The 72089-nt window shown below is 48.2% G+C and overlaps 2 protein-coding genes across 2 annotated transcripts in view; both read left to right on the top strand.

Annotated features, from left to right (window-relative positions):
* Positions 1 to 7488, top strand: part of CXCL14 (C-X-C motif chemokine ligand 14) — an 8137-nt gene extending 649 nt beyond the window's left edge. The window contains exons 3-4 of the mRNA XM_060091957.1: positions 3642 to 3755; positions 6311 to 7488. Coding sequence (XP_059947940.1) covers positions 3642 to 3755; positions 6311 to 6326 — 130 coding nt within the window. The 3' untranslated portion in view covers positions 6327 to 7488. The remainder of the gene's footprint in view (positions 1 to 3641; positions 3756 to 6310) is intronic.
* Positions 7489 to 41483: 33995 nt separating this feature from the next.
* NEUROG1 (neurogenin 1) lies at positions 41484 to 42218 on the top strand. The gene has a single exon (XM_060091956.1). The coding sequence runs from the start codon at positions 41484 to 41486 to the stop codon at positions 42216 to 42218; it is 735 nt and encodes a 244-aa protein (XP_059947939.1).
* Positions 42219 to 72089: the final 29871 nt, after the last annotated feature.

The following is a 72089-nucleotide window of genomic DNA, read 5'->3' as shown; positions in this document are numbered from 1 at the left end:
AGGCCTTGGCGGAGCCTTTGTAAGTGCCTAGCGAGTCCTTAGGACGCTGGCACGGCAGTCTGGAAGAGAGTTTGAAAAAAGGGTCACGGTACTGTGCTCCGGAAACAGCCTCTCCGAGGAGTTCACCCTTGCTAGGATTCGAATGGGTAGCCTAGGGGTTGCACTGCCCCCCTTTCTAGGGTGATCAAGGGTTAAATGGCTTCCGTGTGCCAACTTAGAACACCCAGATTGAAATCACTCAGAATACACCCAGAACTATTAAACTGGAACCCAAACTGTGAGGCGTGCTGCCTTCCTGTTACTGGAGAGAGAATTAAAGCAAACATTGTCTGACGTCCTCAGAACCTCCTTTCAGGGCCTTTTTCTGATCAGGGGACCACGGCCGTCTGGTTTTTGGCTTCTAGCGATTCCATTTTGAGAACGATCCTCACTCTTCCAACACCAGCTGGACTCCTGTGGGTTCCTGAGCAGTCTTGTGGAAAGGGCTCTGTTGCAGTTAACGTGCCATGAGGGTGAAGCCCTGCTTGGTGGGGATGCAGGGAATATTTTAAAAAGTGGGGCAGAGCTTGAGAACACTGCGTTTCCTTGCTTCTCTGCCTTCCCAATTAACCACTTGAGGCCAGCACCACTGTTTCCCCATCAATACGCTCTTGGCCAGGAAGGGAGCCCTTGGCAAAGCAGCTACCAAATATCTGCCACGGACCATTGGCCCCTCTTCCCCTCCCCCAGAAACAGGACACACTTTATTCTCAGTCTGGGCAAGTGCCTTCCATTCACTGGCCCCGCTGGCCCAAAGGCCTCCACACAGTGTCTGCAAAGGCAGCTCCCACCGCCCCCCGCCCCCCACTGCCACCTGGGGTCTGCGCAGTCACGCTGAAGTTAGGGAAATTCAGAAAATCACTGGGCCTGAGCTAAACCCCTCTGCCTTCCTTCCTGGGCGCCTAAATTAGCCTCCTGTCCCTGCCCCTTTGCCCTGCCCCTTGCCTTGCAGACCCAGGTCCAGAAAAACTGCTAGAAAATCCTTTTGGGTGGGAGCTAGAGGTCACACAGCTGAGGGAGGAGCTACAAGCCCCTCAGGGTTCTCAGCTCTCTTGGGGTGAAAATAACAGGAACGTTAACTTTGCACTCCTCTCAGTGCTGAAAAATGCTCCACACACCAAGCTGAGCTGTTGAGTCCTGGCAGGAAAGGAGGAGCAGGGTATGAGGTGCAGTGACATCTCAAAAGGACAGAACCCTCAGTAAACAGGCTTGCCCTTTTTCGTGGCTATACTTTTCAGAATAGAGAGGAAACTGACAGCCAGGCAAGTGCATGAGAAGGCTTTATGTAGCCTTGTGAAAACTTGCAGGGGTCTCATGAGATCCGCACACAGCCACCCTCTTCTAAACCTCCACCCCATACCCAGGACCCTACCCCCATCCCTGAAGGGCTGGAGGTCTTCTCCCCTCTTAAGCTCCTAAGACTCTCCAGATCACACGAGGGACCAGTGCTTTTTCCCAAAGCCGGTTTTTAGCCCCAAAGCTGAACTAAAGGAAGTTTTCCAGTTCACCCTGAGTCACCTAGAAATCTCTGATGAGGCTTGGAGCGCAGCTTGCTTTGCAAGTGGGAGTGCTTGCACTCAGAAGGATCCAGTAGAGCCAAGACTCTAGAAGGGGCAATTTGTTTCATATACCCCGAGTTATTGCTGAAACCCTCGGTATCCCAGAACCACTGAGGACAGGCACACAGGACCCAGAATTTGTGCACAATTGCTGGAGGCAGAAATCCTCATGTCTTCACCCCACAACCAAGTTTCAAAGTCCCCGTGTTATGACTGAGCAGTTGAGCACCGTGGTGGGAGGGCTGAGCGTCCTCCCCTGCTGCCCCAACCTTCAGGATTTAGGATCCTCAGCCTGTATGCTGACCTTACGGAGGAGGGTATTTTTATCTGGCTTGGCCACAGCCTTTTATTCCAAGTGCAAAGGCAGCACTGTAGGCAGAGAGCAAAGCATGGGCTAAATTCCTGCAGAGCGACTAGGTACTATGGGGGAGGGGACCTGGACTCTACTCTGAAGCCCGGCCCCATGCTTGAGACCTAGCAGAAGGGACCCAGGGAGCCACAGGTCTCATAGAGAGGGCCAGCGAAGGCAGAGCCCAGTCACCTGGCATTACCACCTGCCCTGGGAGGCTTAGGCCATGGTGAGGGCCCTGGAAACTCAGAGCACAGGGGAGCAAAGAGAACAGGTTGCCGAGAAATACTCTGCCCCCATTCGGGTAGCAAGATTCGATTTCCTCTCCCCATCAACTGGGAGACTCAGAGTTCATGGCGACCCTGCTCCTTTCCAGAACTTGGCCCAGGCACCCTGACACTTCACTGTTAGGAGCCTATGGGGTGTGGTTGACCTCTCTCCCTCCCTTCCCACTCTTCCCACCCCAACCTCCAACCACCCCTTTTTGCCCCCTCAGCCCACACCCCAGCAGCCAGTCCACCACCATACCTCGCTCCTGTGTGTCACCTCCCAAGGAGTGACATCCTCATCTCTCACCTTCCACTTCTCCATGTTCGCTAGGTGGGCCCTCATTCTTGAACACCGTCATTCCTCCCCCACCCAGAAGCTTCCTCTGAACTCCTGCCACCCTGGCCCAGCCCTGGCTGAGAGGGGCATAGCAGTTCTGGGCAGCAGCCTCTCCCTTCCTCCTCCCTCCCAGGCTGGACCTCACACACTAAGGCTTCTTCTTGGCCATCCCATCTTCCATGACAATTGCTAATAACAGTAACTATTCATTGTGCTAGGCACTTTGTATAGATTATATCTTTAATCATCCCAGTAACCCTAAGGGGTAGGTCCTATTATTATACCCATTTTATGGATGGGCAAACTAGGTTCAGAGAGGCTACCCAAGGTCCCACAGACAGACCTGGGATTCAAACCCAGGCCCTACGCTCTGTACAAAGCCACCTGCCTCTCTACCACATGGCTAGACCTCCAATGGTGTTGGAACACTAGCTGATAGAGACTTGAAGAGCAGTCTTATTTTCCTGCCCAAGGGTGAGATAACTGGGACTTCATGCTCAGGAATCAAAATGGGCTTCAAGGCCAACAAGACTTAGCTTCAGGGTCAACGAATGCCCAGCCCCAGAACAATCTGCAGAGGGTCAGGGGAACTAGGGTTTGAAAGATCAGACAGAGACCACAGCACATCCAAGTCCTGCCATGGAGCTCCTCACATCCAAGGATGAGGTCTTGGCATGCACGCTTCGCTGGCATTAGCTCTCTCCACCTCTCAATCCCAGGTTCAGAGGAGCTGGAAGAGTCCCCTGACCTTCGTTCCCCAAGGGAGCCATCAGGGCTGTGGGCAACACCCTGCATGGGGGTAGGCTTGGGGGTGGGGGACTATCCCAGACTTTGAAGGCTCCAGGGGAAAAAGTGAGAGCCCGTCACTCTGCACAGGGTTAGACCCGAACATGGAGTCAGATTAAGGGGACAACCAGAACCTTCCAAAGAGCCAGGGAGCGAGCATATGGGTAGGCTTCCTTGAAAGGAGGGAGGAGGCCACAGTCTCTCAGTGCTCTGATTGGGACAGACCAGGGCCACCCACAGGCCACACTGAGGGGCTGTCATTCAGGCTTCTCAATCCTCCATCCCGTCCTGCTCCATTTCAGCATCACCACCAAGAGCGTGTCCAGGTACCGGGGTCAGGAGCACTGCCTGCACCCCAAGCTGCAGAGCACCAAGCGGTTCATCAAGTGGTACAACGCCTGGAATGAGAAGCGCAGGTATGCCCCACTGCCCCTCACCTTCCTCCCCACCATCCTACCAGATCCAGAGTCTAGACCCCTTCTAGGTCATCTAGCCCCGTCTAAGGCATGAACACCCACTACAGTTGCCACAGCAAGCAGATACCCAGACATGGCTTACATACTCCCAGGGATGAGGAACTCACCACTTAACTTACTGCTACACTTATTGCTCTCTTGGACAATTGTAAGCATCGAAAATTGATCCTTTTGCGAACTAAAGTTTGTCTCATTCTAACTTTTATGAAGTTAGGATAGTCCTAATTCCTCACCTTATTTAAGTAACTTAAGTTTTCTGAACCCCAATTTCCCTCTGTCAAATGGCTGGGCGAATGCCCAGCATGGCTCTCTCCGTGATTTGTGTGGTTTGGTGAAACACAGCTGCTTAAGTGACTGGGTTTATTAACTATAAAACTGTGGGTACAACCATAAGATGATGAGGACAACTCCTTGCCAACAGCATAGTCTCCCCTCAGGCTGTCCCATGCCCCCTGCTACCCAGAAGCCTGATAAACTCCTTCCTGTGCAGGTGCAGGGAGGGACCTTGGGTTTGACCCTCTAAAATCAGAGCTGCTCTTACCCTCAGGGGGCAGCAGTGGCCAGATGACCAGAGTCCTGAACTAGACCCCTAACCCCAACTCGGTCTGGGCTGTTCCCCCATTATCAGAAAATGGCTTCCCATCTCTGATCTCCTGGGGTCCCATGTGTGGCCTCAGAGCGGGAGGCAAGTTCCTGGCTCCCCTATGCTATATAAAGGTGAGACCCACTCCTCACACACTCAGAGCCTGTTTACACCTGAATCTGCAGAGCATGACCAGGGAAGCGTGCACACACACGTACACACACACACAGGTGAGCTTCTCAGGAGCTGGTGCCTGCACCTCATCCCACAGAGTGGGGAATGGAGGCTAAGTTGTGGGGAGTGACTTGTCTGGGAGCACAAGTCAGGAAGCTAGGTCTCCTGGCGTCACCTTCCCCTCCCTTCAGCGGGTACCCACGCCACCCTCCCATCGCCCCTCCTCCCCGCCACCCCCAGCACTTCCCTAAGCTCAGCCCATGACCAGCTCTCCCACAGCCGACACTTGGGCCCAACCCCAGTACCTGAGCCTTTTGTGCGGCCTCCAAAACTGCCTCATCCACAATTGCTTGAAATAGAAAGTGATGAGAGCAAGAGATTATTTTCCATAAATCTACTGGAAATGAAGCCCTCTTTCTGGTCAGGGCAGGCAGCTCACATGACAAACATGGGACACCTCCTGTCCAGTCACCCTCCGGGCCCTGCATCATCAAAAGTAGAATGAGGCTGAATGCAGGGCCGGTTCACAGAGGCGCTGGCAAGTCTTCATCAGGTTGCTGGGAGATCCAGCCTTTGTCCCGACCCCTCCACCTGGGGCCACAGCTTTGATGAAAAGGAGGCAAGCCTGGGTCCATGCAGCCCCGCTCTTTTTGTTCTTGCAAAATCCATAGATGAGAGCAGTAAGGGCACCTCTGCTACCAGGCCTCCCATCACTTCCTTACAAAATGAGTCATCCCTCCTTCTTGGAATGCTGAGGTGTCCTGGGAGAGGATGTGGGCATTCCCTTGTCCTCCTCGCCTCCCCTCCCTCTGTACAGGTTGAAAATGTCTTTGTGGAGATAAAGGAATCCTCCTGAAGTCCTCTTTGCTGAGACAGAGAGAGAGAGAGAGAATGCTGAACCTAGAGTAGAGACAAGAGAAGGCAGCGGCCGGCCCAGGCTGTGGGACGAGACTAGAGGGCTTCCAGGAGCTCAGAGCCAGAGCTTCCGGCTGCCACCAGAAGCAGCAGCAGCAGGCATTTGACTTCAGTGCATAATTACTCAGAAATCAGGAACGAGGCGGAAGGAGCAGTGGACGACCTGGATGTGACATGTGGTCCCACAGCAGCCATGTGGCAGAAAGGAAGGGATTTAAGTATCTAAACAGAAATGGTTGCGGAGGTGAGGGGGAAGTCAGCTTGTGAGTGCTCACAGGCCTCGAAGCTACTAGAGGAAGTGACCTTGAGCCACGGGCCTCTGTGGCAGCCCCAGCCCCACTGACCGCCCTTCAGTCTTCAGGCAGCGGCTTCTGGAACTGGCATTTTGTTCTGGAGAACATGTATTCTTGGGCTAAATACAAAGAGAGACACAAGCCTAAATGGAGGGAAGGGATGCCTCTGCCCCTCCCCCCATCCTCGCCGGAGACAGAGGTCATTCCCACCACTGACATTCAGTGTTCGTTGGGCAGACTTTCAATCTCTTGTTTCTGAGTTTCCTCGTATACCAAGAAGGTTTGCTTCCTCGAGCTTTGAGGATAAAAAGAAACTGCAGAGGTGGAGGCTGTGTAGAAAGGACAGAGCCAGGTTCAGGTGAGCTTTTATGCCCACGTGCTAGCGTCTCTGAAGTGTCCCCTTGCTTCTCCTGGGCTCCTGCGGTCCTGGGAGAGGCACTCCCCAGGCCAGGTGCAGAGAAGCTCAGACACCGGCCTGTGCGTTTCCTGCCTCATCCTGAGCCACTGAAATGGGTGTTTTCTCTTCCCAGGGTCTACGAAGAATAGGGTGAAAAACCCCTGATGGGAAAGCTTCACACCGGTTGGGACACAAGCAAAGGACTTTGCAGATTAAAAAAACAAACCCTTTCTTTCTCACAGGCATAAGACACAAATTAAATATTGTTACAAAGCACTTTTTACCGGGGGTCAGTTTTTACATTTTATAGCTGTGTGCAAAAGGCTTCCAGATGTGAGACCCTTCTCTCTTGTGTTCCAGATTTCGTCACAAGCTGCTTTTTACCGAAGAGGGGAGAAACTCATGCCTTTCCTTTATTAAAAAAAAAAAAAAAAATGCTTTTTTGTATTTGTCCAGACATCACTATACATCTGAGCTTTATAAGCACCGAGGAGGAACAGGGAACTTGTTGAGACGTTTCATAGCAGCGTTGCTCCCTTCCTAGCACGGGAAGCTTCTGCTCAGAGGTCCTGGCGCCTCGGTACAGCTGCCACAAGCTCTCCTGGGCTCGTGGTCGGTCACAGCCTCAGGGGGACTCAGCAGCGGCCCCAGTGACCCCAATTGTCGGGCAAGCAGGAGCAGATCTCTCTGCATCTGTTCTTTGAGGAACTCAAGTTTGGCTGCCACAGAAATGTGCTTCATCCCCGGGGTTAATTTTTACACATTCTAGGAAACATTTCCAAGATCCTGGGATGGCGAGGCAAATAAATGGTCCTTAAGGAAGGTCCTTAAGGAATGGTCCTTGGGTCTTCTCTCCAACCTGAGCGTTTGTGAAAGTTTCACTGCTTCAAAACCATGTGGAGTTACTGATGCTGTAGCGAAAATCTTAGAAGAAAGCTTAAAAATATACAAATACACGTACAATATACAGCTACAGATACACATGCTGTTGACGAGGGAAAACCTTCAAAGCATGCTTCTTTTCCTCATGACAATGGAACATGCAGTACTAAAGCAATCTGTGATTCCCCACGTAATTCTTCAGTGTTAAACAGTGCAGTCCTCCTTCGGTGCAGCCCTCTTTAAGATGACCACACGCCTTTCCCTTTGTAAATATACTCTTAGGAAGGTCCCCTCTACACATGTCCCTTCAGTATATGCCGTGTTGCACTATTGTGTCATACGCTATGTAAATGTCAGAAACCGTTAGCATTGCATGCAGGTTTGATATTCTTTCTAAGGCAAAAAGAAAAGTAATAAAACATATTTGAAATGTACCAAAATTCTAGAGTACTGACTTTTTTTTCTACTTAATTAAGCCAGGATGACAACCAAATGTTTACCACATCCTGAATAAACAGGGACAGATGCACTGGGGAGGAAAACTTGTGTTTCCCAATACCTGTCAACACCATCACCTCTATAGAATATCCTGAAGACAGAAAGCCAGGCTTCGAGGCTGATGCTTCTTCCCTGCCTGGCTCCCACACCTGGGGCAGGTTCATCAGAACAGCCAGGTCGGCGCATATAGGACCACAGGGTCACGCTGCCATCCCCATTTAGGGAAGGCAGTAGATGCAGGACCCGTCAAGACCTCTGTGGTCCAGGGCCCCAGGATTCTAGTGGGGCTCAGGCAAGGGCAGGAAGTGCCAACCTACAGGGCTCTGCAGCCAGGCTGTGTGGGAGCCACAGCCAGGGTGACATTAAAGGTCCACTTCTCCTGCAGGATGGAGATGATGAGTGCACACACCTCATGGCACTTCTAGGGACTGAAGGAGGCAATCCACGTAAAGCGCTCAGGATACCGGGGCATGGCGAGCACTCGGTAAATGTGAGCTCCTTCAATATCCACAAGACCAAGCCACTTTGCACTCTGCACAAACTGCCCACAGCCCCACACCTCAGGTACCCCAGTCAGCCACACCCTGAAACAGGCCCCTCTGTGCCCGCCTGGCTCCCACACGCTCCACAGGACTGCCCAAGGGGACATGCCTCCACCCTATCTGCACTTCTTGTCTGCTTCACCAGGAACCAGCAGCCAGGCACCCATGTCCCTTCACCTCCGAGGATGGCTTCCTGGCTCTGCCAGCACTTACAGGGACACACAGCAAGTACCCTGCCCTGGCACCTCCTCAGCAAGATGCTACTGCGTCCTTTCCATCGTCTCCTGGCACTGCCAAGTCCCACCAAGTGTACGCCTGAGGAAACTGAGGACCAGAGAAGTTAGGAAAGTTGCCCAGGGTCACTCTTCACACAGCTCCAATGGCTGAGCCTGGCAGCCTCTTTGCTGAGAGGAGCAGGACAGGGTGGGCCGAGGCCACGCTGAGCCGAGCGACTGTGAATGCCTGGTGTGGTCCCACTTTCCCTTCATTATGGAGGAAGAAGGGAGACCGGACAGGAAAGCCCGGACACCAGCAGACAGAAAGGAGAGGCCCAGTGTGAGGGCACATTCCAGGGCAGGGGAGGGCAGAGGCTGGGCCCCTCTCCGCTGGGAACCCTGACCCCTGCTGGGCCCCAGATCAGCATACCTTTCTGGGGCCTCACCAGGGCGAGCCACCATAAGGAACTCGGCTGAAGGATCCCCCCTGCCCCCCCAGCCCCCTCACCCTCCCCACACCTGGCCCTGACAACGCAAAGGCCTCCCCATCTGCCGGCACCACGGCATGGGGCACAGGATTCTCTGTGCTGCTCCCTGAGTTGCAGTCTTCACCCTCCACTCACTCTGGACACGCTACACGCCCTCGCTCAGGGCTCTCCTCTATCCCAGCTGTGGTTCTAGAAGCAGCACCTCCTCCTCCAGCCCTGCTGGCCTGTGAGTCCCCTCCCTCTCTGACCTCCCAAGACACAGATTGGATTCTTAGTAACAGTAACAATGTCCCCCTACAGTGTGCCAGGCACTGACCCGGGCACTTGCCCTGCTGCTCATTCTCCACCCTCCCGGCAGTGCTGCGTTGTAAACGCCCAGACAAAGGACCCAATTTGCACGAGAGACGCAGATGGTAAGTAGAAGGAGAGCTGGACTTCGAGCCCCGGTGTGTCAGAGAGCAGGAGTGGAGGTCTTGTGTGTAAACGTCTCATCCCCTACAGAGGCTGTGTGCCCCGGGAGAACAAAGGTTGGCTATGCTTCCTGGATGACCTGGACCCTGTCCTCCAATAGACAGGCACTAGCCGGACCACTAAGAATGGGTTCTCAGCCCCAACACTTCACCAGAAGAGGGCCCTGCAATGCCAGGAACTATGCTTGGCTCCAGGGAAGATGCCCTTTTTCCCGCTTACAGAACTGCTTCCCGTTGTTTTTCTCCTCTGGGCTTCCCAGCAGCCCTATGAGTGTCCACTCACCACATTCCAGAAAGGAGAGTAACTCTAGTGTAGCAAACAAGGCCAGGCCGCTTTTCCAAGTAGCTCTTCCAGGCCTCCCTGGGAAGGGGTGAACACACTCCTTTGGGCACAGGCAGACCAGGCCCCATGTGGGCCCTGTCTTCAGAGCCACCACTTCCTCACAGACAGGCATGCTTTGGGATCCAAAAGCCAGTAGGTCCCTGACCCCCGACTCTTTCCACAGGCAGGTCCTGAGCAGGTACGCAGTGCTGCCTCAGACTCAACACCGGGACGGCCACATCCTCAGAGAGTTCCAGCCCAGCTCTGCTATTCATCTTCACCCAGCCAAACCTCCACCATGGAGCTTTTCCTGGTCACCTTGGACCTGCAGCCAGGACCACCTACATAACTGGGGTCAGGACCAGCTACATAATTGCAAGGTGTGGTACAAATTAAAGATGCAGGGCCCTCTTTTCAAATTTTAAGAATTTCAAGATGGCAACAGCAGAGCATGAAGCCCCAGCACAGGGCTCTATGCAACTCTCACGTCACAAGCCCATGGCACCGGACCTATAGCTTGGGTATCAACTCTAACACCCATCTGGATGGCCCATTTGAGCCCTGAGTTATTACATGACTTGTACTATAATTTAACACCTTTATTTTAACCTGAACAGCTAATAAGATATGTTCTAAGAAGCCAGGGACTATGTCTTACACTTCTTTGCAAAAGCCTCCTGGAACCTATGATAGCGCTTAGGACATACTCAAACACCATGAATTAATCTTCGTCTTAAGGAGCTCCCAGAGAATGTGCTTTCTGCACTCACTCACTGAGCCACCACTACATGCAAAGCCCTGTGCTGGGCCCCACAGGGAATGAAGGCTTGGTGAGGTGCCGTCCCTCATCGTCAAGGGCAGAGTTCATCATTCATGACCCAGCCACTGTTCCATCATGAAGCATTTGCTATATGTGGCACACTGCTGGATGCTGGGGACGACCCCTCCAGAAACTCCCAGTCCAAAGGGAGATGAAGACACTGCCTGAAATTGCCTGTCGGTCTAACACTAAGCGAGAGGGCCACACATCAGGCTCTGGGGACACCCCAAAGAGGCATCTCACCCAGTCTCGGAGGAGGCGACCCCTGACCAAGACCTATCAGTCTGGAGAGAACTCATGGCAAATTGTAAGTTGTTCTTAGGCAATGACAGGAAGTCCTGATTCCATCCTGTCCCTGATGTGGCCCGTGGCTCCCTGTGTCCATATGCGATGCGACAGGCCAGCAGAAACAGAGCGCCAGGGCCGGAAGTGGAGAATGTGAGGGAATTCAGAGGGGCCTCAGAAATACCAGCCATGCCCCAGCTGAATATCCAGGGAAACCAGGCACAGCTCCAACCTCCGCTCCCAGCTCATCCATCTCCCTTCCTCTCCTTCTTCGCCTCCCGCCCAGCCTGCCAGGGAACCATGGCTGGGGCCTCCACAGCCTCACAGGCTAGGAAGCCCACCACAGCTTTTCTGCTCACCCTCCCACCGAGGAAGACACCATACTGCTTTTAGAGGCCTCCCTTGTCCTCCCCTTTTGAAAAGTTGAATAGATAATCTTGGAGGTCGTTAAGGAAGCAATAAAACCTAAAGCAATTTTCTTTCTCTGGAGGTAACATCTCGCAGCTTCCTCCACGCCAGGCCATGCTGAGCCACACCACCAGAGGGCAGCAAAGAGCCAACGGACCTCAGCCAAGGGTCCTCCGAGTTCCCCGAGGCTATGTGAGAACAGTGACAACAGGGACTGGTATAGTCCTTACTTACTGTGAGCCAGACCCTGTGCTGAGACCCTTGCATGCCTTATCCCATGCAATCCTGGTAACAACCACAGCAGGGGCCGGGGGTGGGAAGTGGGGGGGGGGGGAATCTGCCCTTTAGCTCCACTTTACAGATGAGGAAACCGAGGCTTAGCAAGGTGAATACACATTGCCCATATTCACGAAGCTAGCAGGTAGTAGACACAGAATTTGAACCCTCACATCTGGAGGGTTCTGAGCAGGGCTTCTGCCCCCAAAGGATGCACTGTCTTAGAGGTCCTGCCGACCCCAGCCCACAGGAGAGTGCTGTGCCCTCACCCAGGCCTCACTTACTGTTATTGAGTAGATATTGATCATCTAGTGAACTTGGGCCACATGGCCCACCAGTGTGGCCAGGTTTGTTTTGGGTGTGCCTCATTTTTTCTTCCAGAAACAGAAAACTACAGCCACACGTGCTCCCCGACGCCTTCTCCCACTCACCCGACAAAGCAAAGCCGTCCCCACAACTGTGGAATCACTGCTCTGCCCCACGTCTGATAGACACAAATTCGGCGTAAGTAGAAGCAGCCAGAGATTCTTCCAGCTACCACCAAATACGCTGAACAAGCAAAATGACTACAATACCAAATGCAATTCAAGGTTTTGGTTAGAAACAAGTTGAAACCATCAAGAGGTTGGTTTAAAAAAATTAATTCAAAGCTGGATTTTAAATAATCAGCCTGTTTCACAATGAAGAGAGTTGATATTCTGGGAACAGTAATAAGATGTCTAATTAGATGCAGATGAGACGCTCATCTAATATTCAAGGTTATTTCCCCGGGAACAAAACGGAAGGTAAAGCAACAGGCTCTTTCTTCCAACCCATTGTTTCTTTGAAAGCAGCCCTCACACAGGTATCATCTCTACATTACAAAGCCTTTTGTCCCCCTGAAATAATGGCCTGCAAAGACAGACTGGAGTTAAGTATTTGCATTAGTAAAGCCACAAAGTATTATAAACCAAGAAAATTATGACAGAAAGAACATCTTTCAATTCCTTTACAGCTGCTAAGATACCAACCCTGCTGATTCCCCATACTTTGAGGGGCAATAAAGTTTAATAAAAATAATAACCACCACCACAACCAATATTTATTGAGTGCTTTCTCAACAAACTCTGTGGTGAGTCCCATTTTACAGATGAAGAACCTCAGGCTTATTGAAGCTGAATAACTTGTCCAAGGTCACAGAGTGGCCAAGTGGTCTCGGGCAGGGTTAAGTCTTGGTTTGGACACTCCTAGGTAGGGTGACCATATGTCCTGGTTTCCTGGGATAATCCAGGTCTAGGATGGTTGTCCCAGGGTAATTATGAAGAGGGTTCCCTTCCATGCTCTTAAAAGAGTTCTAGTGTGGTTAATAAATTATATGATCACCCCACTTACAGGCCTAGCAGGAGAGTGCTAGGGTGCAGGACTGTGTGGTGTCTAAGAAATGATTAGTCAACTTCTCCCCTTGGACAATCTGAGTATGGGCCTTTTGGAAGTAATGGTGACCCTTGAAGTCCACAGAGCACTGTATAGAATCTTCCTGGGCCATTTCCTGGTTTCCCTGTTCCACCCTGGCCTCCCTCCCCTGCTAGACAAAGGTTGGAGCTTATGCCCATGGATTGTTTACTGGGGGGCACATGGCACTTTGGAGTCCCATCTGTTGAATAAAGACCCAAATAAAAATCCTTGTCCCCCTCTCTGTGTGTCTATCCACATGGTATTCCCCAGACAATTAAAGTATCAGATTCTGGTTTCAGGAGAACAAAAGTCAACCAAGCAGCTGTACTTCCCAGAGGACTGAGCAATACCTTTCCTTGGCAATTTGGTTGGCATGTGCTGTAAGGTGGGGGGGATTAGCTACATCAGAGGAGTAGTAATGGGATATGGACCTTTGACATCTTACTCTCCTGGGAACCTGGGGAGGGCCAAAGCACATCAGGAAGCTTGGGGAAAGCCATGGAGACCCAAAGGTGCAACTCCCTCTCCCCCACGTCAGTCCCAAACACATGACCCCTTTGAATGCCGGCTTTGGGCAAGTCTGGAATGCTTTCCCACCATAATGTTGCTGACTTGCTCCCTTCCCTGAACCTGGGAGGAGCTAGGGTGAGAGAGAGGGCAGAGTCCCAAAACGCAGGACATGCTAAAGCCTCAGCCTCACTGAGCCACCTGGAGCCTGGGCAGCTCTGGGGGGGCACCTGAGCTCTTTAGGCTCACTGACTGTTGTCCTCTCCATGTTCAGCCCTTGGGCTGGCTTCCTGCTCTGAGGTTTCAGGATATGTCCAGCTGCCACTCTATCTGAGCTGACTCACCTCAGCTACTAAGGGATTTTCTGCACTTCCCCCAAGTGTATTCAAAGAGCTCTTCCTGGGACAGATACACAGAAGAGGCCCAGGTCTCAGCCCAGTGTTCCACCCCCAATATCTGCAGAGCTGAGAATGCAGGCTGTGAGCCAGACAGGCTCTTTCCAACCCTGGCTCCTCTCCTTAAAAGCTGAGTGACCATACTTCATTTCTCCCAACCCCTTAATTTCTCTTAGTCCTAACTTTATAGGGCTACTGTGAGCATTAAATGAGATAAATGTCTCAACACGGAAAGTAAGCAGTTGATACATGGTATCAATGGTTGCTTACTATTATCATCCCGCCTTTAAAATATCCAAGGGAAAACTGTAGTTTTGTACCCTGTGTGGACCTACTTGGAGTAACATCACATCTATGAGGAATAAAAGGGCCAAACTTGGGGTACATATCTAACCAGGGAAGTTGGAACCTTCTGTGAACCTGGGCAAATTTCCATGACTCAGTTTCGTCACTTGTAAAATAGATATAATAACAGTGCTTAATCTCAAAGAATTAAAAAAATAAATACTAGATGAGAGGGCTTCCCTGGTGGCGCAGCGGTTGGGGGTCCGCCTGCCGAGGCAGGGGACACAGGTTCATGCCCCGGTCTGGGAGGGTCCCACATGCCGCGGAGCAGCTGGGCCTGTGAGCCATGGCCGCTGAGCCTGCACATCCGGAGCCTGTGCTCCACAATGGGAGAGGCCACAACAGTGGGAGGCCCGCGTACCAAAAAAAAACTAGATGAGATAATTCAAGTAGAATATGTAAAACTTCGTGTGGCACATACCAAGCGCATAATAAATGATAGCTAATAATAATAACAACAATTTCATGTTACGAGAACATATTTAACAATCCAAAGACTCTCAAATCCCAGAGGGAAAACTCCTTAGAATCTATTCTAACCTTGTATCCAAACTTCTTTGAATTTGTGAATTTTTAAAGCGCTTTTGGACACTGGGTCCCCTTAAAAAGCTGATGAATGCTCTATCGCCTTTTCCCTGAAAGAAATGCACAGACTATCTTGCAAACAATTTCAGGAGATTCTTGTATTCCTCTGAAGTAATCCTTATGGTTCCTTGGACCTGTGTGAGTAATTCCTGCCTTAGATCACCCCAGATAGGGCCTCCAGAGGCTGCTTGAATGTTTTTAGTAACAAGAGCCTCACAACTCATAAAGCAGCTCACTCTATGGTTGGAAAAGTCCAAGTGCTAAAAAGTTTTAAAATTCATCCTTAAATCAGGACCCTAAAAGAGGCTTCCTGAGGTCCGTCTCTGGAGCAACACAGAGGAAGCACAAGACCTTTTTCAGATGCCAACACTTGATGTTTTTGGAAAGCAGGGCCCACGCTGTGACACAGCGTTGTCTGTCTACTCAGTCATTCCAGGTGATGGCTTTTGGGTCCTTTGCCATCCAGGGCACCCACCCTCCCCAAACCACTTCCTGCATGGCTGTGGCTCATTTCCTTTGTCAGGACGTCGTATTTGTGCTACTGTTCTTAGCCACGTCATCACATCCATTAGGCAGGCATTTAAATGATCCCCAAGGCCTCATCATACAAGAGCAGAGTGTCAAGCCACACAGAACCGCATTCCATCCTCGGGTTTGGGCAACTGATCTTTTGAACCCGAGCCCACCACTTTACATCTGTCCCAATTAATTATTTAGTCTCACCGATTTCTTCCCTAGCACTCCAAACCTCCGGGGAGAGTCTGGCTCACATTTTACCACCCAGTGCATTAATTCTGCCTCTCAACTTTGAAACATTTGCACATCCCATTCAAGATAAGAAAATCAACGAGATCTGCGCATCTCCCTGTCTGAAGCTCAGGGCAAGGTGCCTTACACGTGTTCTCACTCACTCTTCACACCAACTCTATGAAACAGGCATTGCTGTCTATACAATCATCCCTGCTTTACAGACAAGAAAAGCCTGGTGGAAACTCTATCACCTGCCTAACATTATCCACTTACCAAACAGCCAAGCCAGGATTTCAACCTAGGCCTCTCTGAGCCACACTATCTCACTACACCCTCCGCATTTCCACACTGAACGGCGGTCTCTCCAACTAGGCTGTGGGATCTGTGACAATAGTGAATAGGTTTTGTCTCTGAATCCCCAGCCCCCAGCAAGTACCTGGCACTGAGTAGGTGTTTTATGACTAATGGGGGAGGGAAAACAAGGGAAAGGGTCACTGTGGTTCCTGGGGGGCTAGCGTGCCAGAGAATGCTTCTTGGAGCCGAGCCCTCAGGTTCAGGTTCTTCTTTATTCTACCCTGTGTACCATTAGGATATAATGTCCACACGTGACAAGAAAGTTCTGGGTCCCTAGCCCCCAGGACCATGCTGGCCCTAAGATCGGGACATTCACTCACCCAAGTCATGGGAAAGCAGACTGGTAGGAACGGCCCTGCGTCTCCCCATGCCCCTGTCCACCCTGTCCACCCCTGAGCCCAGCAGTGGGCCCTCCCAGTGTGCCCCCACTCTCCCACTGCACAGCTGGCCTCCTCAATGCAGGGGGCTGCGTGTTGGGACGGAGAAGGTTCAGGAAGCCTCTGGCTTGAGATTTCTCACGTGCTCTTGAGAGGATAGCCAAATTCCTAACTAACTCGGTCTTTTTCATAAAACAGATTCTCAAGCGAACTCACAGAACTTTTGTACTGAGGAGTCTGGTTAAAGACAAGAAGCTTTAATAGAAAATAACCAAACACCACCACTGGAGCCAAACCCCCACCTGGGTGTTGAATCAGTTCCGTCCACACCGCACCACTTTTCCCCCCACCTCATGGCATACCACCCCTACTAGGCCCGTTCCTTTTCCTACGGGCGGCAACGCCTCAATTCTTCTGAAAACCATCAAGCAGGAGTTCCACTGTGGAACCCATATCTCTGTGGGTTAAGCGACAGAAAGAAAGACCCAGGGAAGGCCCGTCTGGGCCCAGCGGCCACGTGAAGGCGAAAGATCGAAAGCGCCATCTTGTGGTTACTTCACACCTTACATGCTGCTTAAGGTAACCACTTCCTCAGTAACAGCATCCCAGCGTCCCGCTCTTTCCCTTCGGAAGCCCCTTCCCCAACCTGTAAAGTCTGAGGGGCTGAAGATCATGATACCCACCCCCACCTGACCCCAGGAGTACGGAATGGGTGTAAATGACCCAGAATGGCCAATCAGAGCCCAGCATTCTCCCCGCCAGCACACTGATTGGCTGAGATGTGAACACAAGACCCAAGAAAGCCAATCGAGGCCTTAACAAGATTTACTAGGTGGAAGCTGAAGAAACAGGCTTCTCTTCTCTTTGATCACAAGTCATAAGGATGTGGTCTCACGGCATCAGAGGTCATCTCTGGGATCCTTCGAAGAAAACCTGCCTGAGAATACAGCCAACACACAGAAGGAATCAAAGCAGAGAAACAGAGGAACAGGACTACGACCACGTGGGTTAGACCCTGTGATCAGCTTTGCCTGAAATTGTACCAGCCCTCCCTTCCCAGTTACGGGAGCCAACTTATTCTGGTTTTGCTTAATCTAGTTAGAGTCAAGTCTCTGTCACTTGTATCAAGAGACATAACACATTAAGAAGGGCAAAAAAGGAAAAAAAAAAAAAACAAGATGCAGTTGCATAAAATAAATAATGCTTACATTAATTTTGTACGTGATAAGTCTTAAAAACAAATAACTATGAATAACAGCTCTATTGAATTAAAAACTGAAATAATTACATACTATAATAAATTTTAAAGCCATGGATTTTTCAACCTAGCTAAAATGAAAAGATAACATGGAAGAAATATGCCCACCAAAAGATCAAAAAGACGTGACTGCTGAGTATAATATACATTTTCTGAGCATTTTGTATTGTTAAATGTCTCTTTGCAGCCTGTATGGCAAAAGGAAAATATCCTCTGGAACTGCTGAATAAACCCTTTAAGCCAATAATCCCATTTCTAGGACTCTGCCCTAAGAGAAGAATTCCGGTCAAGGAAATTAATATTTGCATGGAGATGTTCACTGCAGCTTTATTTACTACAGGTGAAAGTAAAGAAGTAAAAGTGAAAGCATACTCAAAAGGTTAAGATACAATTGAGTATGTTATGGTACATTGATTTCACTGAATATACATAGCTAGACAAGCTATTCATATGCCAACTCTAGAAATATTTATTCAAACATTCATTGAAGACCAACAATAATTTACTCGGTTCTTATTATGGGCTATGTATTATACATACTTCATGTAATTTAATCCTAAAACAATTTAAATGTTAGGTACTTTTTTGCAAACCCTTTTAAAGGTGAGTTATCGAAAGCTTGGAGGAATGTGTAACTTTTTAGTAAAAGTGACAGACGAAGGATTTGAACCCTGGAGTCCAAGTCCAAAGTCCACACACATACCCACTATGTTACACTCCATGAACAGATGAGGCACTGAGAAGTTCACCTGAGTTACATGTATGGGCAGCACATAGCCTGTGTCGGAGCTGCTCTGTACAGTTAACTGTCCTTTCCAGCTCGTGTTCCAGGTGGTGGCAAAGGAAAGAGCCTTTATTCGGCACCTACCAGGGATCAGGCACTGTGTTAGGTACTGTTTCCATTGTCTACATTAGCCCTTACAGTGATTCCCAGGGGCAGATGTTACAATCCTTTATTTCTATGAAGGCTGGGCTCTGAGAGATTAAGAGGTGTACTTCCAGTCAGGGACATGGCCCCTTATCCGCACAGGTAACAGGAAGATGAACAGGAGAAATCATGGAAACCTGCTCAGTCAAAGCAGAGGATACAGAGCTGGGAATGGTCTGGGGGGCTTTGAAAGTCGGGCAGAGGGTATCTGTGCCATAAAGCCTGGAATGGGGAGAACAACAGTACTGCATAAATAACTACCATGATTGCACCCTTACTCCATGCCAACACTATCTATGATTATCTCACCTTATCCTAATAGCAGGTCTTCAATCCAGGAAGTATTATCCCATTTTACATATTAGGACCTCTAGCAAGTAAAAGTGGCTACAAAACTAAATAACAATCCATTCTCTCCACTCCACAGCACATGGTCTCTCTGGAGCCCAGCACTCTCCACACCTGGATGGCTACATCTGTGGCACATTTCCAAACCCTGGAGATGGAGAGGGGCTGGGGTGTACCCCACATGGCTCTGGGATGGGGGGCCCAAGGTTCCAAATGGCAGCAGCACAGCCGGTGGGAGATAGTAGCCCAGCTCCCCACTAATTGTCCCCCTTTGTGGTATTCAGTTAAGGACTCAGAAGAAACCAATCTTTGTGTCTTTTCATGGTTAAAATTCTACATGGAACAGGAACCTCAAAGCAGCCACCAAGCCAGTCTTTGTTGGGTTTCTAGGCAGTAAGGACGCTGCATCTCAACACTTAGCGCTCAGAGAGAAAGCAGCTCGGTTATTCAAAGGGAAACTCAACAAGAGCCTTTTTCTCCTAAGTTCTTGCAATTTTGGACTCACTTTTAATCCCCGGAAGAAACGTTGGATCCCTTTTCTCCTCCACATCGCAACACTGTTCCTGCAAGTTCAGAAACGGTCGGTGGAAGATTTTGATGAGTTGGGCGGTCCCCGTTTTCTACCCCATTCTGGTAGAATCAGCTTGGTTTTCAGAACCTTGAAACCTTCATTTTTGAAAAAGCTCAATACACTCAGGGGAAAAAGTGATAGATATAGATATAGATGCATAGATTGTTAAATTCGGGTTTCTAAATACAAAGAAATACATGCATTGTAGTTTCACAAACAAGCCTTAACTGCATTCCTCCACAGTAAGGTGCCAGGCATGTTTCTGAAGAAGTCACTCAGTGGAAGCTTTGGCTTAATGTATTGTACTTGTCCTAGAATAGCATATTTATCCTGAAAGAAAAGCCAAAAGCAGGTTTAGGTGCCTGGTGCTCCAAATACCCGCTCCCAGGTAGGAAAGGAGCTGTTTGCAACTCCATGAAGAATAAACAGTTTCTAAGAGCAAAGACCTCATGCCTTTTCTGGGTCCCGAATTCCTCTCTGGGCCAATCATCATCATCAAAACAATCACTTCCAGAGCAGCTAAAATGTGCGGGGTCCCACCTAAGGATTCCAGCAAATCCTCAAGCTTCCTGGAGAAGAGGAAAGGTTATCCCCACTCTGCAGATGTGAACCTGGAGCTCGGAGACTGTAAAGAACCGTGCAGCCAGCAAGTGGCAAAGTCAGAGCTGAGCCAACACCGTCAGACTACAGTCTGAGTTCCTTCTGCCCCAGCGTCCTGTACCCCTGCCCCTCTCCAAACCCTGTGCTCACTAGAGGAAAAGATCTGCAGGCGCATAGGTTAGACTGTGGTGCTGACGTGGGAGATTTTGCTCCTTCTCTTCAAGAGGCTTTCTTTCCATTGAGCCACCCAAACAAGCTGTTCCCAAACAAATGTCCTATGACCTCTCTCCCCAGAGTGGTCCTCCAGACTCTCTCTTCTTTATCACTCCCATCAGCCAACCAATTGCATACAAAAGCCCTGCTCAAGGATCCTGGGATCCAAAGATGGCAGTGGTTCAGCCATTTGGGAGAAGAGTCGACAGAACAGTTTCATCAAAAATGCCCATTTCGGGGGGCTTCCCTGGTGGCGCAGTGGTTGAGAATCTGCCTGCTAATGCAGGGGACACGGGTTCGAGCCCTGGTCTGGGAGGATCCCACATGCCGCGGAGCAACTAGGCCCGTGAGCCACAACTACTGAGCCTGTGCGTCTGGAGCCGGTGCTCCCCAAAAAGAGAGGCCGCAATAGTGAGAGGCCCGTGCACCGTGATGAAGAGTGGCCCCCACTCGCCGCAACTAAAGAAAGCCCTCACACAGAAACGAAGACCCAACACAGCAAAAATAAATTAATTAATAAACTCCTACCCCCAACATCTTCTTTAAAAAAAAAAATGTCCATTTTGGGACTTCCCTGGTGGTCCAGTGGTAAAGAATCCGCCTTCCAACGCAGGGGATGCAGGTTCAATCCCTCGTTGGGGAACTAAGATCCCACAAGCCACGGGGCAACTAAGCCTGCGTACCACAACTACCGCGCCCACTCGCCCTGGAGCCCGCGTGCCACAACTAGAGAGAAGCCTGCACACCACAACGAAAGATCCTGCATGACTCAACGAAGATCCCATGTGCCACAGCTAAGACCCAATGCAGCCAATTAATTAATTAATTAGTTAATAATAAATTTTTTAAAAGGCTAGACATCAAAGCCTTGAAAAAATAATGCCCATTTCTTTTTTTTAATGAATCAAAAATTTTATTTCAAAATGTAAACAATAATGCCCATTTCTATTTGAAAAAGAATTGCTACATGTATATGTATAACTGAATCACTCTGCTGTACACCTGAAACTAACATAACATTGTTAATCAACTATACTCCAATATAAAATAAATTTTTTTTAAAAAAGCCCATTTCTGGCACCCTACAAAATATCTGATCAGCGCTCCTTAAATGAATGGCACACTCAAATGGGGCAATAACAGATGTAATCGACCAGGACCCTATGGGGCCTTCCTGGGACAGATCCCTCCCCCATATCCTCTGCTTTAGTTCCTCTCTGAAGTACTTAGATAATAGTATCCAATGCACATGTCCAGAGTTGTTTTACAGATGCTAAAACCCCCACCAAGTGGAAGAAATTAACTACTTGATGACCATGAGCACACATCCCGCAGACCTACTGGCACCTGAGGATTGATAATGTTAAATTAACCACCCTGTTATCTCACCATCAACCAATCAGAGAATTGTGCACGAGCTGATCACAGACCCTGGGACACCCATCCCTCACCTTGCCTTTAAAAATGCTTCCCTGAAACCCACTGGGGAGTTTGGGTGTTTTGAACACTAGGTGCACTTGCTTGTTGCCCTGCAATAAACACTGCACTTACCTTCACCACAACCCGGTGTCAGTAGATTGGCTTTACTTCGTCCAGGCGAGCAGACCCAAGTTTGGTTTGATAACGATAATTTAACAAAGGAGAGTCAGTGGTGTGCTGGGGCCAGCTCCACCAGCCCATGAGAACCAATGGATTGCTACATGTTCAGAATTTTTGTGAGCTGATTATTAAATTGTTGGTAACTTGATAGTGGGAGAATTTACACCACAGAAATCAGGAAATGCTACAAATCAGCGTTTGGTTTGGTTTGATTTTCCCAAAGAGCCACTTTTATTAAACATTTACCAGCATACCCATGAGAGGAAGAATTTGTAAAAAAAAAAAAAAAAAAAAAAAAAAAAAAGTGGGCAAAGTTTAGGAAAGTCAAATGGAATAATGCAGTCCCCTGGGTTTAGCAACAGTGCAGAGCTGTTAGCAACTGAGCCCTGAAGGAGTGAGAGAGGAATGATTACCAAACCCAGACAGTGTAGCTGGAGGGGAGGGCTATCCATAGAGCCTTGGAGAGAGGCCAGCCAGCAGGACAGGAGACGGGAAAGAAATACCCCAATCTCACCCTATTCTCACTTTACCATTTCTGGCTGGTGCCTGCCATTGACTGAGCCCACCTGAAAGCAGAGGGTGACGGGGGTCCCAATGAAGTCCATAGTGATCAGCCTCCAGGGGGCACCATGCAGAAGAATGAGAGGTAGAGCAGATCTGGGGGCACCCTATATCCAGAACAATACACCACCAATTGTTAAAAAGAATATATTCTAAGCACAAGTACATATGTATATTTCCAGAAGAGCCCCCAAGGAACTGGTAACAATGGTTACCTCCAGGGAAGGATGCTGGGCAACTGGGGTCAACAGACAGAGACTTTCTTTTCATTAGACTCCCTTTCATATTGTTTGATTTTAATTCCTGTGCATATATTATCTTTTTTAAAAGGAGCAAGTTCTTTTAAACGGCAATGCTTTACACATTTGGTTTTCTAGAGCTCTCTATTTCATGGGACAGGAACTGGCTGCCACAGTGCATGATTTCAGGGAGCACCGACTGCTAAGGAGAGATTCCTCCCTGAATAATGAAATGCAGTGACCCGCTGGGGACGATGCTCAAGTCCCCATGATACAGGGTAAGATCTGCATTGGGGGAAGACATGGACTTGGGAGTTGGACTCTGCCCCAGATTGGTTCTGGGAACCCTGCAACCCCACTGAGCTTCACGGCCCTGGACTGAGATGGAATAAACCACCACTAACTTATTGGGGCAGAAAGGGGCTGGTTTGTGTGCCAAGGAGGGGATTTCCTTCAAGGCAGAGACACTGCAATCCCTGTCAAGGGACTGGGGAGCTGCCCTCTAAGCGCTTGTCTTTCCAAGTCCTTTGCACCCACCTCTGGACCCTCTGGGCCTTCCCATCTGGAAAAGCCTTCCAGGAGGGAACAGATGCCTTTGGGAGGCGGGTGAAGAGCTCCACCTTGTGGCTGCTCCAACAGCTCCCTGGAGGTGGCAAAGGGAAGCCCCAAGTGAATGTAGGGCTTGCAAAGGCTCCAAACGCAGACTTCACTCACAAATTCACCCAGCACCTTCGACACCTTCGCCTCCTCCACGCTCACTCTCTTTCATCACCTGTGCCTACAGAGGAAGAGGCACCTTGCGAAGATTAGCCCAGGTCCCGCTCAGGACCATGGCTGCCCGTCAACTCCTAAAAGCCCCTCGGCTGGTCAGGAGGGAGCCTCTCGGAGGCCCTCAGACAAAGCCACACCCACCCGCTGAGGTCCTCAACAGGACAAAATACCGAAACAGAACGCTATAGCATCTCTGTTCTACATTTAATAAGCCAATGCTTTGAACCTCTGCCAAGATACTTAATGAAGTTTTGTCACAGGACCCATAAGATTTGGGGCAGACTTTTAAAAACATTAATTCGTACTGTAATACGCTGTGATCTAGAAACAAAGGCAAGTTCAAAGTCGTATGCTACACGTCTTCTCTTCAGCCAGTCGTTTGTAATTGTAAACTCATTGGAGACAATGTTCAAATTTCAATGGCATCCCCTCCCTGAATGGGAGGCAGGGCCAACCGACTCCCCAGCTCCTCTCTATGGAGCACTGATTAAGAGGCTTGCACACAGAACTGGGACACACACAGCTCTAATTCACTCACACAAGACGTCTGAGAAAGCACATGCAGGAGGCCGAGGGGAGAGGCTAGTCTAGAGGACCCAGATTCCACACCTGCCACCGAGGGACCAGGGATGCTTCTGGTAAAGCTGGAGCTGGAAAGGGCCTGATCCATCAGCCTCCTGGTGAGCCCAGCCAGGAACTGAGGCCCAGAAAGGGGACAGGTCTCAGCCTAGACCCATACTTGTCCCCAGCTCCCTTGAATGTTCTTTTGTGGAGCTATGCTCTCTCTGGTTGAGCCTCAAAGAAAGATCATCTTTATTGTGACAGAAAGGTGGAGGGAGGCCATGGCCACCTGACTATACTGGACCCCATTCCCTGGGAAATGACGTGAGCTTTCCCGTGTTCAGCATCATGGTCATAGGGCTGAGTTCTGGAAGGCCTCCAGTAGTTCACCTTGTCCAGCCTTCTTATTTCACAAACAGGTCAACTGAGGTCACAAAGGGAACACAGCCTAATTATGAGGCCTCAGCGGGGGGCTGGGGGACAGCAGCCTAGGAGCACCCTATGTAACAACAGGAAGTGGAGTCTCTAGTGACCGAAGCCCCACAGGGTCGTATATGTCAGATCTACTCTGGTGGACAGAGCTAGGCCTGGGACACGGGCAGGGGCTGAGGGGGCAGAGTGCCGGCAGGAAGATCAGGGCCACGTCTGACGCCCTCCACACCCCTGCACCGTAAAACCCGGAGGCGACAACCAGGGTGCAGAGAAAACGGTTTCTTACATTAATTTTAATGGAGACTACGAGGAAGAAAGAGAAGGCACATCTTTCTTTTTTTTAAGTGAACATAGAGCCCTTGAAAAATAACACATGCTTATGCTGAACACTAAAGACAAACAGCCATTTCTCCTTGATTCTCAGTGTTAGGGGTGCATTTGCTCACCACTCATGCTCTGAGTCTCCACGTAAGTGCTTCCTTCACCCTGAAGCCTGCATCCTAGTTCTGCCAGGCAGACCTGAGTGATTCCCTCAAGTGGGGGACACCCACTAGCCCCCTGCTCTCTGCCACCATGGCGCTGGTCACATTCCCTTCTCCTCACCAGATGGTGAGCCCCCCCAAGGGCAGAACCTGGGGCCATGGCTTCTCTGGGACACTCCCAGGGCTCAGCTCAGCACCCAAACCTAGTAGGAATTCAGTCAATAATTGAGACCAACCAAATGCACAGCTACCTGGACTCATCACTAATTATAATAAAGCACAGAAAGCTTATGCATGCAACTTTGTGAATCTCGTGGGAATCAGAAAACACGGATGAACGAAGTCTAACAACAATCCTTCGAGGGACAAGTTATCTCACACATACAAGGTTTACAGGTTTCCAATTCATTGGATAAAAGGTCTCCTCCAACTCTCAGATTCTACAACTCTGGGCTGCACGTGGCCCACAAGGGCTTACCAGCTCCAGACCCAAGGAAGCAAAGACCCAGGGGAGGAGAAGTGGTGTTAAGCCGCAATGGGATCAGAATTCCATTTTATTTTTTGTTTGTTTATAATTGTCCTTTTTAAAACCATTAACCTGAGGACTTCCCTGGTGGCGCAGTGGTTAAGAATTCGCCGGCCAGGGCTTCCCTGGTGGCACAGTGGTTGAGAGTCCGCCTGCCGATTCAGGGGACACGGGTTTGTGCCCCAGTTCGGGAAGATCCCACATGCTGCGGAGCGGCTAGGCCCGTGAGCCATGGCCGCTGAGCCTGTGCGTCTGGAGCCTGTGCTCCGCAACGGGAGAGGCCACAACAGTGAGAGGCACGCGTACCGCAAAAAAAAAAAAAAAAAAAAAAAAATCTGCTGGCCAATGCAGGGGACATGGGTTCGAGCCCTGGCCTGGGAAGATCCCACATGCCGTGGAGCAACTAAGCCCGTGCACCACAACTACTGAGCCTGCACTCTAGAGCCTGGAAGCCACAACTACTGAGCCACGTGCCACAACTACTGAAGCCCTCGCGCCTCGAGCCTGTGCTCCGCAACAAGAGAAGCCACTGCAATGAGAAGCCCGTGCGCCGCTATGAAGAGTAGCCCCACTCACCACAACTAGAGACAGCCCGCGCACAGCAACGAAGACCCAGCACAGCCAAAAATATAAATAAATAAAATAAATAAATTTATTTTTAAAAACGGTAACCTTAATATGGGATTTATACACTTAATTTAAAAATTTTATAAAATAAGAAGATATGACAATTGGTCCCCCTCCCATTCCTGTCTCCCACCCACTCACTCAGGCATCCGCTGTGTTAGCAGTTTCCTGTGCATGTTCCAGAGTTACCTTTGGCTCAGACAAACAAGATAAATATTTTATACCCCCTCTTCTTTTTACATAAAACATGGCATACTGTGCACACTGTTCTACACCTTAATCTTTGCTGTTGTTTTGTTTTGCCCTCTTAATACACCTTGGGGACTTTTCCATATCACTGCATAAAGAGCTTGCTCATTATTTTCTTACAGCTGTGTAGCATTCCGTGATATGCATGCAACGTATTTATTTACCAGCCCTCTACTGATGGACACATGGGTCGTTTCCACCTTTTAAATTTCAAACAATACTGCAGTGAAGAACTTACAACATTTCACAGTTATGCACAAATACTTGCTTGCTCAGGTTTTGCCTCTTTGCTGGAGCCTCTCCCAGCTTCTCGAGCCTTCCTAGATCTCTCACTTTTTCCACATCCCCATTTTTATTTTCTGAGATCCCCTGGTGTGCCCATGACTAAGACAGAGTGGGGAGCCCAACCTCCCAACTCAGCCCTCTCTATTCTGGAGGCAAAGCTGTGCCTCCGAGTTCTCCTGCATTCCCTCCAGCCCTCAGCCCACTCCTCTTGCCACATCCTCACCCACCAGCCCAGTGCAAGCCTGCACATCCTGGGGGTGACCGAGAAACGCTTCACCAGGGATGGATCCAAGTGTTCTCCAGTTGTCGTACAACCACCACCCTTTTTCACCAACAGGTAGCGCTGTTTTCCACCTTTAGACAGCTAAGATGCTCTAAAGGAAGCCCTGCTCATCAAAGAATAATAAACTCCTTAGGATGCAGTATAGCTTTAATAATGACTTTTCAGTATGATTGTCCACACTTCTCTCTACATGATCTTCCCAACAGCCTACACTGTAGGCCATGACTACAATTTTCTCTGGTTCCTCCCTTCTCTGTCCTTTCCATGTAGCAGGTGTGTGGGAGACAGAATCGCCTAGTAGTTATGAACCAGGGCTCTTGAATCAGACATGTTCAAAACCCAGTTACACCGCTGACTTGCTCCACGACCTTTGGCAATTGACTTCACCTGTCTGACCTTTGCATGACTAGGAGTATGACAGTGCACACCTCATCCAGCTGGTGTGAGGACTAAATCAGGTGTAACATGAGCACAGTGTTAGGCACCTGGTGAGCGATCAGTAGACGCCTGTTCTTACTCATGTTATGCTGATATGCATTGTTTGTCCAAGGTTTGCACCTCACTCCTGAAGGCTTTTTTTTTTTTTTTTTTTTTTTTTTTTGCGGTACGCGGGCCTCTCACTGTTGCGGCCTCTCCCGTTGCGGAGCACAGGCTCCGGATGTGCAAGCTCAGCGGCCATGGCTCACGGGCCCAGCCACTCCACGGCATGTGGGATCCTCCCGGACCGGGGCATGAACCCATGTCCCCTGCATCGGCAGGCGGACTCTCAACCACTGTGCCACCAGGGAAGCCCCTGAAGGCTTTCTTAACATACCCTGGTCTTCCATCAGTTCTTCACACAATACAAGCTTGTTCCTGCCCCCGAGTCAGCACTTGCTAGGGCCTCTGCCTGGAATGCTCTCCCTCTAGCTCTCTCCATGGCTGGCTCCTTCTCATCCTTCAAGTCTCAGCTTCCATGTCATCTCCTCAGAGATCTCTGCCACCTCAGCTGGAGTAGGTTTCTCCTGTTTTTCCTCACAATGGCACCCTGTTTATTTAGCACTCGTTACCACCTGCTGTCATCTTAAATGTTTCTTCATTTTTGTGACTGTGGTCTGTTTTCCTGTTGGAAAGTAAGTTCCAGAAGAGCAGCTCTGTTGGGTTTTCCAGCACTACACACAGCGACCCCTGCACCTGCGAGGCACTCCATAAATGACTGGCGGGTGATTGGCTGAGCGGGTGAGCGCATACAGGCAGAGTTGCATTCAAATGCTGACCGCTGGCTGCTCTGCATGCTTCTGTTCCGACTCCCAGACAGACTACCAGTTCTTTGAGGGCAGGAGTGGGGTCTTCTTCTACACCCAACCTTCAGCTAGACCCACTGCCAGTGCTCAGTGGGCAGAGTCAGGACTTAGGGGATAGCGGGGAGCAACTGAGAGGGCTGCTGAGGGTCTGAGAGGAGGGCAGGGGCCCTCACATTCCCACCCTAAACATGCCACGTGGGTCATTTCCTGGGAACAATGGAGGTGCGCTTCTGGCCTCTGTGACTGCAAATGGCTTTCCCTGCAACCAGTCCCAGGTCTCTTTCTGCTGGTGGTCACCCACCCAGGTGTGCCTTGTCCCCAGTAACTGCTCACCCCCCACTCTGCTTTGAGGAGTCCCTCCTCTTCCCCGCCCCCATGAGTGTTCCGGGGATGTATGTTCTCTGTCTGGGACTGGAAAGGCTGCCCGTGTCCACTGCTTAGAGAAGCACGTTTGCACAGCTCTCTCTCATAAGGGGAAGAGACATCTCCAACTCCAGCAGGTGCAGAGGTCTCCTCTGGCACAAAAGGCGTGATTCAGAGAGTGCTGTGGGCTTGGGCATGACACAAAACCATCCTATGGGGGTCAGGCCCAAGTCAGAAATGTGCTCTGTCCAGCCAAGTCAGGAAATGTCCCCATGCCTAGAGAGAGACGCACCTTAGACACATTCCCCTCAGAAGCACACAGCCTTGCGCCATGCAAAGCTAAACCTCTCACACCTGATTCATTCTCTCTTTGGCCCAGACTTTCCTGGAGCTGGGAAGTTGAACACATATGCAAGAGCAGGGCACACACTTCACACTCTAAAATACATTCAAATCAATGTCCCTCACCTCCACACCTGCGACAGCCACCCCTCCCTACAGAGTAGGGCTGTGGTTTCCATTCCGTGTCCCCAGACCCTAGGTGGAGCTGCCACAGAGTGGGCGTTCACAGAAAGGAAGAAAGGGACAGAAGGAGGATGATGAGTGGTCAACGTCACGGGCACTGAAGCCAGAGAGCCCTGGGTTCCATTTCTGACTCTCCTGCCTGCCGACCTCACGACCTCGGGCATGTGTCTTAACCTCCTTAAGCCTCAGTCTCTTCATATTTAAAAGGCAGAAAAAAAAGGCAAATAAAAACATACATCTCACAGACTTGTGAGTAATAAAATCATGCATATTGAGAGTGCAGCTCAGTGTCCCACTCACAAAAGTTGTTCACAAATATTAGTTATATCTATATGGATGATGATGATGATGATGATGATGACAATGGATTCAGAAGTAAAGAGGACCCTGGCCATTTCCTGCGTGCATGTAAATGGCATCTGGCACATATTTGTTAAAGCAAGAAAGGAGACTGGGATGTTTTAGAAAGACTCCCATTTTTCTAAACAAAGCTTTCTGCATAGCCCTCAAATGAGCAGAAAATCCAGTCTCACTGGGTTCCCAGCGTCCCCCACCTCCAGCCTGCCCCGGACTCCAGGACAGCCACCTCCCAGCTCCCACTCCAGGACACACCTCCCCCCACCCCCGGTGGTAACAGGTGTTGCAGTGAGCAGCTTGTGGCTTGGGCTTTGAGAGCTGGTGTTGTTACTGTGGTAACTCCCCCCTCTTCTCTCTCTCAGTGCCCAGAGAGGAGGCTGGAGGCGTCTGAGGGCGCAGACAGAGTACCCTGTGGCCAGGGCTTTGGCAGAGCTTGCCTACAACTTAACCTGTGGCCATGGGAGTGATAGGTGGCGAAAGCGTAACCAGGATTTCAATCTGCCCTGACCCCCACCGCCAGCTAGCAAGGGTAATTAAGGACCTCTCCCCCTCGGATTAAGGTGCCTCCATTTCCCACCCCACCCCATTTTATCTCCTAAGGTTACGCTGCCACAGAATGAGTGAACAGATACCCACCCAGCAAGCCCTCCGCGAGCTCAGCGGCTGAGCCCCCAGCAGAGCCTGGGACTGCGATGCCAACCTGTGGACCAACTCAGAGTAATCCCAGAGAAGTGTGCAACCCAACCCCCCACTCCCCTAAAGGTGAGGAAGGGCTGTGGGTGCACTCACATTATCTTTGCTTCTCCTGCTCTCTTTTTTTCTAGGATGGGCTCCATCCCACAGACCCTTCCCCCCATGCCCCACACTGTCACTGCTGTTATTAGGGTCATTTGGGGCCACTGGTGCTTTGCTAATGCATCCAACAAAACAAGGCTGTTAGACAGATGCATTCCACAGCAATCCACTTCGCTTAGACTGATCATGAGTAATATATTTCTGTGCCCAGACTCTGGGGGGACCCACAGTGCCCGAGCCGGAGGTGCAATGAAACGCCTGCTTTCTCCTTCGCATACGCACACAGTAGAAGCTGGTTTTCACACTTTCCCTGCTTGTCTTTCTCACTCTAGTTCGTATGTACCCCAACCTGTCCCAGGCCCAGGATGCCTGGCACCTGGTCTCTGCTTCTCTTTTACTATTTCTGTTTCAGAAATACTCTTTGAAGTTTCATCCTGGCCCCAATTAGCATCAGCTGGAGCACTCAGCACAGTGAAATCTAAGCACTGTTATTAAGTGAGCATTCCATCCAGAATGGCCCCTCCTCCATCCTCACCATGCAGCACGGGGGAAAAGGAATGAGGCAAACAATGATCACCCCACTCGGACTATCCAGATCCTCCCCATTTTTTTCCAACACACATTGCTTATCTGTCTTTACATACTACGGTGCTGCACCCATTCACGAGCCTCCTGGGGTCAGGCAGCACTGGGCTCATCGGGACCTGGACCGGGTCTTCCAGGCTGTCAGAACACTGCCCTTCTGGAAAGTCGGTGTGGGCGGCGTCCTTCCTCCCGCTGTCCCCACCCCCACTTCAGATGCAAAGTGCACATATGGCTCATCTCCATCTTTGGGGGAGGTTCTGTCTAAAGTCCTCCCAAAGATTCAGATTGTATGACAAATCACGTTCTAGACTATCGCAGGCGAGAAAGGGCTGGGGCATTTGCATCATTACCCCCAGACAACAGCTTCATTAAGCTGAAAGAGAGGTTTGCAGCCGCGCGAGCTCCGCCACTGACCTGGGCCTCTCACTTCCCCATTGTCTGTGGGCTCCAAGGCTCTCGCTCCAAACCATATGGTCCGTTTGGGCATCTCACACTTTCTTCCGGGAAAAGCAGGCATGTTGGGAAGCGCTTGGGGCAAGCCAGAGGCCTGCCTGCACCGTCCCAGGTGCGATTCTGCCCCAAAGTGGGGTCAACCTGGGCAAGGAGAGAGAAAACACCAGAGGTCAGAGCGAGCTGAGCTCTAAAAAGCAATATGTGGGACTGAGAGAGAAGGAGTAAAGCTCCTCAGACAGAGGGCAAGGAAGATGAAAGCCTTGGCACTTGCCCCCTCAGAGAGCAGGCAGCCTGTTGTCCCCATGCTGCCTGACAGCATGTCTGACGGTAAGTCTGACAGCATCTTGGTGGGGAGAGCATGTGGGCAGCAGTATCTTCACCGTGGCCCCTTCTCAGTCCCCCAAGTATCTGGAGACCCCTCAAGGGTCCCAGACTCCAGACGCTTCTCCCTTGAAGATGATAAGCAGACCCACACCTGGCAGGCTGGAGGGTGAGGCAGCCATTCCCCTTCTCCAGTCCCTGAGACCCTGAACACCTCTTCCCTCTGAAGAAGATAGCTTTGGGTCTGGCTGAAAGGAGGCTGGGAGACAGGACCAAGTCGATGATGAGCCTGCCCCAATCACTGTCTCTTCAAAATCCCATCTCTTCAAAACTCCACTTTGCTCCAAGGCTTTGCGAGATTCCAGACAGATGGAATGAACCCCAGAGGCCGGCACAGCCACGTGGCCCTGTTTCCCCAAGGAAAGGGGGAGCTAGCACCCCTGCCCAGAGGAAGCCCTGGCTGGTGCCTGGCGGTGGTCCAGAACCGGTGTGCCCTCCTCCTCATCAAGAAATGGGCCGAGGTGGGCCTCGCCCGATGTTTCTTTAAGAGTAGGGGAAGAAAACAAAGTCTCGTGGCACAGCACATCCACACCGCCAACTGGGCGGATTAGGGTCAGGATTAACGTTTTAAACTCGACTAGACTTTCTGACTCAAAGATCTCTGAGCGCTAATCGTATTATTATCCCTGGGATTATTGCTTTACTCGCAGCAGAACAGATTCTAAAATCAAATCGTTGAAAGTACCCTCCTGTTTTCTCTCCACTCCTTTTCGGGGGTTTGTGGCTTGTTGAGGAGACGACTTTTAAAAGCTGAATCTCACTGAATAGTTCTCTCCTTCCCCGAGCCAGGCAGCGGGAAGAAGACGGGCGACACGGTTCCTTTATTCCCGCCCACGCCTGCTCCTAATTCCTGGTAATTTATCCCATATTAAAACTTCTTTAAGTAAGAATGGACAAGGATCAGCACCTGCTATGCAAATGCGGCCAAATCCAGCCCGGGCCGGGGGCGTGTGCGCCCGCCCGACCGCGAGCGGCCATTCATCGCTCCCAAGGCGCCGGCGCGCCCTTCATATGGAAACAGGGCCGAGGGCCTGACAGATTGCGACGTGTTCCTCGGGCAGAGGGGCGGGGGCCGGCGGGGAGGGGGGACCGAGTGACAGAACGCCCTCCCGCCTGGAAGACGCCCCAGCGGGGAGAGCTGGACCTCTCCCGCGGGTTTTCTTCGCCCGTATTTTTTCTTGGGCGCATCTTTTATCATTTGTCTTCTTGTTGGCCCTATTTTAATGCTAACACCCGTATTCCCCGATTTCGTCCTTATTCTCCAGGAGAGCATCTGAAGGGTCCTAAGTGGACCACGGCCCCCGCGGCTGCGCAGGCGCGGTGGGCGCGGGGGGGCCGCCCCCGAACTCGCCGGGCTCGCCGGAGCCGGCTGGGGAGGGGACAGGTGGTCGTCTTGGGGCCGCGAGCCAGCCCCAGGGCCAGGCGCGGCGCGGCAGGCCTACCGGATGACAAGGATTAGTTGGGTGGGGACCTTTGAAGCCACGTCTCTCCTCACGTGGCCGGCAGCCGCGGCGCAGTCGCCTCTCGTGCGGCCCTAATCCCCTCACGCGGCTCAGGAGGCGAGCGGGCCTGGCAGGGGAGTCGGAGGCCGCGCGCCCGGGAGCCTGACGCCCGCACAGCCCCACGCGCGCGCGCACGCTCTGGGATGCGCCCCCGCCCAGCCCCGCGCGCGCCCCCGCCCAGCCCCGCGCCGTGGACGGAGCCGCGGCGCCACGGTCGCCGGCGCGAGGAAGAAGACCCCTTTCTTCCAGCCAAAGTCTTTATTTGTGGCTCCATGAAAGAAGTCGAGGAAGGCCGGCTGTCCGGGGCCGGAGCAGACCCGCTGCGGCAGTGGCGGCGAGGGTGGGGCCTCGGGCGCGGCCGGCGTCCCAAAGAGATGCAAAGCGATCGATACATTGTTCAGCCGCCGCCGGCTCGCTACGGCCCTCGGGGGCATAGAAAATGAGACACTTTTTTACCCCCTTTAACTCGAGGAAAGTACCAATAATTCATGTATGTTATAATTCTTCGTTGCCCCTAGGTAGTCTGGGAAAACTGAAAGAAAAGAAAATGCCAGAAAGTTATGGTAAAACTTAAGATGCGGCCGAAGTCACTTTCTTTGCCCCTGCTGCGAGTGTTTGAATAAGAAGAATGCTCCTGGACTGTAACAAGCAAGAAGAATGAAGAAGACAAAAGATTTCCAGAAAAAGGTTTAGCTAGAAGACAAGGCAAGTGAAACTGAAAGGAGAAAAAAGGCATTTACAATGGAACAATAAGTGTACTAATCGCTTTGATATATTATACAAGCCCAAAGACCCAAAACATTGTGTAATTATTTATAAATGACTTCTCCACTCCTGTGTATAATGCAGAGGAAAGAATAAAACTGCAGGCTACTCTCTAAACTATTTCTAAATAGACCTGGTTCAAAAGAAGGCAGAAGTGTTTGAAATAAAATAATTAATGGTGGATTTTATGGTTGTCTCATTAAAACATTTTAATTACTACAAACAAAATGCATTTGTGTTCGAACCCAACGTGACTTTATGTAGCCGAGCATTAAGGTAGAGAAAAGCAAAAAGGCAAACACTTCAGCTATTTCTCCATTCTCTGTGTTTATATCTGAATACTCTCCCTAACTCAATAGTTAAATTCCGTTCGGATGAATCTCCCTGCGACTTCTTTTGTACACACCGAAGAGAATACACTCACGCATCACACAGTTTTCCCACACTTGACTCACAAGCATCTTGGGTGGGGGGTGATTTTTTTAATCGCAACTGAAGACGTTCTTAAGAATTCAAAAACATGAAGTGGACCAAGATGAAACTGCTCAGTGAAATTAACTCTGGCTTTAGCAATATCCTGTGGCAGGTGCAGCCTGGATTTGGGGAGCTAAATCTAGTGACAGTGACAGCAGGGGTTACGTTGTGTGTGTGTGTGTGTGTGTGTGTGTGTGTGTGTTGATCTAAGCCCAGAAGATTTGACTTCAAAAAATCTACAAAAGCAAAATTCAGAGGCTTTGAAGGAGGTTCTGGATTGATTGGTAGCCTCAAGCAGCTGATGTGAGAATGATTTCAGGCCTCACAGCTGAGGAGGGGCGGGGGTGAGCACCTTCTGCCTGTTCCTTCTTCATTTCAGGGCCGGCACCCTTGCAGGCCCTCCCTGCATAAGTGTGCACATCCCCTTCGCCTCCCCCACTCTACTCTGGGCACAAAAAGGACATTGTTTCACCCAAGACTGGCCCAAACTAAAAAACGCACTTCAAACCTGGGGCCACCCCAAGCATGCATTGTCCCCCTGCCCCACACACAGGCTTGAGAACTAACTCCATTCGAATTTGAAAAATTCTTGTGGAAAGAATTTATCTGCTGCAGAGTTGCCCAGCATGTCTTTGGAGGGCATTTCTTCCACAGCACTAGAATAGAGTAGATTTGTACCAGGACTTCCCCTAGAGGCCAAGATTCATCCCACACGTAGGCAGACTGTACACAACCAAACACGTCAGCGCAGAGTGCCAAAGAATATTCAAGCAGACATCTCCGAGGTGGGAAATGCATACAGCCGGCACTGTATTTAGCAGGGCAGGGGCCGAAGGGGCCTCCACGGATTTCTGGAAACCATGGATAATTTGCCATTTTCCTTGCTCTGTCACTGAAAGACCCCTCTGTTTCCCCCCTCCTGCCTTGTTCCCCCCCTTTGCCCCCCCCCTTCCACAACTGTCATGGGTCATCAGTAAAGAAAATAGGGAATTGTTTCTCCTTTCCATTCCCCCAGCCCCACCCTGCTTCTCTCAGATGGAAACGCATATCTGCGGGTGTATTTAACCGACTGAAAGGAACACTGCACACCTCTGGGGCCCACATCATCCTTCATCCCGTCCTCTTGAGTAGCTGCACCTTTCCTTCCTTTTTTCTAAAAAGATTATGACATTTTCTTTCCAAAATGCCACCCACAAAACCAGTGCTGTCCCCTCCCCCCAGGTAGCTCCAGAAAGAAAAGGATGATGGAAATGGAGCAATTTTGTTTAGAAAGGGTGGCCCTCGCCATAGCTTTACTTTGTGTAAAAATTCCCATCAAGGCCACCCCTGTGGACATCAGCACTGTCCAGTGACCTTATAAACTCAGTGCTGTGCACTGTCCATGGCCAAACCCGGATGGGTGAGCGGCTTAGTGAGGTGCCAGCACCATTCACCTCTCCTGTCATAACTGCCCCCGAGAGCTTAGGTAATACCGTGAGAAAAGAACTTTGCCTGTAACCCCTCAACATTCAGATACATGTAGGTGCCACAACACTCTTAATATTCTGTCTAATCAATTGGAGTGGATGGGGAATAATCAATCTCAGCTAAAACAATTTGGAGGGAAATTACAAAATGCAATAATGTCCTTCCCCACTCCAACACATGCAGATTACCACCCCAGCACTTCTAAGTACGGGACACTAATCCCTCAGCCTCATTCCTAACACAGCACCTCTAAAAGATAGTTTGCTCAACCTTGGGCTTATGTGTTTATGACAACTGAAAGGGAGGATGGGCAAGGGGGGCACCTGGCTCAGCCTCATGCCCTCAAAAGGGCTGTGGGCTGCGGGTACTAACTGTGATTGAAGTCTACACGTGGTCACTGAAACACTGACAGGGACTGGAGGAGGAAGATGGGCAACCACAAATTTAAATCTGATCCACCCCTGGATCTTCATGTCTACAGGCACTATAATTTAATGTTCATTTAAAATCCAGAAATTGTCTTGGGAACAGCACAGACTGCTTTGTATTTTTATGTGCTAACCACACTAATCTATTACATAGAAACATTTATAATTTGCCACTATTTTCTCCTATTTTGACCTTTGTTCACTAAAAAAAAAAAAAAATACACCAAGAATCTCAAAAGACTCTGGAAGCATCGGATGACTTGCTCAACACTGAGAGCCTCTCTCTCCCATCTCTCCAGAAAGCTGTTCCCTTCACCAGTGTGTTGACATCAGAAAGATCCTCTCAAGAAGGAACCGAAATCACCTCCCTGCTGGTTCCACAGTGGTCTTGAGTCAGACCTCCAGAGCCGCCTTGAACCTTCTGGTGTGCACCAGCACGCCTTTCCAGGATTCTCCTCTCTCCTTACGCCCCCAGTTGTCAGACAGGCAGGCAAAGTTGCAGGAGGACCTCCAGTCTTGGCATCACTTGGACTTCCTCTGAGGTGTCACAGGAACACGCCCAAGCTGCCTCAAGGGCTTAGGCAAGCACAGGATAGAAGGGTGGATGCTAAAGCAAGATATCTGTTCCAATATGAGGGGCAAACAGAGGCTCTAGGTATAAGTCAACAGTGACTTCAGTATGTGGTCCAGATTTCCAGAGGTTATGATTCTGGGCATCCGGGGTGGGGCCCTCCATCATCACTACCACCTCAGGTGACCACAGTGTGAGAAACTCTGGCTTAATCCAGTCCTTTGGAATATCTGTACCCCACCTCCTCCGCCCCCCACACATTGGCAGCTGAATGGCTCACACATCAGGCAGCCAGAACGCCTGGCTCAGCCCTCACCACCTCGGTGCCTGCTGTGGTTGGTTTTATTACATGCTCACATCATATCCTATTGTGCTCTGAGAATGAGGGTTTCCACAGATGTGCTCTGTACTAGGCTCCAAGGGATTATGGGGGTAAGGGAAATTTTTAGCTCCCCCAGCAAGGATATATGTCCTCCTATAAGGGGCCCAGCTGTTTTCTCTCAAGGAGAAAGCTCTGAGCCTCATAGAGAGCAGGTCAGAGCCTAAGCTACCATCTCATTCTCATCTTCCCAGGGTTCAGCTCCATCCTTAGTGGGTCACTTGTAGGAAGGGCCCCCAAGCCTCAGATGCACTTACTTATTCAAAACACAAGGGACAGGCACTAATGTCCAAGGAGGAGCTGCCCCATGCACTGTCCCAAAGCCAGGAGCAGACAGGGCAAGGCTAAGACGCCTGCCTGGTCAGGTCAGTAAGGCTCTGGCAGAGGTGGGGGACAAAGGCAGGAGAGAGCACAGAGTCACCGCTAGCTCACGAGGTGCCTTTGTGCACATGTGAAAAGCATGGCTTAGCGAGTGCTGGAGAAGCTAGATTTTAGCCCCGACTTGCCCTGGATGCCCTTGTGCAATAAACCACTGGAACAACTGTGACAGCCCTGCTCAGAAAGAAGCAGCAGGAGAGAAGACACAAAGAAAGGAGAAAGGTCGCCATGGCCATTCAAGGCCCATCACAACTGTCCCCTATCCTCATCAACTAGACCCCCAAAGAAGCCCCATTCAGACTGGCTGCCACAGTCATCCTTACCCCTACCTTCTACCTAGATTGTCTATTCACATCCCATCTACCCTTCGAGGCCTTCTCAAGTCCCCCTCTCCCAGGAAGCCTTCCCTGACCATCCCCTTCCCTTTGGCGGGTGCACAGTGCTCTTCAGATCTATTCCCTTAGTGGGCCCCCAGCACTTCTCTCAGCCAGTGGCAGGTCACCTTTCTGTGGCCACGTCTCCCCTGCCCCAAGACTATAGCTCTGCCTGACTCTCCACAGAGCACTTGGCACCATGCATGTGGCATGCAGTAGGTGTTTACTGTGTATTTACTGATTAATTGTGATGGAAAAACATGGAATGGGGGCTGAAAAGACCCCTGAATCTGGTCCTAATTTGACCACCAGTAATCCCTGGGATACCTGGAGAAAAGACCTCCCCATCTGCTGCCCCAGTTTCTCATGTACAAGGTGCAGCAGATGGATGAATAAACTCCAAGGGTCCTGCCGACCTCGAACCCTAGGCTTATGAGACTCAGAGCCGATGGCCCCCCATCAGCCAGGTTTTCCCCCCGTCACCCTAGTGTCTAGCACAGTGCTTGGCCCAGAATAGGCAAGCAATATGGCATATGGGTTGTCTCTTTCTCTATGCTTTGGCAACCTTAGTGTTTAACTTGGTGCCTTATTTAGCAAACCACAGACATCAAGCTTGACCAATTCAAGCAAAAAAGCCCTACCGGAAAAGGCCTACTATGGAGGTTCTCATGCAATCAGTGGGTAGGCTGGAGAACCAGGCTTGGAAAATGGGGGTGTGGGGGGAAGGAGGTGCAGAACCACAGCTGAAAACACTCAGGGAAAAGCTAGGTCAGGACACCCACTGATTCCTGGCCACCTCTGCCACCACTGGCCACTGCCCTTCTAAGCTGCTGCTACAACACAAGTGTACTCTGAACTGTCACCAGCTCAGAGCCTAAGTTCCAAGTGGGGCATGCAATTAACCCACTTAAATCACATGGCCACACCCTAAGTGCCAGGAATGGGGAGAGAGGTGTTCATGCATTCACATTCCTCAATGGGAAGGATCTTCAGGGGCAAGGCAGTCAAGAAATGATAAATGATTCGGATGACTCTGTTCCCTTGACCAAACAGATTCTCTCTTCTAGTAATTTGGAAAAGAAGCTGTAGTATGTTGAATAGTGGCTCCCAAAAGATATGTCAGCCCAGAACCTAAGAATGTGAACTTATTTGGAACAAAGGTCTTTGCAGCCGGAATTAAGGTAAGGATTTCAAGATGAAATCATCCTGGATAAAGGTGGGTCTTAAATTCAAGTGGCCAAGAGACAGGAAAGAAGACACAGAAACACAAAGGAGAAAAATACAGACGTTGAAGTGGTGCATCTAGAAGCCAAGGAATGCCAAGTGTTGCCAGGAGTCACCAGAGGCTAGAAGAGGCACTGACCTGATTCTCCCTCAGAGCTGCAAAACGAGCCAACCATACTGATGCCTTAATTTCAGACTTCCAGCCTCCTGAACTGTGAGAGAATAAATTTCTGTTGTTCTAAGGCCCGTAGTCTGTGGGAAGTTATTACAGCAGTCTCAAGAAAATAATATAGGGGCCCAGAGGTATCATCAGGTCGAGGCTGGTGGGAACGTGCTGGGTCCATGGGGAAGCTGATACAGGGAGAGAGAGACAGGGCAAAAAGCAGAGTGAGGACTCCGGGCTCCTAAAGGATCACACAAATGCCAGCAGCCTTTGGGTTCTTTGAGATGCCCAGTATTACCTACCAATTTCCCTTTCTCGCTTAAGCTGATTAAAGTCACTTTTGTGACTTCTAGCAAACCTGTTAGAGCCCATGTATACATGTCCAGCCTTCCCCTCAGGTTCAAGTATGTGTGGGGTGCAGCAGCGGGGAAGGGAGGGCTGAGTCGAGTCCAGTGAGCTGGAAGACAAGCACTGGTCAGGGAATTCCCTGGCAGTCCAGCGGTTAGGACTCCGTGCTCTGCCAAGCACCCGGGTTTGATCCTTGGTTGGGGAACTAAAATCCCACAAGCCGCGGGGTGCAGCAAAAAAAAAAAAAAAAAAAAAGACAAGCACTGGTCAGCCACCCAAGATGGAATCTGCCTCCAGATGGCATCCCTTCAGAAAGGGACAGTGTCCCAAACAGAGTCACTCGGGCTCTGAGGACAGGTCAGGCACCAGGCCCAAGGCCACCACTGAGATATGGTGAGGAGGCTGAAACTTTTCTGAAGGTGTTCACTTTGTTTTTAACTCCCCACCCCCATAATCTGGTGCTGTTCCTTCGTGACTATTTTCCCCTAAGCACAAAGTTGCGGGTGTCTGGGTCTCTATCGCTCCAGAGCCAGCATTGGTGACCAGAGAGAAGCTACTCCTAACATGCAGAGTGGAAACCTTCTGCTGGGACGGGCGCTTTTACCTCACTAAGAGGGAGAGGGGTTGGGGGGAGAGGGGCTCCACTGAGTGTTTGCTATCGTCTCTCCTGGGGCGGGAAAGCCTCGCTGGCTAGCGAACCTGAGGGGGTCTCAGAGGCTGCAAGCGCCGCTCCAAGAGACGCAGCACAAAGAGTGGTGAGGGTGGGCGTTGGGGGAAGCGGCGAGGGCTGCCGGAGGGAAGGGGATTCGCATGCCTCTGTTACTTTAAGAATCTTCGGACAGTGTTGTGGGCGGAGGGTAGTTGGAGGGTTACTGGGGTTCGGCCAAGACGCCACCCAACTTGGGAAAGCATCCATGCCTTCGCTTTCCTCGCTGCCCCCCAGGTGCGCCCGCACCCTGCCCTAGGTGAAGGTCAGTAGAGCCATTCCCCTACTTCTTCACCAACCTGGACTAAGCAGACGTGCCTGTCTCCGCGCTCTGCCCTTTGAGCCACACCCGGCCACTCTCTGGTTTTCTTAAATAGGGTTTTCCCCGGGTTCCCAGGGCGCTGCATCTCGCAACCATTCCTGGGGCGCTTGGTCACAAAAGCGCCCTGCCAAGTGTCCCAAGAACATCATCTTACATCATCCTCAACAGGGTAGACTTGTGCCCCATTTTACAGATAGGGAAAGTGAAGTCAAATCACTAGCCCAAACTCACGCAGCCACTCAGCAGCCTGAGAGAGGGAGGGAACCCAGGCTCCCAGCGGGCTCCAGGTTTTCGCAACTCGCTGCGCGGCTCACACTTTCCGCCCAGCGCCCCGCCTCCCCATCCCACCCCAGCTAGGGGCTCCCGGCCCGCCCCTGGAGGAGCGTGCCTCGGCGGCTAATCGCCGGCCGCCCCCGCCTCCGTTTCACTGCCTAGAGACACCCGGGCCGGGTTAGCCCGGAGACCGCCCCGGGGCCGCGCAAAGCCGCCGATTGGCCCGCGGTAATTACGGGCACGCTCCGGGAGGGGGGAGGGGCGGCGTGGCCCCCCGCGAGCATAAATTATGCAAATACCCGGGCGCCGCACGGGGCTGACCTGCCGCCAAGCTCCATTCACGGGGGCTGCCTCGGGGGCGGAGGTGGCTAGGGAGGGGGGCGCCCATTGTTGCGCCGAGTACTTAAGGGGTCCTGAGGCCGGTCGTGTGCCACACTCGGTACTCACACGAGCTGATCTGATCGCCGGCGAGATCACTCGGGAGACCGGCGGGAGCGTGGCCCCTGCAGGCAAGGCGAGGCGAGGAGTTGAGGCCAAGTTCCCGGTGCGCCCCTGCGCCCTTCCAGCCCTTGGCTCCCGCAGCCGGCACAGAGTAGACCCGGGCCATCCGGAACGTAAGTGCGCCCCGACGGCCCTGCCCTCAGCCCGGGCTCCTGCCCTCTAAGCGCCCTCTTAGCTGTCCATCGATCCTGCACAACACCACGATGCCAGCCCCTCTGGAGACCTGCCTCTCGGACCTCGACTGCGCCAGCAGCAGCAGCACCAGCGACCTGTCCGGTTTCCTCACCGACGAGGAGGACTGTGCCAGGCTCCAACAGCCCACGTCCGCCTCGGGGCCGCCCATGACGGCCCGCAAGGGCTCAACCGGGATTCCCGGGTCGTCGGACACTCCTCGTGCGCAGGACGACGAGCAGGAGCGGCGTCGGCGCAGGGGCCGCGCGCGGGTGCGCTCCGAGGCGCTGCTGCACTCGCTGCGCAGGAGCCGACGCGTCAAGGCCAACGACCGCGAGCGCAACCGCATGCACAACTTGAACGCGGCGCTGGACGCGCTGCGCAGCGTGCTGCCCTCCTTCCCCGACGACACCAAGCTCACCAAGATCGAGACGCTGCGCTTCGCCTACAACTACATCTGGGCTTTGGCCGAGACTCTGCGCCTGGCCGACCAGGGGCTGCCCGGGGGAGGTGCCCGAGAGCGCCTCCTGCCGCCGCAGTGTGCCCCCTGCCTCCCCGGGCCCCCGAGCCCCACCAGCGACGCGGAGTCCTGGGGCTCCGGGGCCGCCGCCTCCCCCTGCGCCGCTGCCGCCTCTCCACTCTCTGACCCCAGTAGCCCCGCCGCCTCCGAAGACTTCACCTATGGCCCTGGCGACCCCCTTTTTTCCTTCCCGGGCCTGCCCAAAGACTTGCTCCACACGACGCCCTGTTTCATCCCTTACCACTAGGGCCCCTTTTGAATACCGTTACCGTCCCCCTCCCCCAGGCGACGGACAGTAGGTGGAGGTCCAGTTGTGGCCTTGGGACCCCAGGTCCAGGCAGAGAAGAAACGGGAGCTTTAAAGGGGTAGGGGATACCTGAGCCGCTTGTTAGGTCGCTGCACCCTCGCAGTGGCTGCCCCTTAGTCTGTTTCTCCAGCCCTCAGCCCCGGGCCCCTCCTGCCCGCCCCTAGACGGCCTTTCCTTTTGCACTTTCTGAACACCACAAAACCTCCTTTGTGGCTGGCTCAGAGCTGACCCCAGCCACCACTTCAGTGTGATTTAGAAAAGGGACAGATCAGTCCCTGAAGACGAGGTGAAAAGTCAATTTTACAATTTGTAGAACTCTAATGAAGAAAAACGAGCATGAAAATTCGGTTTGAGCCGGCTGACAATACAATGAAAAGGCTTAAAAAGGAGAGACAAGGAGTGGGCTTCATGCATTATGGATCCTGACCCCCACCACTGCAGGCTTGCTCTAGGAAGAACCCGAGACTCTTGCGTAGCTATTCAGGCACTGGGCTGGAGAGTACTTTAATTTATTCAAGATGCTTCATTCATATGAAAATGTATTTTTGTACATAAAGAGTTTATTCTATTATTATGAGCTATCAAAGTTTACATTTTTGTACTGCAGATATTTCGTGTAAATAAAAAATAAATAAAAAAGAAAATAAGTCACCAAGTTTCTTGCCTAATGTTGGTGTCTCTGGGATTTTTCTTCCCTTCCGCTCGCTGTTCAACCACTAAAGTGAAACAGTATCCCCACCCACCTTCAAAACTCCAGTCCTATCTCAAAACAATTAAAAATAAAATGCACCTGATTTCCACCAAGAAATGGATAAAGAGAGACTAGGGCATTTGAGATCCATCATTTCCTTTCACCTTGTAAACACAAGAGAGATCTTTCAGGCTCCCCATAAGCCAATTAAGACTTTTTAGTGGGGAATTAGCCCCAATATGCAGCTACCTGTAGAGGTAGGGGCGGTGGGAGAGTCTTTCTTTTGAGGAGCTCCACATCAGCTGGCTCTGTGTTTCAAAGAGAGGGGATTAAAAAGATCAATACAGTGTGACCACTGGCCAGGAAGTCCCAGTGACAGGTGGGCCCAGGCTGGGCAAGCAGAAGGGTCCACTCTTATAACAGCCTATTTAGAGGGGGAAATTGATTTGTAAACAATGCCCCCAAACTGTTGTTCATTGAGGCTGGGATCACCCTGGCTGGGAGGTATGGGATGAATTATGCTGGTGTGGTGTCCCTGGATGGGTGTGCAGCTGCCTAAAATTGTGAGGGTGTCCTCACCTCTCCCTCCCCCCACCCAACACACGCTGTGCCAGCAGTGTCCACAGAGGGGGGCACGCGGTGGACTCAGTCCTGGCTTGCTCAGCTAGCCAGGGGCAACAGCCAAAGCTTTCATTTGCTGCCAGAGAAATCAGCCGCCCAAACTCAGTGGGGATTTTTCTGGCTGTGGTGTGTTTGTCTGTTGTCTGACAATTAGCTAACAGCACAGGCCAGTAGTGGCTTTTGTTTTAAATCTCCGAATGTGGATAATTACAAGAGATAGCTCCTAAAATGCAGTTGCTGTCTGTTCCCCCAGCTCATAAGTTACCCCACATTAAGACCAATTTTTTTCATTGGTTTCCCCTTTTCATGAATATAATTATTTACAAGGAGGAGGTAGAAATGGGTTCAGGAAAATAGTATGCTATAGCGTTAGAGAAATCATATCGCTTTAGGAGGTGAATAGAAGCAGAGGCCAAAAGTAAGGCCACTAATAGCATTTTTCCCTTGTGGAAATGTTTCCCTCCTCATACACATGTCCTGATGAGTTGGATCCACAGAGGCAGGTGCTGGGTCCCCAGCAGTCATTGCTAAGTCCAGCTATGGTCAAGGAGCCCTCTTTCAGATACAAAAGGCTGCTTTTCAGAAGGTTCTGAAAAGTTGGATGCTTTCTCTAACTGCCCTCAGAGCAGAGACAAAGAGTCTTCCAAGAAATCTTCGGAAGTTATGAGGGCTCAGAACTGAGCTGCTTCTGCTAAAAGATCCATGGAAAAAGTTGTGTCTCCTGAACAACCCTGCCCGGGGCCCCACTCTATTGTCTGTCTCAGAATTAATTCACTCTACCAGTTTTGCATTTTCCTATAGCAAAAGACACAAATGGTCTGCATCAGATTTTCTGCTCTCCCGTGCATAGGATGCTTGAAAGTGCCTCCCTCCAGCTTTCTAAGGGGCTCAGGTGGGGTCTGCGACAAGGCAGGTCCCCTACGGAGACGCTGCTTAGCCATGGTGTAGGTGCACTTGTCTGGACTAAGGGAAGAGAATGGCTGATGTGTATCACTGTCCAAACGCCTTGGGAAAACCACCAGCAGACAAACATCCCACACACCCCGGGCATCCTGGAGCCAACGGCTGCAGTAGAACCTTTGTCTTATACAACTGCCTACAGCCAGCACTGAAAAAGGAAAACACCACTACCTCCAAGACTGAAGAAGAGCAAACTGCACTCCCAACTCTGTTACCAAAATAGGATCACAACTCAAGGTACAGATCCCAGAGCACCTTCCATCTAAAGAAGTATCTTTAACAACATGGATTGCTGGAAGGAGTCTCCACCTCTGCCAGTTAATACTGTTCTTTCTTCCACAGAAGCAAGCGTATAAGTATGGCCTTCGTAGCTCCCAAAGAGGAGAAAAGAAGGATGGTGATTTAAAATGTTTATCCCCAGCCCAGGGGCCTCTTTCTTCCTGCAGCAAACTCTCTGTTCATCCACCGGTGCTGTGAAGGCAGGCTGGGGTTACTAGAGTATTCTAATCAATCATAGAGCATAGAACATCCTGCTGACAGCCACAATTCACTTCCTCAACAGAATCTTCCACTGAGAAAATCATCCAGCACTTAGAAAAGCTTATGTATTCTCTACCTGGATCTGTCTCTTTGCTTCTGTCTTGGTGTAACATGTGTATTTTTACATTCTGCTTCCAAGCCTTGGAGAAACTAGGTCAGAGAAGATGGGGATGACGTAGTAAAATGAAGCATTTCACTCAGCCTGTCATTTCTTTAATGACTCTATCAAGCCCTGCTGTGTGCTGAGCACTGTTCTAGGCACTGGGCTGACCAGGATAAAGCCCTCACCCAAAAGGAAATTACATGCTAATGGGGAAAGAAAAAATCAACGTATGACAGGTGGTGGTAAATGTTGAGAAGAAAAATAATGTAAAATAAGCAGAATATGGAATGCCAGGGTGGATGGGAGGTTGCTCTTTTAGAAGAGATGGCCAGGGAAGGGCTTTTGATGCGATGACATTTGAGCAGAGGCTCAGATGCAGAGGGAAGGAGCAAGCCTCAGCAAGATCTGGAGGGAAGAATCCTAAGGAGAAAACACCACCCTGGCCATGCACCATCTAGTAAAGGGACAAGGAGGCTGATATACTGGAGCAGAGAGCATGAGGCAGGTAAGGATGGAGACAATGGGGGCAGTGCAAATCATGATTTTTTTTTTCCTCAAGGTAATTGAAGTGTTGAAAGAAGAGGAGTGTTGTGAATTTCCTTATATTCGTAAAGGCCACAGTGGTTGTTTTAAGAATAGCAGGGTTTAGGGGCCAGGGTGGAAGCAGAGACCCAACTAAGCACCTGCACCACATTAGTCCTGAAGAAAGGCTTACAGTGGTGGAAGGGGTTAAGACTGGTCAGAACCAGGACAACTTTTGAAGAAGGAAACAACAGGATTTGTTTTAGGGTGTGAAAGAGAGAAATCAAGGATGATTTCAAGTATTTGGGTCAGGAACAATGAGCACACAGAATCCATCCCCAAAAGTCCTTTACAAATGGTTAATTTTGCCTGAAACTGCTCATTTTAGCTCCCAAAGCAAAGATGGAAACAGGAATTGCAGTGTCTAACAGGTTGCTGCTAAAGACAACCATAGATTTTTCTGGCCTCAGGGTCTAAGAGAAATGCCTCAGAGAAAAGTTATATTGGGGGGGCGTAGGGGGAAGGGGCCCATGATGTCCAGGGCAATGTTCTCAATAACACCCTCACCATTAACACCATCATACCAGCTAACACTTACATAGCACTTATTCTGTGTTCTATGCACCTTCTAAACACACTACACATAGTAATTCATTTAATTCTCACAACCCATGAGGTTGATAATATCATTATCTCTGTTTGTCAGTTGAGAGAACTGAGGCACAAAGAAGTCAAATAATTTTCCTAAGAGTGCACAGCAAGTAAGTCGCGGAGGTGGGATTTGAACCCGGACAATCCGGATCCAGCATTTCTACTGCTTCTTACATTGCCTCTCTTGGAATGAAAATGGAATACAGCTAAGCAAAAGGCATCATGGGCCACACACAGGCTTAGCTTTCTGAGGCCCAGCCCTATCCAGGTATAAGCTTAATCATAGCTACAGGCAAGGCCGCTGCTGCCATATGGGACCTTTGGTTGAATGAGGAAAAGGGCTCATTGCCCGGCTTCTCCTGGTGCACCGGCCCTGAGACAGGGTGCACAGCAGGGTGAGTGGACTTTCCTCTCTCCAACCCCCAACCTCCCATGGGGGCTGTGCATGGGGCACGATCCCTGTGACCTGATGTAGCAGCCCTGCCTAGAGGCAAGAATAAGTCAGTGGAATGTGCCTCTTCCTGACTGAGATAGAGGAAGCCTGCAGAGGGTTTGGGGTGAGTTTTCTGGCAAGGACCTGGGGTTTGCAAGGCCAGTAGGGCTAAGAGCCTGATGGCATCCTTTTGTGAAATATCAGTCTCTTCACCATTCACATCTGGCCAGAAAGGCCCCACACGTCTTACCAAGGCCTAGACTTCCTTAGAAAATATTTCTGGGGTTGCTCCAACCTAGGCCAAGCAGGGAATCAAGGTTCCCAAGTTCCACTCCAAAGAGCCTAATGGTGAAGATTAGAGCCTGGAAGGTGCTCCAGCCAACTTTCACCAATATCCTACATCACCCATTAACAAAGAATAAGCCCAGGTACATTGAACTGTAGAAGCTGTCACTTCCTGGGATGGCTTAGGACAAACACTTGGCTTCAGTACTGAGCTTACCTGCTTGCCTGCTGGGCTAGTGGCCAGGACCAAATCAACCCTGGAGGCAGGATGCCAAAACTGGATGATGGGATTTCAATTATATTGCTTTGGTTTCTACCACAACCTAGCCCAGAGGTACCTAAAGCTACTGGACAAAAGAATCATCCAGGAAGCCTTTCTTCAAAAACTGTAGATGCTTGAGTCTTTCCTCCAAAGATTTTCCTTCAGAGTATCTAGAGTGAAGCCCTGGCATTTGTATTCTTTTAAAAGGTGCACAGATGGTTAATAAACACAGCAGGATTAGGAACCCAAGTGCTTTCAAGAAATTGTTCTCCCACAAGATCCATTCTGGCCCCAATGGAGTTGGAGCCCAGATGTGCATGGAAGTGGAGAGAACCCTCTGCACATTTCCATCGTATGATCATGGGACACACATGACAAGACGGTCCTTCAGACTTCTTACCATCTTGACAGGACTAACTCCAAGATGGGGCCAGTAAACCTCACAGTTTTACAGTGATGCCCAATTGCTCCAAGCCCAGAATCATTTTAGATTTCACTTGTTTGGAGCATGGTGACAGAAACGGCTGGTTATTCACTGAAATCCATTCTCCTCTTCTTCCTGGACACATGACTATACTACATTTCCCAGAATGCTTTGAAGTTAAGTGTGACTGTGTGACTGGTTCTTTTCACTGGACCATGAGTGGAAATCCTGCAAGCCATCTCTGGGACTACACCTTCATGACCATGGTGGGAATTTGCATTTTGGGGTACAATGTAGAAAGCATCTAAGAACATCAATCCTGTTCTAAAAATGAGAAGGAGTCATATAATCTACAAAATCATAAATTTCTTCAGCTAATCAGAGATGTGAGGTCATGAGGCAACTAAATAAGGGAATTACAAGAGGAGAAAGCCCCTCCAAGGAGAGACAGAACATGTGAATTGTTTCATCTTGGGCAAAGCATGGGGGAGAGAGGTGGCTGCCATATAAGCAGGTAAGAAGAAATCAGCTAAAATTTTAATAAAATCTTACAAGCCAAATGTGGGCTAGGGTGTCAGGTTGGAATAAGAGAATTTATACCCACTTGCAAGCTCTTATCCATAGGCCCCGCTAGGTGCTCACAAGAGAGATTAGGCCAGGGGCGACTTCCCTGGTGATGCAGTGGTTAAGAATCCTCCTGCCAATAGAGAGGACATGGGTTCAAGCCCTGGTCCAGGAAGATCCCACATGCCGCGGAGCAACTAAGCCTGTGCGCCACAACTACTGAGCCTGCACTCTAGAGCCCGCGAGCCACAACTACTGAGCCTGTGTGCCACACCTACTGAAGCCAGCGCACCTAGAGCCTGTGCTCCACAACAAGAGAAGCCACCGCAATGAGAAGCCCGCGTACCGCAACAAAGAGCAGCCCCCGCGGGCCACAACTAGAGAAAGCCTGTGCACAGCAATGAAGACCCAACGCAGCCAAAAATAAATAAATAAATAAATAAATTTATTTTAAAAAAAAAAGATTAGGCCAGGGCAGAAGACCAGAGGAGGTACCCTTGGTGGTGAAGGTGTTCAGGAGGTGATTGCTGCTTGGGAATAGTCACTAGTCCCACTCACTTTCCCAGGCATGCTATCTTAAAGCAAAAGCAGTAAGCCTCTGAAGAAGGGGTATTACCTTTCCTAACATATAGGCAAATATCTATTGATTCTGGGCAGAAATAGAAACAAAACCCTCCTGTTTCCTGTAGAAGGGTAGGAAACTGTCTCAACTTCAGGAAAAATGCAAAGATCATTGTGGAGGAGAAGTAGGAGAAAACACTCTCTCTCCAGAGGGAAGGGCTGGGATCCTACACCAATACTAAGCAAGAGTCTGCTACTATAGGGGAAGGAACAGGAAACTCCTTCCCAAGAACAATCACAGTTATAAGGCAAAGGTTGGCTGCCAGGGGGATGAAGAGCTGGAAATCCTCACTCCAGAAGCCAAGATGCATAAGACTTGCTGAAAACTGAGGCTGGACCCCACTTTGTGAAGTTAGCATTGAGTAAGAAGCAACATCAATCTAGTGCTGGTGAGGGACCAAATAATGGAGAGAGAGAAACCCCCTGGGGCACAGGCAGGAAAGATTTACTGAAAGCTGAGAGGGAAAAGGAGCACTGAGAAAAATCATTTGGTACTCCCCTCAGTAAAAGTACATGATTACAACAGCCCACTGCTGAAGAAATAGGAAGACTATGGTGCACTAAAGGTAATAATAATAACAAGAAAATGCAAAGCAAACTCAACTCCTGACTATATTGACTGACCATTCCCTCTCCATATTAACTGTATGACAACAGAAAAGGCACATCCCGGCATAAAATTATTTACCTAAGAGTTTCTACTGTTTCTGTACACATACATGATGCCCAGCATTAACAAAAAATTACAGGACACACAAAAAAGAGTAAGAAAAACAACCCGTTCCCAAGAGATAACACAATCAATAGATCCAGACTCAGATATTACCCAGATGTTGAATTTTCAGATAGGAATTTTAAATAGCTATGATTGATTAATATGGTAAAGAATGTATTAGAAATTGTGGACAATATGCTTATGTTAGTCAGAGTTTTCCAAAGAAACAAAACCAACAGGATATATAGATATATGTATAAGAAGAGATTTATTATAGAAATTGTCTCACATGGTTATGGAGGCTGAGAAGTCCCATGATGTGCTGCAAGTTGAAAAATGAGGAAAGCTAGTGGTATAATTCAGACCAAATCTGAAGGCCTGAGAATGACAGGCAGCCAATGATCTAAGTCCCAGTGTGAGTCTAAAAGCCCCAAAACCAGGAGCACTGATGTCCTAGAGCAGTAGAAGATGGCTGTCTCAGCTTAAGCAGAGAGAGCAAATTCACCCTTCCTCATCCTTTTGTTCTATTCAGGTTCTCAAAGGATTGGATGATGCCCACCCACATTGCTCAGGGAGATCTTCTTTACACAGTCTACTGATTTAAATGCTAATCTCTTCCAGAGACATCCTTACAGGTGTCTCCCAGAAATACTGTTTTACCAGCTTCCTGGGCATCCCTTAGCCCAGTAAAATTGACACACAAACTTAACCATCACAATGCTTAAACAAATTGGGAAATTCAGCAGAGAAATGACAACTATAAAAAGGAGTCAAACTGAAATGGTAGAAATTACACGTGATATCAGAGAAGAAGAATTCCTTTCATAGTCTCATCAATAGCTGGGACATTTCTGAGAAAACACTCCATGAACTCGAAAATAGGTCAACAGACTATATCCAAACTGAAACACAAAGAGAAAAAAACAGTAGGAAAAATCACCACAGAATGGAGCATTCGAGAAATGACATCAAATAAAAACCTGAATCTATATAAAGAAATGAAAAAAGAAGGAAATGATAAAAATAAATGTAAAAGACCCTCTTTTTATTATCTTTTATTTTTTTAAGAATCAATTTTATTTATTTATTTATTTTTGGGCTGCGTTGGGTCTTTGTTGCTGCGTGCGGGCTTTCTCTAGTTGCAATGAGCAGGGGCTACTCTTCGTTGTAGTGCACGGGCTTCTCACTGCAGTGGCTTCTCTTGTTGTGGAGCATGGGCTCTAGGCGCATGGGCTCCCACAGTTGCAGCACAGGGGCTCAGTAGTTGTGGCTCACGGGCTCTAGAGTGCAGGCTCAGTAGTTGTGGCTCATGGGCTTAGTTGCTCCATGGCATGTGGGATCTTCCCAGACCAGGGATTGAACTCATGTTTCTTGCATTGGCAGGAGGATTCTTAACCACTGCGCCACCAGGGAAGTCCTTTTTTACTTATCTTAAATCAGTTTAAAAGATAATTGTGTAAAACAAAATGAGTAATACTGTACTGTGGGGCTTATAGAATAAGTAAAATGTACAAGAAAAATAACCTAAAGAATGGGAGGGATGAATGGGAATACAGATGACCCTTGAACAACATGAGTTTGAACTGGGCAGGTCCCCTCTAATGTGGATATTTTCTTCACTAAATACGTACTGCAATACTACACAGTCCTCAGTTGGTTGAATCCACGGTGTGAGACAGCAGATATGGAGGGCTGACTCTCAAGTTATTCATGGATTTTCCACTGGGTGGAGGGTGGGCACCCCTAACCCCCATATTATTCAAGTGACAACTGTATACTCTTTTTTAAAAAAAAAAACACTTTGAGTTTTGGGGGGGGTTGTAAATTTATTTATTTATTTATATTTTATTTTTGGCTGTGTTGGGTCTTCGTTGCTGTGTGGGGGCTTTTCTCTAGCTGCGGCGAGCAGGGGCTACTTTTGGTTGTGGTGCATGGGCTTCTCATTGCAGTGGCTTCTCTTGTCGCAGAGCATGGGCTCTAGGCACGCAGGCTTCAGTAGTTGTGGTTCTTGGGCTCTAGAGCGCAGGCTCAGTAGTTGTGGCGCACGAGCTTAGTTGCTCCGCAGCATGTGGGATCTTCCTGGACCAGGGATCAAACCTGTGTCCCCTGCATTGGCAGGTGGATTCTTAACCACTGTGCCACCAGGGAAGTCCCCAACTGTACACTCTTGTAAGAGTCTTACACTGGGCTTCCCTAGTGGCGCAGTGGTTGAGAGTCCACCTGCCGATGCAGGGGACACGGGTTCGTGCTCCAGTCTGGGAAGATCCCACATGCCGCGGAGCGGCTGGGCCCATGAGCCATGGCCGCTGACAGCGCCTGTGTGTCCGGAGCCTGTGCTCCACAACGAGAGAGGCCACAACAGTGAGAGGCCCGCGTACCGCAAAAAAAAAAAAAAAAAAAGAGTCTTACACTTTATGTGAAGTGGTATACTATTCTTTGAAGGTACATTCAGATAAGTTAACAATGTATATTGTAAACCCTAGGAGAAAAACTGCAAAATTTTGCAAAAGTTCTCATTAACAAGCCAATAGGGGAAGTGAGACAGACTAATAAAAAAATTCAACTAATTCAAAAGAAGTGGAAAAAGGAACAAAGAACAGTTAAGACAAATAGAAAACAACTAGGAAGACAATAAATTAAACCCAATCCCATTAATAATTACATTAAGTACAAATTACATTAAAATGCAAACATTGTCACATGGGATAAAAAGCAAGACCCAATGGTATGTTATCTAGAAGAAACCCACTTCAAATATAAAGATATAGATAGCTTTAAAAAAAAGGAAAAGAAAAAGACATATCACGTAAATACTTAAAACAAAAAGCTATGATGGCTATATTAGTATCAGACTAAATAGACTTCAGAACAAGAAATATTCCCAAGGATAAAGAGGGACATTACATAATGATAAAGGGTCAATTCACCAACAAGATATAACAATCCTAAGTGTGTAAGCACTCAACAATGAACCTTCAAAATACATGAAACAAAAACTGATATAACTGAAAGAAGAAACAGACAAATCCACAATTATAAAGACTTCAACACTTATCACTTAGTAATATATAGAAAAAGTAGAAAACAAGTAAGGATATAGTACATCTGAACAACACTATTAACCAACTTGGCCTGATTTATATTTATAGAATAATGCCATCCACACTCAAACAATAGCAGAATATACATTCTTGTCATGTACACACAGAATATTTACCAAGACAGACATATTCTGGGCCATGAAACAATTACAATAATTTAATTCAAGTCATACAAAATATGTTCTCTGAAAGAGCAAATTCCCAATAATTGGAAATTGAACAACAGCCTCCTACATTGCCCAGTGTTCAAAGGAGAAGTATTTACTAACTTGCGTAGCAATTTAAGTCTGTTATCTAATAATAAAATACTTTCAGTTTGTATTTTGTGTGTCTTTGGGAGGGTTTTTCCCCTTCATTTTTCTAGTAACTCATTTCTACTTTTTGTTATAAAAATGTTGGCTTGAAATGGATTGAAAATGTTAAAAAAAAAAGAAAGAAAAATGGGTCCTTCACCACATGACGTTTGAGAAGCACTGCCGTGGAGAACGGTGGGGCAGCTTGGAGGACCCTGCATCCCTAAACAACCACCCAGCCTTCATGGGCTGTTACATGAATGGGAAATTAACTTCGTTCTTTAAGCCATGATACCATTGTATACCTGTTCTAGGAGCCAAACCTTACCTTAACTGGGATCACCACAAAGGCATGCTGTCTGCTGACTATAGCCACTGCTTTAGTCTCAGGTGGAGCTAGCAGTAAGCTCTTTCCAGAGAGAGCACAGGCTCATGGGTAAGCCAACAAGGTGAACATCGCTTTTCACAATGCAGAGAGTCCCCACAAAAGAGAGGAGGTAAGAGCTAAAGTTCTTACTTCTTCAGCAGAGTACAGGCAGGCTGATAGCAAAGATGGAGTATGGAGCCATTCCAATGGCTTGCAAGTGCCCAGCAGAACTTGGCTTTCCCTGGCTGGTTGCGGGAGAAGCAGGACTTCCATCAGCAAGCACAGCAGCAGCAGTTGGAACTATAGCTGCCCCAGAAAGATGGCTCTAGAGCCTCTCTCTGATGGGGCCAACTTGGAATGAGTGCTTCTGACTATTACTGAGGGTGCTCAGGCAATACAACCCACCAGTTGAGGTCTGTCAATTCCTAATTGGTAACCTCTTTTTGCCTCAGTCTCTTTATCTGTAAAATGGGTGAGAATGATAGTACCTATCTATGTCATAAGATTTTCCAAGTTTTCAATGAGAAATTGTTCATGGAAAGAGCTAAAGCTCATGCCTGGCTCATTCAAAGAGCTTGATAAATGGTAGCTATTGACTGATTTAGCTGCAAGCCAATCACCCTTTGTAATGAGATGATCTTTCTTTGGTCACCAGATGGTCCCTACGTTGCTGGAAGTCTGTAGGCCTTAGATACAAACCTAACTAGCATAACCTGATTCTAATGCAGCAATATGATTTGGAAGTCCAATGCTACACTTCAAACGTAAAACTGTGATTAGAGGACTTAGGAGGGATATTAAATTATACCTAGTGATGGTCTGGCTGAAGCCCAGACAAATCTCACTGCCTTTAAGAACTCTTCATATTAAGCATGAGGACATGACTACAGTGCTTTCCAGGTTACAAAGCAATTTCACATCCATCATCTGATATTAGCCTCACAATGTCCAGTGAAGTAGAAGGGATTATTGTATCTATAGCACAGATGAGGCAAGGGGCTCAGAGGTTAAGTGGTTCACCCAAGGTCACAAGGTTAATGAGAGGAGAACGTGGGGCTCAGATCTGCATCTGGGTCCAGGCCCATTTCTTTTTCCCGGATACTTTTGTGCCTCTCCAGGCTTGCCTCACCTGACCCAGAGCACACAGTCAGAGGCATTTCTACAGTATGATTTGCAATCAAGCAAAAGATTAATAATGATGAATATATGATTAGGTTGAACCATATAAAATTGCTGATTATTTGAACTACAGAAATGGCAATTTCATGAGGTTCAACCTACTAACACTTACTTGGACACTTACCACAGGTTAGGCACTGAGCCAACACTTTACAATCATATTGTCTTATCGAATCACAATAATCCTATTATCTCCAATTTAGAGATGAGGAATCTGAGGCCAAGGCCGCAAAACTAGTAAGTGATGGGGGCAGGACTTAAATCCAGTCATCTAAGCCCAAAGCACAGGCATTTAACCAGTGTACTGCCCTACCATCTATTTCTCCAGCAGGAAGACAAGAGCTCCTAATGACAAAAACCATGTCTTAATCAACTGCATAGTGTTACATGCAACACCCGGTATTCATTCATTCATTCAACAAATTTGAGGACCTACTAGGCTTCTTGTTGTGAGACAATTCTCCATAAGTCTCAAGCATTTCTACACATCTTGTGAGCAGAGGCACTGACTGCTCTTTAGTCTGTTCCAGACTCTGTTTTCAAAGATATTTAGGTACTGAACAGGCTTGGAAGATAAGAGATCATATCTCTGTCCAGAGCAAAGGGCAAACAGACTGTCCATTATAAAAGAATCAGGTTCCCTAAGGTCAGGGTTCCTCTCCTGTAACACATCGAGTGCATATGTGTCATGTGGCCCTCTTCCTGTCACCTAGAAAAATCAGGGCTTGGGAACCATCCTAATGATGCTAATACCCTGGTTACTGCTATTGCTGTGAGTAATAAACTATCCTTTGCCTTTAACCAAGAGTATCATATCTTCTACCAGCATGGAACTATGGCAGGCTAGCTTGTTAGCTTGCAAGCAGGACACAATCTCAGATCAGAGTTCTTGATGGTGCTGGCCAAATTAATGAATGCATGTAATGACCACTCCTTGTATACAGGGCACTGTGTCATAAACATTTTAATAGTGTCTTTCAGGGAGCCGTGACTGCCACTCCAAGAGATCTAAGGCAAGGAAATAGCCAAGATAGTAGGTCTAGTCTCCCTGGGTGACACTGATCTGCAAAATAGCCACATCAGCACCAGACTTTATTAGAAACCAACTGTGGTCTGGCTCCAATTTTCTGAATTCCACAGTGTCTCCCTAGGAGAATTTGTAAGTGCTTGTTGAGCAAAGGATCCATTCAGCTATTCAGCAAATATTCATTGAGTGCCTACTGTGTGACTGGCTCTGTTCTAAGATTTGGGAGAATCAGACAGACAGGATCTCTGCTCTCATGGGGTTTATCCACTGGTAGGAGAGACAGTCAATATACAAAATATCAGATACTGATAAAAAGTTCTGCAACGATTTAAGGAGGAAAATGTTCCAAAGAGCCAGTGAAACCACTTTAGAAGTGGTAGTCAGGGGAGGCCTCTTGGAAGAGGGGTCCTCTAAGCTGACACCTGACTGATGAGAATCAGTCAGGATTGGGAGAATGAGTACTACAAGCAGAGGGAATGCAATCGGTGTGAGAAAGAAGGAGAAAGAAGAGGCCAGTATGGATGGAGCCCAGGAAAGGAGGAGGTGATGGCAGAGAGAGAGACAGGAGCCAGATCATGTGGGCTTTTATGGTGCTCCAAGGATGTTTCCTGTCAAAATGACAGTGGGCGCAATTGAGCACTTTTATTTTATTTTTTTATTTATTCATTTATTCTTCTTCTCTTTGTAAAAAAAACTTTTGATTGGAGTATAGTTGATTTACAATGTTGTATTAGTTTCAGGTGTACAGCAAAGTGAATCAGTTATACATATACATATATCCACTCTTTTTTTTTTTTAGATTCTTTTCCCATATAGGCCATTACAGAGTATTGAGTAGAGTTCCCTGTGCTATACTGTAGGTTCTTATTAGTTATCTATTTTATATATAGTAGTGTGTATATGTCAGTCCCAATCTCCCAGTTTATCCCTCACTCCTTATCCCCTGGTGACCATAAGTTTGTTTTCTATATCTGTGACTTTACTTCTGTTTTGTAAATAAGTTCATTTTTACACTTATTTTTAGATTCCACATATAAGCAATATCATATGATATTTGTCTTTCTGTGTCTGACTTACTTCACTCAGTATGACAATCTTTAGGTCCATACATGTTGTTGAAAATGGCATTATTTTGTTCTTTTTGTAGCTGAGTAATATTCCATTGTGTATATGTACCACATCTTTTTTTTTCTTTTTTTTTTTTGTGGTACGCGGGCCTCTCACTGTTGTGGCCTCTCCTGTCACGGAGCACAGGCTCCGGATGCGCAGGCTCAGCGGCCATGGCTCACAGGCCCAGCCGCTCCGCGGCATGTGGGATCTTCCCGGACCGGGGCACGAACCCGCATCCCCTGCATCGGCAGGCAGACTCTCAGCCACGGCGCCACCAGGGAAGCCCGTACTACATCTTCTTTAACCATTCCTCTGTTGATGGACATTTAGGTTGCTTCCATGTCCTGGCTATTGTAAATAATGCTTCAATGAATATTGGGGTGCATGTATCTTTTTGAATTATGGTTTTCTCTGGGTATATGCCTAGGAGTGGGATTGCTGGGTCATATGCTAGTTCTATTTTTAGTTTTTTAAGGAACCCTGCATCCTGTTCTCTATAGTGGCTGTACAAACTTACATTCCCACCAACAATGTAGGAGGGTTCCCTTTTCTCCACACTCTCTCCAGCATTTATGTTTGTAGACTTTTTGATGATGGCCATTCTGACCGGTGTGAGGTGATACCTCATTGTAGTTTTGATTTGCATTTCTCTAATAATTACTGATGTTGAGCATCTTTTCATGTGTTTTTTGACAATCTATATGTCTTCTTTGAGAAATGTGTATTTAGATCTTCTGCCCATTTTTTGATTGGGTGATTTGTTTTTTTGTTATCAAGCTGCATGAGCTGTTTGTATAATTTGGAGATTAATCCCTTGTTGGTTGCTTCGTGTGCAAATATTTTCTCGCATTCTGAGGGTTGTCTTTTTGTTCAGAACCCATCAGCCACAGTAACAAGAACTGCCACACCACAGAAAGTGTTGGATCCTGTACCACAAAGCACTTTTACCTCAGCAACTTGTCATCTCTAAGCCACCTGCTGGAAAAACAAACAAACAAACCAACAAAAAACTTACGTAGCATGAATCTCCAGAGACTAGGTATTTAACAAAGTAAACAAATGTGATGTTTTATTTTTTTAAAAAATAGCAGAGCTTCTGGGATACCAGCTGAGCTCAGCTGACACAGCCTCCCTGCCCAGAGAGGCTTGAAGAACCAAAGTAGGAGTTGCCCCGTGATTAGGGGCTACACAAGGCCACCAACACGTGAGGGCCGCTGCCAGACATCAGATGAGGGTCTGCAGAAGACCTCGCAGGTGTGTGCTGAGCCTGGAGTTTGTAAAGAAGGGGAGGGGGTGAGGCTTGCAAATATCAGCGTACTTCCCAGACCACCTTTGCCAATGTAGCTAAAGGAAGTATTTGTAAAAAGAAAAGAAAAACTCAATGACCAAAGATGAAAATAATCCATTTAAAACAGCCACCACCACGACAAGCCTCCAAATACTCAAACCCAGGGGAACTACTCAGTAACGCAGAGCTGAATGGCATCATGAAAAAGGATGATCTACTATGAATGTAAGCATATAAAGCTTAAATAAAATGTTAGGTGGAAATAGACTGCAAACTTTCCATACACATTGATCAAAATGATGCAAAAACTAGCCAGACTAGAGGAGTTAAGAGTGACATCAACAGTAGTTCAGAAGTGGTGAGAGGTTACAGATTTTATAAAGGTGCTCACTCAATTAAAAATTATAAACGAAAGGTCTTTCCTGATTTCAAAACTGGAATACAAGCTTTGAGGAAAACACATTTTCCAGAATCAGCAAGACCTAACATAACAGAACCAACTCCATCTAGAAGCCCGTTACTCTGGCCAAGCTGAAACTACACATTGTCATAGCGAGTGAAGTAGGTCAGACACAGAAAGACAAATATCATATGATATCGCTTATATGTGGAATCTAAAAAAAAAGGGTACAAATGAATTTTCTTTATAAAACAGAAGTAGAGTCACATATATAGAAAACAAACTTATGGTTACCAGGGGAAGCGGGGGGAGGGATAAAATGGGAGATTGGGATGGACATATACACACTACTATATATAAAATAGGCAACTAATAAGAACCTGCTGTATAGCACAGGGAACTCTACTCAATACTCTGTAATGGCCTAGATGGGAAAAGAATCTTAAAAAAAAAGTGGATATAAGTATATGTATATGTATAACTGATTCACTTTGCTGTACCCCTGAAACTAACACAACATTGTAAACCAGTTATACTCCAATAAATTTTTTTTTAAAAAAGAGTCATTGGAAATAAAAGTGCACCCCATCAGCCCTTGAATGTCCTTAGGCATTTAAGGCTTTCTCTCTGCGACAGGCAGCAGTTTTAATAAGTCGCCCTGTCCACATTCCCCTAATGATATGCTTTCTACATAAAAAAAGGGCTTGTGAAACTTAATTCCTCTGACAGAAGAGAGCTCAGGTCTCTGAAGCAGCGAAGATTTCAGATTTCCGCCGGGTTTCCTTGCACCTGCCCTTGCGAGGCATGAGGTTTTGTGTGCAGAAGCCTCCAGGGGTTGAAATTTAGCCCTGTCCATGTAGCAGGAAGGTCAGCCGAAGTCACTGGGTCCCAAGACACTGGACTTCAATCTCCGACCAAAAACAAAACATCAAAACACTTCCATTCACTGGGACGTGCTTAGCAGCGCGCTGGCATTTACAAATGTAACGCAGCACCGCGCGGCTCAGAGAAGGGGCTCTGCTTAGAAAGTCGATTGTTCTTCGGCGATCTGACAACCTCTATCAGATCTGTGTCAGCCCGGCTCCAGCAAAGACTCCAGAGAAAGCCAGCCTCCTCCAGGCTGAGTCCTGGCTGCCACCTGATACCTGAATGAAGAGCAGAGCCAGCAAAATCCAAACTCCTTTCAGGACATCTGCTTCTGTGGGAAATGGTTTTGACTCTCAAAAACCATTAATGTGGAAGAAAATTAATTTTCGATTGGCTTTTAAAAACTGTTACGCACCCACCAATCTGAGACCATAGTCTCTTCCTAGGAAGAAAATCTTGGCTCCATTTACCTGCCTATTTCTTAGTAAGTGCCTTCCCATCTGGGCAGTCCCCTTACTTGATATTATTATTTGTTAGAATGATAATTACAATAGCAGCCAGAGCTAATTGTGCATTTAGTGTGTGCCAAGCACTGTGCTACTTGGCCTCATAACAAACAGGGAGATAGCATTACTCTCAGTTTGTGGAAAGGACACGAAGGCTCAGAGAGTTTAAGGAATTTGCCCAGGGAGGCTACCTGGGCATTGACTTGAAGCTCTGTGTTCTGCTTCAGTTTCGCCCACTTCACTGTGGATGCACCTATAGCTAATGGCAGCCCTTGAACTCTGTAAGAAACTTCCCCCTAGCTTGGCAAAAACCCAGTTTAATTTGGCGAACATTGAACAGCTGCCCACCATGTTTGGGGCTCTGCGCTAATACAACCCTCCTACCGCTGGGTGCCCACAGGGCAAGGAGCCAACTACACAAGTAGTAACACTAGCCCAAGGCGGAGTGCAAATGGCTTAGCAGTGGCACCAACTAGGGCAGTGGGGATCTAGAAGGGGGGGGCAATTAATTCTAACTGAGGCATCAGGTAAGGCTTCCAAAGGAGAGAGCATCTGAGCTGAGTGAGGCTTCAAAGATGGAGAAAACCTTTTTACAGTTACAATGTATTTTGAAAAGGAAAGTGATGAGATTGCTGTAGAGAATTTAGAAACAGACAATAAAGAATAAAAGAAAAATTATCTATAATTCCATCACCCAAAGGAAACAATATTTCTCTTTTCATCAAAATAACGTTACTGAGGTATATAACTTACAGGCAATAAAATGTACACGTGTACAATTTGTTGCGTATTAACAAATGAATACACTTGTTTAGCCACCAGCTCAGTTAAAATATAGAGTATTTCTATTGCCCCATAAAAGTCCCTTGTGTCCCCTTCCATTCAATTCTCTTCCTTCTCTGACCCCAGACAATCATTGATTTGCTTCCTGCCACTTTAGATTAGTTTTACCAGTTCTAGAATTCCATGTAAATGGAATGATACAATATGTACTCTTTTGGGCTTCTTTCACTCAGGATAATGTTTTTAAGATTCAGTCATGTTGTTATGTATATCAGTGATTCAAATTCTTTTATTTGTAAATGATATTTCATTGTACATGTGTACCACAATTTGTTTATACATTCACCTGTTGATGGACATTTGGGTTGTTTCTGGTTTGGGGCTACAGTGAATAAGGCTGCTATATACATTCATGCACAAGTCTCTGAGTGGACATATACTGTCAATTCTCTGGGGAAAACACCTAAGAGCAGAATTCTGGGCCATATAATAAGTGTATATTTAAATTTATAAGAAACTTCCAAACTGTTTTCCAGAGTAGTTGTACCACTTTCCAGCTCTTGCCAGCAGTATATGAGAGTTACAATTGTTCCAAATACTTGCCCAGACTTGGTATTCTTACCCTTTTTAATTTTAGCAATTCTAATGGATATGCAGTGACATCATATCATGGTTTTAATTTGTATTTCCCTAATGACTAATGATGTTGAGCACCTTTTCATGTTTTTTTGGCTTTCCATAGACTATATATCTTCTTTTGTAAAGTGTCTGTTCAAGTCCTTTGACCATTTTTATACTGTTATTTTTATTTCAAATATACATTCAATGTATAATCAGGTTAATATATCATATATGCTTATTAGTTATTCCCAAACACAACTGTGAAGGAAGTAGCAGAAAAGAATAAAGTGAAAGTAATAGTGAAAGGTATTTCTAAAACAAAAGTCATGTTACACTTTAAATTTTTAAATCAGAGTTGATTACTACTATTTATTTTTTTCCTTTGTCAATTTTTAAATTGGGATGTCTTCTTTTTGTTTGTTTGTTTGTTTGTTTGCCTTATTATTGAGTTATAAACATTCATTTTGTATTCTGGATGCAGCTTCTTTGTCAGATACATGCATTCCAACTCTTTTTTTCTATTCTGTGACTTGCCTTTTTTTTTTTTTTTTGCGGTATGCGGGCCTCTCACTGTTGTGGCCTCCCCCATTGCGGAGCACAGGCTCCGGACGCGCAGGCTCAGTGGCCATGGCTCACGGGCCCAGCCGCTCCGCGGCATATGGGATCCTCCCAGACCGGGGCACGAACCCGTATCCCCTGCATCGGCAGGCGGACTCTCAACCACTTGCGCCACCAGGGAGGCCCTGTGACTTGCCTTTTCAAGAGCAGAAGGTTTTAATTTTTATGAAGTCTAATTTATCTTTTTCTTTTATCATTCACGATTTTTGTTTCCTATCTAGGATCTATTTGCCTACTCCAAGGTTGTAAAGGTTGCCTACTCCCAGATTTCTTCTGGAAAAGTTATAATTTTAGCCTGTACATTTAGGTCTATGATCTATTTTGACATAGGCGTCTTTTGGCATATTACATCTTTCCCTTAAAAAGGTCTCCTGTGCCAGGGCTTTCCTGGTGGCACAGTGGTTGAGAGTCCGCTTGCCGATGCAGGGGACATGGGTTTGTGCCCCGGTCCGGGAAGATCCCACATGCTGCGGAGCGGCTGGGCCCGTGAGCCATGGCAGCTGAGCCTGCGCGTCCGGAGCCTGTGCTCCGCAACGGGAGAGGCCACAACAGTGAGAGGCCTGCGTACCGAAAAAATAAATAAATAAATAAAGGTTTCCTGTTCATCTTCAGTGGGGAAGCCTAGGAGTCTTGATATTCCCTACTCTAATGGGGCTGCTGTCAAGGGCATGAGTTGGAGTTCAGTGGAGACCAGTACAATCTTCACAAAGTAAATCCCCATCCTCTGACCGTAGACCATTCCCAAACCCAAATAATAATCTCATCAGCTGCTGTTAACAGCTCACAGCAGCCTCCTTCAAAGGACTGTGCTCAGCTGATGTGAGGGACAGCCTACGTGGCTATACCCTCTCGTCAGGCAGCCTGCAGCCAATGACCAATCAATGACAGTACAAGGCGGGATAATTTCGAAGTATTATTCATACTCCAGAGCTTCCTGTGGGATCAGCTTGAGGCTGGACTTCAGCTGAACCCACATCTTTGCCTTTCTTCTTCCTCTGTCCTATCCTGTTTTCCTCACCCCTGTACAGGTTTTACCTAAGAACACTCATACAACAAATCACTTGCTCAAGAATCCCTGATTCAGGTTCTGCTTTTAGGGGATACAACCTAAGGCAATTAGCTAGGCTTTCAGAAAAAAAGATGCAGCTACCCCCATGGTTTACATCGAAAACAGGAGCTGTCCTATCTCCTTTCAGGGCTTCAGTCTCCCCATCAGTCAGGGGATTTATTAAGATTCTTAGCTGTGCTCATATTCTGTGATCTAACTCGGACAAATGCTGCTTTGTCCCCCTTCCTCTGCAGAAAAAGTTCCCTAGAATATACCATTATACACTGGCTCTTGTGGGTCATCAGTATGCCTTCCACGCTGCCAGTTTTAATATATATTATTTCAACCAGTTATTAGGGATGCCTACATCACTCACCTCAGAGCAAAGGTAAGCATCTTTTTTTTACCCATAATCCAGAATATCATATACAAACTTTCTGAGAGGCATCCTTCCAGAATAGACTTGATTTGGGCGTCTAGAAAACACAGCCTTCAATTGTAAGCCTGTGAAACGCTATACCATAATTACAGTTTCTAGGCACCTCTAATGACCCATTAAGATGGATTTGTAGAGTAGGCAGAGACTATGCAGCCAGGAGCAGGTGAGACTGGAGTGTCTAGTGCTTTCTCTCTGAGGGCAGAGACCCACCACGAATAATCTGCTATAGAGAAAAATCATGGGGGAAGATGAGATTTTATCATCTAATACGCATCACCACAGAGAAGGCCAATCTGAGATTTTTCCATTTCCTGGAACAAAAAATCACTTTGAGAATGGAGAATATCTCATACTTGGCTTACGAGAATGCAAATTGGTACACTCACTTTGGAAAACAATTTGACATTATCTGCTAAAATACTATTTACCTTGGGCCCAGCAATTCAACTCCTAGTCATATAGTCTATAGAAAATTTTGCACTTGAGTACCAAGAGATAAGTAAAAGAAGCCTTGTTTATAACAGCCCCAAAATGGAAACAACTTGAATATCCAATTTCAGGAGAATGAATAAATACCCTGGGGTACCAGCACACAATAGAGTATTAAGCATGAATGAACTACAACTACATACATCAACCTGAGTGGATCTTAGAATTATAATATTGAACAAAAAAAGCAGATCACAAAGATTATATAAACCACATCATAATACTCTTTTTATTTATTTTAAAATTTATTTATTTATGTGTGGCTGCATTGGGTCTTCGTTGCTGCACACGGGCTTTTCTCTCTAGTTGCAGCAAGCAGGGGCTACTCTTTGTTGCGGTGCATAGGCTTCTCACTGCGGTGGCTTCTTCCCTTGTGGAGCACAGGCTCTAGGTGCGCGGGCTTCAGTAGTTGTTCCACGTGGGCTCAGTAGTTGTGGCACACGGGCTCTAGAGCACAGGCTCAGTAGTTGTGGCACACGGCCTTGGTTGCTCCACGTTATGTGGGATCTTCCGGACCAGGGATCGAACCCATGTCCCCTGCATTGGCAGGCAGATTCTTAACCACTGCACCACGAGGGAAGTTCCTAAGCACTTTATAGATGACGTGACATTTGATTGTCAAAGTAACCCTTTGTGGTAAATAAATTATCTGTTTTGCAAATGAGAAAACTGAGGCGGTGGCAGGGGGCAATGAAAGGCTTGTCTAATGTAACGCAGCCAATAAGGAACAAGGACCCAAATGATGGTCAATTTGCAAAGTCCATGCCTTTCCCACCATAACACCTCAGGTCACCTGTGTTTCCCTCAAGCCGGTTAGCCCCCAAATACCAAATGTTACCAGGTATAACTCCAGACCAAAAAAGGTAAACATATACCTGTTTTATCACCTATTCTAGGTTTCTCCACATAGAGCCAGATAAACATTGTTTGATCTCACCATTTTTACATGAATTATGCATTTAATGGATCTTTTATCTCCCAATGCCTCTCACCATGACCCATGTAGATCACCTTAAATTAACCAAAGGATGCAATTCATCCACCACCCATTTCTTGACGAGCTATACCAACCACAGTGCTGGCAATGCAGAAATCAAGGTGAAATCAAGTTCCCACCCTCTCGTTCTCCTGGGGGTGGGAGTGGGAGTAACTTTGCTTCTCCTGTAGTAATGAAGGACCAGCTGAACAATCAGTTCATGAGGAAGAAACTCTCAGGAGACATTTCTCCTGGTTTACCTGAGACTATTCCTGTGTTAGCCCTGAAAGTCCCACATCCCAGGAAGCCCCTAAGTCTTGGACAAGCCAGAGTGGTTTGGTCATCCTTCTTGGAAGAAATCTCCTTTTCTTCCGAAATCTGAAGTATTTGTAAAGGGTGGGAAAGAGAAACCTGAGTTATCTCTTTCAACCAGAAATATACTTCCTCTGGGACCCAGTTTGAGGCCCTGGCCCCTCCCAACATTTTCCTTTGAGCAAAGACATTTGTCAGACCCTGAGGCCAAGCCATGACGCTGGGGTCTGGGGCGTGGGGATAAGCTCACTCTATTGGAACAGGTGCTGTCTTCATTCCTTCCCTTTCCCGCTCCCTTCAGCAAACAGTGGGTTTTAACTAATTGATAACAAAGGTCAGCTTCCAAAGCTGCATCCCAGCTTCCCTGCCAAAGATGCTCAGGAGGAAATGCTGTGATAACACCTTGGACCAAAGTCCCAAAGCAGCAGGGTGCCCTCGTCTAAGCCTGGCTCTTCCAGTCCTCACTTCATCATCATGAACAAATGCAGGTTCACATCACTCTCTAGTTTATAAACCTTCTTGCATTCAATGGCTTGTTGGGTCCTCGGGTAAATAGCATGCATCTGTTCATCTCTGTTTAACAGACAGAAACAGACTAAAGGGCATGGGTCAAAAAAGTGGCAGAGCCAGACCTGACACTGGGTCTGACACCAAGCCTCCCATGGCCTCGTAATGCCAGTTCCCTCTCTGAAGGGCTCCAAGAATAGCAGGGAAGAAGTCAAGAAGGAACCACCGGACTTCCCTGGTGGTGCAGTGGTTAAGAATCCACCTGCCAATGCAGGGGACACGGGTTCGATCCCTGGTCCAGGAAGATCCCGCATGCTGTGGAGCAAATAAGCCCATGCGCCACAACTACTGACCCTGCACTCTAGAGCCCGCGAGCCACAACTACTGAGCCCACGTGCCACAACTACAGAAGCCTGCATGCCTAGAGCCCATGCTCCACAACAAGAGAAGCCACCACAATGAGCAGCCCATGCACTACAATGAAGAGCAGCCCTCGCTTGCCAGAACTGGAGAAAGCCCGCGTGCAACAATGAAGACCCAACGTAGGCAAAAATAAATTAATTAATTAAAAAAAAAAGGAACCACCATTTTTCACCCTCCCACTTCCCCCACCCCTTCAAAAACTTTCATAATCCTGGAAAACATTCAGCAGGTGGTCGATTCAGGAAGAAATTCAGGACTGCCAGATCTCCCTCACCACAAAAACCTGACACTTCTCCTCCCCTCCCCACCCCACGAACGGGGTGGTATTTGAGGATCTGGATGAGATAGCCCAGCGCTAGGCAAGGGCCATGAAGCGGGGAGGGGGACGAGGTGCAGGAGACCACAAGGATCGCTGCCCTGCGCAATCAGTTGGAGGATTCCCTACCACTCTCGAAGTGAGAGAGCCGGTTCAAGACACTTGCAGGAGGCCCCCAGAGACCTGCCCCAAAGTCCCCAGGCTGGGCATGCCAGATGGGCCTCCCTCTAACTGAGCTTTGGCTCAAGAGAAAAACCACTCGGCTCATCTTTCACTTCCCTGGCTGTGAACCCGGGGCGGGGAGGGAATGGGGTGAAGGCTGATCTGATAAATCCCATTCTAGAAGATGGCTCGGGTGGCGGGGAGCATGCATACGTGAGTACACACGTGTGTGTGTTTGTATGTGTGCGAGCACACACAAATAAGGACTCTGCAAAAAGGGTTTTAAACAGGGCTTGAATCCATTTGCCAAGATTATCTTCTTACTGGGCCCCTGCTGAAAGGGCTAGACCCTGTACTACAGGTTGCTGAGGAAGCAAAGATGGGTGGGTAGGCACTGGTCTCCAGGAGAACTGAATCATGCAACCACTGTCCTTATCCCAGTGTCCACTGAGCCTGGCATAAGAGTAAGTGCTAGGAGCGCACAGAGGTCATTATATTTTGAATGGGAGAGAGAGGGAGAGAGGGGCAGTGGAGCTCTTTTGCAATGAGTCCCATCCCTTTCAGGAGAAGAAAGCAGGTACAAAAGTAAAGCAGGTACTTGTTTTCTGCTACCATGTAGTAGTGTGGTCTCCCCACGCCTTCTGCATTGGCAGTAACTGGAGCAGACCGCCAAGAAGGCTCTCCTTCCAGACCACATGGGGAGGGTCCCTGGGTCATGCCCAGTGGAATCCTGCAACCCGTGATCCTACCCTTGGCTTCAGGGTCCCTGCACCAGTGTCCCTCTCATGTCCCTGCCTCAGATCTCGCCCATCCTGGTCTGTCCTCCAGAAGGCCACTGGTGGGTTTTTAAACAAAGGTCTGACAACTTCATTCTTTAGGTTTTTCTAGGACTATGAAATAAAGTCCTAAAGGATAAAATTCCAGACTGTTCATCTTTTCTGCCTCCCTAGCCTCATCTCTCTTTGTCACCTCCACATGGCCCCCCATGTCACCCTTTCTGTCATGTCAGGCTTTCGTCCAGGCTGTTTCCTCTACTGGGACATTCTCTTCCCCTGCCTCCCATCCTTCACACTCCCAACACCTACTCAGCCCCAAAGCTCAGGTTGTATCACCTCCTCTCAAAGGCCGTCTCTGAGCCCCTTTTCCTCTGGGGCTCTAGGACTTGTCTCTACATTGACCACGCTGTCCCAGAACTATCGGCCTTCCTGTCTGTCTCTCCCTCTAGACTGGGAGTCCCCTGAGGCTAGGGACTGCACTTCACCATCTCTGCAAGCCCACGGCCAGCACCTCGTAAGAGCTGCTTGAAGATACTCTTGAGTTAGTGGACGGCCCTCACCACTTCCTCACCTTGCCCAGTAGATTCCTGGGTGGGGTCTACATTGCTGGCATGCATCCACTTGGGCAGTGACCTCGATGTGGGCGTTCACAGCATGCTTCCAGTTGGACACACACCTGATGCCTTTTCTAGGCAGTCCTAAAGACGCCAGAGAGGATGCCTCTACCTCTCTCACATACTGTTTCAGGATTCAAGCACCTCCTAAGTTCAAATGATATTAACATATTTTTGAGAGTGTACTGTATGAGATATACTTGACATTCATTAGCTCATTGAATCCTTAAAAACACTCAGAAACATTCCATTTTTCAGATGAGGAAACTGAGGCATAGATTAAGAAGCTTCTTTTTATTTTGTTTCCTGTGGAATGGAAGAATAGAATCATGTTCCTTTAACTCTTTCTCACTAGCTACCTTCAAATACAGGTGGTTCTTAATTTAAAAAAAAAAGTTTGCCAACATAGCCAACACTTGGCATATCTAGTGACAGTGAGAGGCAGTGGATTTTTGTTTCACAAAAAGTCTGAGACACTGACTACTATCTCCCCCCGTGCCCCCGCCACAGGCCCCAGGCAAATCACTCAATTAAAATTAACACAATTTAGTATCTATTGAGTGCTATGTATGTGTCAGGTACTATTCTGGGCACTTGGTAAATAAAAAAGACAGAGACCTGCTCTCAAAGGAAAGACAATGAACAAGGCACATACTAAATAACAAGGTATATACTACATTAGAAGTTGGTAGCCAGCCTCCAAGATGGCCCCCAATCATCCTCACCTCCTGTTACTCATGCATGCTCTTGTGTAGTGTCCCCGACACTGCACAGGGCTGCCCAACAGGATATTGCAGAAAGGATGGTGTATGACTTCTAAACTAAGTCAGAAAAGACAGTGCCGTTTTTTTTTTTTTGTTTGAATTTTTTTTAATTTTTTGCTTTATAACAAATTTAATCAGTTATACATATACATATGTTTCCATATCCCCTCCCTTTTGCATCTCCCTCCCACCCTCCCTATCCCACCCCTCCAGGCGGTCACAAAGCACCGAGCTGATCTCCCTGTGCTATGCGGCTGCTTCCCACTAGCTATCTACCTTACGTTTGGTAGTGTATATATATATGTCCATGCCGCTCTTTCACTTTGTCACAGCTTACGACAGTGCCGTTTTTCCTGGCTCTCTCTTGGAACTCTCACTTTGGGGGAAGCCAGCTGCTATGTCTTGAGGACACTCAAGCAGCCCAACGAAGAGGTGCACAAGGTAAGGAACTGAGGTTCTTGCCAAGCCAGCACCAACCTGCCAACTACGCGAGCAAACCATCTTGAAAGCAGATCCTCCAGCTCCAGTCAACCCTTCGAACGACTGCAGCCTGTTGACACCTTGACTGCAAATTTGTCTTAGCTCGGATGCTTTAACAAAATACCACTGCTGGTTCCCAACCTCAAGAGGCTCCCAAGTGAAATTCCAAACTGGCCCCCATACTTGTGGGGCAAGGAGGAACTGAAGAGGCAGACCCCTCCAGATTGATAGGTGGCAGTTTTTTTGTGTTTTGTTTTTAATTAATTAATTAATTTATTTATGGCCGTGTGGGGTCTTCTCATTGCGTTGGCCTCTCTTGTTGTGGAGCACGGGTTCTAGGCACACAGGCTTCAGTAGCTGTGGCTCGAAGGCTCTACAGCGCAGGCTCAGTAGTTGTGGCGCACGGGCTTAGTTGCTCCACGGCATGTGGGATCTTCCCAGACCAGGGCTCGAACCCATGTCCCCTGCATTGGCAGGTGGATTCTTAACCACTGCGCCACCAGGGAAGCCCAGGTGGCAGTTTTAATAGGCAAGGAAACTCACACACAAGGCTAGACTTGGGTGGTGGCAAGATGATTAGGTCTCCCCACCTGCTCACCAGAATCTTAAAGTTTATGCAGTGGCTTTAACTGGGCTCAGTCACTCATATCGTCCAGATGGTCTCAACAACACATTGCTCTCTCAAGGCTGTGCCCTTGAAGTGGCTCCTAGTACAAGAACAGTGGTTCTTGTATACATTCGAAGGATGGGGGAAGGGGGGAAGGGGCCTCTGATGGCCCAGATCCAGCTTGTGGGTCAACTGACATTCATGTCCTCTCAAAGACTCTCCCAACAACCACAGATTGAGTGGCTTATAAACAACAGATATTTATCTCCCACTGGTCTGGAGGCTGGAAGTCCTAGATTGGGGTACCAGCACAGTCTGGTTCTAGAGAGGGCCCTCTTCCACAGTTGCAACTTCCTACCACGTCCTCACATGGTGGAAGAGTCGAGAGAGCTCTCTGGGGTCTCTTTGATAGGACTCCCATTCACAAGGGCTCCACCCTTGTGGCCAAATCACCTCCTAAAGGCCACTCAGATAAGGACTCTCAGCCCTTACCCAGTTTCTGGGGGTCTAGGACAACTCCAAAGTTCCAATTTACAACCACTTGATCTGCACAGAGTTTTCCAGAAAATGTCTTATACAGACCCCAAAAGCTACAACCTTCCTAAAACATGATGTCAGAGTCCTGGGCAGTAAAACTCTGCCTAGGGGTCTCTTCTCTATCTGATTACTTGCTCCTGTGGCTGCTCCATGACTGTGCTTTTTGTTTCTCAGCACCTACTGTGTGTCAGGCTTAGGCTGAGCTCTGAGGACACTGAAAGAAAAGACCAGGCCCAGCACCAATCATGAACTCAATAAATGTTTGTTGAAGGAATGTGAGCTGGCCTGGAATGGGTTCAAAAGAGGCTTAGAAACTTAGAAAAGCCAAACATTCGCCTTCTCTCCGCTAACCATGCTGGGCTACCAAGTTTCCTTTTATGCAGCTGTTACCAGTTTGGATGGAGCAGGGAAGACTGGAGGTGAGCTCTGCCCAGAGCCCCATATGTGCCTCAAGTCCAAAGCCCATGAACTTGTCACTCCTCAACTAACCCTACCACCCCTGCTCGCTCCAACCCAAAGTCCACATGGGGAGATGGGGGCCGACATGCTCATCCCTGTTGCCCTTGCACTTCTCCCCACTCAAGCCCTGGCCAGAGAGCAGGTTCCTACCTTTCTCATCAAACTTGGCCATATCCTTCCAGGGTGGGATGCCAAAGAGCCTTGCCAAGGTGGAAGAGGTATCTTCTTCAACTATGGAAGAAACGAAGATCTAAATCTTCCAAGTTTTCCTCTTGATATGCTAAAAATAATAAAAAATAAATAAATGTACTACCTTCCTCCATTTTCCTCTCCCTACACTCCCTCTTCTAAAACCTGGCTTTTAATCTTACTACATTGTCCCTAAATCTTACATTGAATGTCAGAAGCTGATTAGCTTATTAGCTTTGCATTTCTGCTATAATGTTCCTGATACCTCCCCCTCCCACCATACAAAGTTATTCCAATACTATTGACTATATTCCCTATGCTGTACATTACATCCCCATGACTTATTTATAACTGAAAGTTTGTACCTCTTAATCCCCTTCACGTATGTTGCCCACACCCGACCCCCTCCCCTCAGGCGACCACCAGTTTATTCTCTGTATCTATGAGTTTGTTTCTGTTTTGTTTAGTTTGTTCATATGTCTTGTTTTTTGCATTTCACATTTAAGTGAAATCATATGGTGTTTGTCTTTCTCTGTCTGACTTATTTCACTAGACCTTCTATGTCTTCCAATGTTATTGCAAATGGCAAGATTTCATTATTTTTATGGCTAAGTAGTATTCCATTGTACGTATATACCACATCTTCTTTGTCCATTCATCTGTCAGTGGACACTTGTGTTGCTTCCATGTCTTGGCTACTGTAAATGATGCCACAGTGAACATTGGCGTACATGTATCTTTTTGAATTAGTGTTTCGTTTTCTTCAGGTAAATACACAGAAGTGAAATTGCTGAATCATATGATAGTTCTATTTTTGATTTTTTGAGGACTCTCCATACTGTTTTCCAGGGTGACTGCACCAATTTACATTCCCACCAATAGTGCGCAAGGGTTCCCTTTTCTCCACATCCTCACCAATGCCTAAAATTTGTTGTCTTTTTGATGATGGCCATTCTGACAGGTGTGGGGTGATATCTCATTGTAGTTTTGATTTGCATTTCCCTGATGATTAGTGATGCTGAGCATATTTTCATGTTCCTGTTGGCCATCTCTATATCTTCCTTAAGAAAATATCTATTCAAGTCCTCTACTTTTTATTTTTTTATTGTGGTATGGTTGGTTTGCAATGTTGTGTTGGTTTCTGGTGTACCGCAAAGTGAC

The sequence above is a fragment of the Mesoplodon densirostris genome, chromosome 3, assembly GCF_025265405.1.
Source record: "Mesoplodon densirostris isolate mMesDen1 chromosome 3, mMesDen1 primary haplotype, whole genome shotgun sequence".
Taxonomy (NCBI): Eukaryota; Metazoa; Chordata; class Mammalia; order Artiodactyla; family Ziphiidae; genus Mesoplodon; species Mesoplodon densirostris.
This window is presented reverse-complemented; position numbering and strand designations above follow the sequence as displayed.

Coding starts and splice junctions, on each gene's coding strand:
- NEUROG1 (XM_060091956.1), top strand. CDS start 41,484: ATGCCAGCCCCTCTGGAGACCTGCCTCTCGGACCTCGACTGCGCCAGC.